This window comes from Hordeum vulgare, chromosome 1H (genome assembly GCF_904849725.1).
Source record: "Hordeum vulgare subsp. vulgare chromosome 1H, MorexV3_pseudomolecules_assembly, whole genome shotgun sequence".
In the NCBI taxonomy this organism is placed as follows: Eukaryota; Viridiplantae; Streptophyta; class Magnoliopsida; order Poales; family Poaceae; genus Hordeum; species Hordeum vulgare.
In genome coordinates this window covers 506,522,551-506,576,824 of record NC_058518.1, presented here as the reverse complement: position 1 = coordinate 506,576,824, position 54,274 = coordinate 506,522,551, and the positions used below count along the sequence as shown (strand labels likewise).

At 44.8% G+C, this 54,274-nt stretch overlaps 3 protein-coding genes and 1 long non-coding RNA gene across 5 annotated transcripts; 3 read left to right on the top strand and 1 right to left on the bottom strand.

Moving 5' to 3' along the window:
- Positions 1-20,959: 20,959 nt before the first annotated feature.
- On the bottom strand, positions 20,960-25,922 carry LOC123451419. Of its 2 annotated transcripts, XR_006632299.1 has the most exons (4): positions 25,834-25,922; positions 24,837-24,850; positions 21,517-21,610; positions 20,960-21,432 (listed from the first exon to the last, which is right to left on the bottom strand). It is a non-coding gene; the product is annotated as an uncharacterized LOC123451419 (long non-coding RNA). The 2 variants fall into 2 exon arrangements; XR_006632305.1 differs by lacking the exons at positions 20,960-21,432; positions 24,837-24,850 and having other exon boundaries at positions 21,519-21,610; positions 25,834-25,921.
- LOC123451403 (protein CHUP1, chloroplastic) lies at positions 21,610-26,456 on the top strand. Its single transcript, XM_045128250.1, has 9 exons — positions 21,610-21,877; positions 21,965-22,011; positions 22,116-22,832; positions 23,512-24,813; positions 24,962-25,093; positions 25,182-25,363; positions 25,587-25,698; positions 25,845-25,988; positions 26,094-26,456. The coding sequence occupies exons 1-9, from the start codon at positions 21,796-21,798 to the stop codon at positions 26,193-26,195; spliced, it is 2,820 nt and encodes a 939-aa protein (XP_044984185.1). The 5' UTR covers positions 21,610-21,795; the 3' UTR covers positions 26,196-26,456.
- A 4,199-nt stretch (positions 26,457-30,655) lies between these two features.
- Positions 30,656-31,530, top strand: LOC123420453 (oleosin-like). The gene has a single exon (XM_045107359.1). It carries the CDS (start codon positions 30,866-30,868, stop codon positions 31,370-31,372), a length of 507 nt encoding a protein of 168 aa, XP_044963294.1. The 5' UTR covers positions 30,656-30,865; the 3' UTR covers positions 31,373-31,530.
- Positions 31,531-41,371: 9,841 nt separating this feature from the next.
- Positions 41,372-42,382, top strand: LOC123420440 (major pollen allergen Lol p 11-like). The gene is made up of 2 exons (XM_045107349.1): positions 41,372-41,594; positions 41,674-42,382. The coding sequence occupies exons 1-2, from the start codon at positions 41,432-41,434 to the stop codon at positions 42,012-42,014; spliced, it is 504 nt and encodes a 167-aa protein (XP_044963284.1). The 5' UTR covers positions 41,372-41,431; the 3' UTR covers positions 42,015-42,382.
- The last annotated feature ends 11,892 nt before the right edge of the window (positions 42,383-54,274 follow it).

Here is a 54,274-nt window from a genome sequence, read left to right as displayed (position 1 = left end):
GGTTATGTCATGAATCTTCTGACAAATTCAGTGTTCATACATTGTGTTTGCGTGTCATTGAGCACGTCTCTGTCCATGATTTTCCTAACAGGCAGTTGCTCTGTTCCATGCTTGATCTTCAGGTGTCCAGGATTATTGATGATATGGGCCATTAATCCCGCCATGCCTCCAAATCTTTGTTCCTTTTTCTTTATGTTTCTGATTATGCAGGAGTCTGAATGCCATGAGAGACTTGTGGGATCAATGATTAACTGAATAGATGATGTCAAGTCGTTTGAGTTTGGAGATATTGGGAGTGCTAACCATTGGCAACTCATTTTATAATCTCTACTATAATGTTTACTTGTTTCTGGAGAGATTAAAGTATATGTTTAATTTATGTTATGCCCACAAAGTGGTAGAAGAATTGCTCTTGTATAGAAGTGCATACAGTGGATAGTCCAAAAAGCTATATGTGACGATCATATTCAAATTTCTACAGAGTATTAAACACCAACTGTAAATATGATTACTTGGGGAGCGAAGAGTTCATCTCCATTTGCTTTCTGCTAAAGCTTGAATGATCTTTTTTCAGTATTTTGGTGCAACCATATCTCAATCACATGATGGCACACTACTGACTTATTTATAAGATCTCGATCCGGACACATGAGGACGACTTTGACCATGGAGCAGAGCCCAGCGGGCAGGGTCTCACACGACGCAGCAAGTATTTTTTTTCTTATAGATGGCTTGTTCCTGCACATACATCCTGGGGTAAAGCAGGTGTATATGATGCCGACTTTGAGAGGCGGAAGTGAATTACGTTGATATGGAGGGATTAATAACGGATCATTGGGACACAATGGTGGTGGTGGGACGCGGTGTTTTGAGATCAAACGGTGAGGTAATATCGTGTAGTTGTGCTAAGTGCTTTTGGTTTGTCTGCTGAAGGATTCATATGGTTACATCATTTACTTCATAGCTACGTTTGTTTTTGGCAACATTTATTTGGACCAGTGACGCTTACTCACAATGGTCATTTTTTCGTCGAGTTCTTGAAGAACACCTACAGAAATTCATCCACGGATGGTAAGTTTTCTCTATAATATCTTCACATGGATTCTCACCTATTCTTTGGAAATTATTTGCTTAAGTTACTGTATACTTATATGTGTCTAAGCTAAATTTGTAATATGATCATTAAACTAAAACATCATTGATGAATTATTGTTGTTCAAATTAACTAGGTGATAGGTACAGTCCTGCAGAGCAAAAGCATTTGTTTCAAGGACATTCTAAAAAGTCAAATTAAAGTAGTTTGGTCGTAAGACAGGTAATAATTGACTTCTAAAAAATGAACTAGACGGCTAAAGTCTCTGAAAATAACTGAGAGGTAACTTACCTGATAGCTAGGATATATATTTAAGGGGTAAGTTTTTTTTTGTATTGCTTGAGGTAGGGGTGCTTATTCGTATTTCTCTTCTTCACCTTCATATATCTTCGTATTTCTCTTCTATGGCAAGATTGATACCAGTTCATTCGTTTGTAGCAAGGCAGAAAGAAATGAAATTTACTCCCTCTGTTTCTAAATGTTCTTAATATAAGTCTTTTTAGGGATTCCATTAGACTACATACGGAGCAAAATGAATGAATTTATACTCCAAAGTATGCCTACGTATATCCTTATGAAGTTTGTAGTGTAATGTCTAAAAAGACTTATATTTAAGGATTGAGGTAGTATAAATCTTTTCAAATATTTTACTACGAACTACATTCGGAGCAAAATATGCAATTTACATCTCGATATCTAAAGCAAAATTCTGCAATTATAGCACTAACTGACCTTCTCCCCTCCATATGCATCCAGAATATATATATGGTTGTTAGTTGTGTCAAAAGCATAGACTTGCCATTGTTGCTGAATTTAATGTCAAACACTTCAGCCGTATCTTCACCGACCAAGAAAGTGTCAAATGGACCCTGAAAGTGGTTTGTTTCACAAGATGAGAATTTCACATGCTTCCCAGATATATGACTACAAGGAACAAAGGAGAAGCACTTGGAGAAGACGGAGCCAAAAATCCAAAAACATCTATGCAGTGTTGCTAACATAGTGGTAAGATTTATACTCCCTTGCCTCTTATGCAGTGTGGCAGATTTGGAAAGAAATAAGTACAGAACTTTTTAGGCCAAAGAGATGGATATGGAAGAGTTTTTTTTCATGGGTGGAGTAGTCGGTCTCTGAAGTTATTTACAATGTTAACCTCCATTTGGAAGCATTTGGCACTTAGCCTTTCCTCCTGTGCAGCCAAGATGGCTTCTTGACATCCTTGAATTTTCTTTTTTATTTTTCATCTTGTTATGTTGCCTCTTGGGTAAGCTCCAACCTAAGATTGAAAAAGTATATCATTAGCCTACATCAATTGCAGTGTGTAGCATGTCAGATTGTACACAATGATGGCTCATTGAATGGAAGAAGTGCGTAGATTGCAAATGATTATTTTAGAGATGATTGCAATAAGCAAGCATAAGAAGACTGATGCTTCACGTACGACAAATCACATATGATTTTTCTACGATGCAAAAAAGGCAGCCTTGATGCATATGTAGGAATCGTTGTCACCGTCCATCGCCGAATCGTACAAAAATAGGACTGACTTTAGTCATGATTAATTTAGTTTGAGTAACAATAAGGGAAGAATCTAACATGGTTTGATCATTGATGGTAGGCGCCCAACATGGTTTCCTTCTTTCATTCATCATGGATTAATGGTAAACAATTCCAATTGGTGGTGGGAAATGATGTTGTTAGATGTCAAACACTTCATTATCCATGTTTTAAACCGAGGCGCTTAGTGCACAACCATCGTGTGAAACCTATTGCAGCCCTGGTCATCACACTTTCGTTATCTCATTAATCATATCATTACGACAATCTTAATGCTTGATCATGTGTACCTTTGTGATGTCAAGAGTCGTGATGGTGATTTGGTGAAGCTTAAGAGGAGAATAAACATGATGTGTGGTGTCAGAGACCGTTTGAGACGTAAGAGGAATTGATACCTTGTCTTGTTCTAGGTTGGGTGTTTGAGAAGGAAACCAGGGGTGTATGGGGGGGTTGGTCGGTACCATAGGAACATGTTTGCTTGTTTTTATGTTTGGGTGCTTTCTATCACTACTAGGTAGCAAAATAATTTTGAGGGGTTCTTCGCAAAGAAAGCTCATGTATGAGAAATATCAAACGAATTGTGGCGAGGCTCAAAAAATGTGTGGTGTTGCAAGAGTGACATGAGAATTTGATATTTGTTTGGATGCGGTCTTGAATTGCATTTGCATTTATTATAGAATAACAAGTCCACAAATTATTTCCTTTATTTATAGATCGTCTCGCTCCGTGGCAACGTACGGGCATTCAGCGTTTTGGGACGGAGGGAGTACTATCTAACTTCAGGTCATAGAGCATAAGCCATAAGATCACAAGGCAGATGTTTTTAGCTTTGGCATTGTTCTATGGGAGCTTTTAACTAGCAAAGTAACTGCAATTGTTATTATTCTACATTAGCAGACTAACATTTTTTCCACCTTCTTTTTAAGTAGTATATCTGTGTACGTCCACTTCTAGAGTGAAATTGATATCTGTTCTATTTGTCCAGATCCCTTATGATTATCTGACTCCATTGCAAGCAGCAATAGGTGTTGTTTAGAAGGTAAGCCTTGCAGATGTTTGTTGAAACCACCTATTTTTCTTGTCGAAAACTCGATAGAACCCATTGCTATTAGCATTTTGTGGAGATGCTAACCCTCCTTCCGATCCGCATTTTGTGCAGGGCATCTGGCCGACGATTCCGAAGGATACCAACCCCAAGCTAGCAGAGCTGCTTCAGAAATGTTGGCACAAAGATTCGGCCGAGAGGCCCGACTTCTCCCAGATCTTGGACATCCTTCAGAGACTCTCCAAAGAGGTCAGCCTCGCCTCCCGTTGGTTTTTTCCATCGGAACCGATCGCATGCTTCAGCGAATTTCTCCTGCTAAGTAGTCGTATAACTTGTTATGATCCGGCTATGTTGATGTCTGATTTGGAAGTAACAATGACAGGTGGAAGCCGACGGCGAGGACTGGCAGAAGACGAAGTCGAGCTTCCTCACGGCGCTGAAGAGAAGCCACTGAAGGCAGCGGCAGTAGCCACCAACATGCTTCCTCTGCGTTGATGCCCAAGCATAGGTGATTGATTCTGGGATTCTTGATCGATGCCCAGACAACAGTAGTGTACACTGATAGTAATAATTTTCTCACATACGCAGTAGCTGTTTGACCTATTTTGCTTCCTCATTTTTTTATTTTGCTTCCTCATTTTTTTCTTGTCATGTATCAACAGCATGCATTGTGAAATAAAATACCATTCAATTATAGATTTTGTTTTTTTATCTGATTTTTGTTTTGTTGAATTAAATAACGGGTAACACAAATAGAACAACAATAATATACATACGCTCTTGAATTATCTTAGACATTGTTCCGGTGTTGGGTTGTAGCCCATAAGAAGCACTGATCTAAAATACCCAAGTCCATGCTATCATTCTACCGAGTTATGGTTTCACGTCATATTTTATGTCACGTGGCAACGCACGGGTATTTAACTAGTAAGTGAGATATAGCTCTCAACGGCTTCTCGTGATCTTTATCCGTATCAAGCTTATTGGGACTGAAATTGCTCAGCCATCGGTCCATGGGAGATGTGCCAGCCAGTGTCATTGAGATGGTGGCTCATTCAATTGGGAGCTCCTTTTTTTTGGGGTAAAACACTGCTTTATTGATAACTAATACGAATCACAGGGATAAGAGTAGTATCAAAGGGTTGGAGGAGCCACACATTGCGTCACTCTTTCAGATGCATAGCATGTTTAGCTAAGGCCCTGTTTGGAACCACCCAGATTATATAATCCAGTTTTTATAATCTGTTATGTCTCCAAACATGACAGATTATGGTGTAGATTATAAAAACTAGTTGGACAGATTATTAAAAACTCATAATCTACTCTACACCAGCTAAAATCATATTATGAATTGCTAATGATCCATTACCCTTGTAAAGTTGTAGATAATTACATTCCTACCACCGCCATCCTCCTCTTTTAAAAAAAACAGAGGGCAGACAGGTCATTATGCAATGTAAAACATGGGTTACAGTTTATATAATCTGGCCTCCAAACATGTCTACCTACATTATTTTTATAAACCAGATTATATAATCTATCTTCATAATCCAGATTATCATAATCTATTATGGTTCCAAACAGGGCACTGATGAGCTTCCATATTGGATAATCTACCTTCATGAGCAAAGGATATGTCTTGAAAGTCAATCGTCCCTTCCTTGATTTCCTTGATGATGGGGGCTGTGACACCACAAGATCCTGAGTTGATTTCTTTAACCACATTTAGTCAATCAGACGCCACTGCTACCTTAAGTAATAAGAGATCCCTTCCCAAAGATTGTGCTTCGCGACAAGCTAATGTTTCCAAAATATGAGGGTTCGTTAATCCATGGAACACTGCCTTGATCATCCCAGGTAAATGCCTTGATCATCCCGGCACACTGCACTAACAGCGCCTATGGGGGGGGGGGTTTGCATACTGCGCCATCGACATTCACCTTTGTCCATCCCGCGGGAAGCGGAATCCATCTGCGAGCATTAGATTGCACCGGTCTTGCATGTGATATAGGTGCTTTTGCCTTGGTCACTTCGAATTCAGCTATGAATCTGTTGATAAAGGAGTGTGTTGCCCATGGACTTTGATGTTCTCCTTCGTGGATCAATTTCCGTCTCGCGAACCATATAGCCCATAGTGTGTCGTGATCTTGACCAACTCCTCCGCTGAAACCGACGCTATCATACTGAAAAGCCACGACCGTGCGTCTGGTTCCACTGTAGCTAGCATATGCTCGACTAGCTCTTGGTCATGTAGCACCCAAACACACCGCGCCATTGTGCATGTAAGAAGGGAGTGGAGCCAAGAATCTTCTGCTCCACATACCGCACATGATGGGGAGGATGCCATATGCCGATGATGACGAACATCCGTTGTGGGCAGAGAACTTTGTGCAAGTCGCCACAGAAAGACCTTGATCTTTGACGGAACCTGAATCCTCCACAGAGTGTCCCAGCATCTCTTTTCTCTGGTGATGTCCGCCGGACCGCCGCGTCCCTCGAGCCAGGCCTCCCGTCGAAGTTTGGTTGTAATGAGCATGCGATAACAGGACTTTACAGTGAACTCTCCCTTCTTCTCTTGCGACCAGGCCCAAAAATCATCATATTGTCTTGTGCTGAGGGGAATGTTGAGAATCACGTTAGCATCTAACGGTAAGAAGGTTGAATTGATCAGTTCCCACAGCCATCTAGCTGAAGTTTGGTCGATGAGTTCTGCTACTAGTGTCGGGCGGTGAGGCGTAAGGCACGCGATCGGTCGCATGGAGGCTTCCTTAGGGAGCTAGTTCTGGTTCCAAATCTCCGTAGTGTTGCCGTCTCCAATCCGCTTGATCAGGACTATCTTGAGAACTTCTTTTCTTTTGATGATTGCACGCCATATCTGTGATGGGTTGTTTCCAAGCTCAGCATCCAAAATCGAAGTTGAAGGGAAATAGCGTGCCTTTAGGATTCTGGCACTTAAGGACTCCAGAGACTTAAGCATGCGCCAAGCCTGTCTTGCAAGGAGGGCTAGATTGAACAGTTCCACATCTCTAAAACTGTTGGGGAACGTCGAATGGGAAACAAAAAATTTCCTACGCGGACGAAGACCTATCATGGTGATGTCCATCTACGAGAGGGGATGAGTGATCTACGTACCCTTGTAGACCGTACAGAAGAAGCGTTAGTGAACGCGATTGATGTAGAGGAACGTCCTCACGTCCCTCGATTCGCCCCGCGAACAATCCCGCGATCAGTCCCACGATCTAGTACCGAACGGACGGCACCTCCGCGTTCAGCACACGTATAGCTCGACGATGATCTCGGCCTTCTTGATCCAGCAAGAGAGACGGAGAGGTAGAAGAGTTCTCCGGCAGCGTGACGGCGCTCCGGAGGTTGGTGATGACCTTGTCTCAGCAGGGCTCCGCCCGAGCTCCGCAGAAACGCGATCTAGAGGAAAAACCGTGGAGGTATGTGGTCGGGCTGCCGTGGAAAAGTCGTCTCAAATCAGCCCTAAAACCTCCGTATATATAGGTGGGAGAGAGGGAACCTTGCCTTGGGGCTCAAGGATCCCCAAGGGGGTCGGCCGAGCCAAGGGGGGAAGGTCTCCCCCCCCCCCAAACCGAGTTGGACTTGGTTTGGTGGGTGGGAGTCCTTCCTTCCCTTCCCACCTCCTCTTTTTTTTTCTTTCTCTTTGTTTTTTCTTCCAATGCGCATAGGGCCCTTTTGGGCTGTCCCACCAGCCCACTAAGGGCTGGTGCGCCACCCTCAAGGCCTATGGGCTTCCCCGGGGTGGGTTTCCCCCCCCCCCGATGAACTCCCGGAACCCATTCGTCATTCCCGGTACATTCCCGGTAACTCCGAAAACCTTCCGGTAATCAAATGACGTCATCTTATATATCAATCTTCATTTCTGGACCATTCCGAAACCCTCGTGACGTCCGTGATCTCATCCGGGACTCCGAACAACATTCGGTAACCAACCATATAACTCAAATACGCATAAAACAACGTCGAACCTTAAGTGTGCAGACCCTGCGGGTTCGAGAACTATGTAGACATGACCCGAGAGACTCCTCGGTCAATATCCAATAGCAGGACCTGGATGCCCATATTGGATCCTACATATTCTACGAAGAACTTATCATTTGAACTCAGTGTCAAGGATTCATATAATCCCGTATGTCATTCCCTTTTGTCCTTCGGTATGTTACTTGCCCAAGATTCGATCGTTAGTATCCGCATACCTATTTCAATCTCGTTTACCGGCAAGTCTCTTTACTCGTTCCGTAATACAAGATCCCGCAACTTACACTAAGTCACATTGCTTGCAAGGCTTGTGTGTGATGTTGTATTACCGAGTGGGCCCCGAGATACCTCTCCGTCACACGGAGTGACAAATCCCAGTCTTGATCCATACTAACTCAACTAACACCTTCGGAGATACCTGTAGAGCATCTTTATAGTCACCCAGTTATGTTGCGACGTTTGATACACACAAAGTATTCCTCCGGTGTTAGTGAGTTATATGATCTCATGGTCATAGGAACAAATACTTGACATGCAGAAAACAGTAGCAACAAAATGACACGATCAACATGCTACGTCTATTAGTTTGGGTCTAGTCCATCACGTGATTCTCCTAATGACGTGATCCAGTTATCAAGCAACAACACCTTGTTCATAATCAGAAGACACTGACTATCTTTGATCAACTGGCTAGCCAACTAGAGACTTGCTAGGGACAGTGTTTTGTCTATGTATCCACACATGTAAATGAGTCTTCATTCAATACAATTATAGCATGGATAATAAACGATTATCTTGATACAGGAATTATAATAATAACTATATTTATTATTGCCTCTAGGCCATAATTCCAACAGTCTCCCACTTGCACTAGAGTCAATAATCTAGCCCTCACATCATCATGCGAATTACATTGTAATAAATCTAACACCCATACAGTTCTGGTGTTGATCATGCTTTGGCCGTGGAAGAGGTTTAGTCAGCGGGTCTGCTACATTCAGATCCGTGTGCACTTTGCATATATTTACGTCCTCTCCTTCGACGTAGTCGCGGATGAGGTTGAAGTGTCGTTTGATGTGTCTGGACTTCTTGTGAAACCGTGGTTCCTTTGCTAAGGCAATGGCACCCGTGTCGTCACAGAACAAGGTTATTGGATTCAGTGCGCTTGTCACCACTCCAAGATCCGTCATGAACTGCTTCATCCAGACACCCTCCTTAGCCGCCTCCGAGGCAGCCATGTACTCCACTTCACATGTAGAATCTGCTACGACGCTTTGCTTGGAACTGCACCAGCTTACCGCACCCCCATTAAGAATAAATACGTATCCGGTTTGCGACTTAGAGTCGTCCGGATCTGTGTCAAAGCTTGCATCGACATAACCTTTTACGGCGAGCTCTTCGTCACCTCCATACACGAGAAACATCTCCTTAGTCCTTTTCAGGTACTTCAGGATATTCTTGACCGCTGTCCAGTGATCCACTCCTGGATTACTCTGGAACCTACCTGCCATACTTATGGCCAGGCTAACATCCGGTCTAGTGCACAACATTGCATACATGATAGAACCTATGGCTGAAGCATAGGGGACGGAGTGCATATGCTCTCTATCTTCATCAGTTGCTGGGCACTGAGTCTTACTCAATCTCGTACCTTGTAAAACTGGCAAGAACCCTTTCTTGGACTGTTCCATTTTGAACCTCTTCAAAACTTTATCAAGGTATGTGCTTTGTGAAAGTCCTATCAGGCGTTTTGATCTATCCCTATAGATCTTAATGCCTAGAATGTAAGCAGCTTCTCCTAGGTCCTTCATAGAGAAACTTTTATTCAAGTAATCCTTTATGCTCACCAAAAACTCCACGTTGTTTCCAATCAGCAATATGTCATCCACATATAATATTAGAAACGCCACAGAGCTCCCACTCACTTTCTTGTAAATACAAGATTCTCCAACCACTTGTATAAACCCAAATGCTTTGATCACCTCATCAAAGCGTTTGTTCCAACTCCTAGATGCTTGCACCAGTCCATAAATGGATCGCTGGAGCTTGCACACCTTGTTAGCATTCTTAGGATCGACAAAACCTTCGGGTTGCATCATATATAATTCTTCCTTAAGGAAACCGTTAAGGAACGCCGTTTTGACATCCATCTGCCAGATTTCATAATCGAAAATGCAGCTATTGCTAACATGATTCTGACGGACTTAAGCATCGCTACGGGTGAGAATGTCTCATCGTAGTCAACTCCTTGAACTTGTGAAAAACCCTTTGCCACAAGTCGAGCTTTATAAACGGTTACATTGCCGTCAGCGTCCGTCTTCCTCTTAAAGATCCATTTGTTCTGAATAGCCTTGCGGCCCTCAGGCAGTACCTCCAAAGTCCACACTTTGTTCTCATACATGGATCCTATCTTGGACTTCATGGCTTCTAGCCATTTGTTGGAATCCGGGCCCACCATTGCTTCTTCATAATTTGCAGGTTCATTGTTGTCCAACAACATGATTGATAAGACGGGATTACCGTACCACTCTGGAGCAGCACGTGGTCTCGTCGACCTGCGTGGTTCGACAGAAACTTGAACCGGAGTTTCATGATCACCATCATTAACTTCCTCCTCAGCCGGCGTCGCAACGACAGAGGTTTCCCCTTGCCCTGCGCCACCATCCAGAGGGATGAGAGGTTCGACAACCTCGTCAAGTTCTATCTTCCTCCCACTCAATTCTCTCGAGAGAAACTCCTTCTCGAGAAAAGCTACGTTTTTAGCAACAAACACTTTGCCCTCGGATTTGAGATAGAAGGTGTACCCAACTGTCTCCTTTGGGTAACCTATGAAGACGCACTTTTCCGCTTTGGGTTCCAGCTTTTCAGGCTGAAGCTTTTTGACATAAGCATCACATCCCCAAACTTTAAGAAACGACAACTTTGGCCTTTTGCCATACCATAGTTCATATGGCGTCGTCTCAACGGATTTTGATGGTGCCCTATTAAAGTGAATGCAGCTGTTTCTAATGCATAACCCCAAAATGATAACGGCAAATCGGTAAGAGACATCATAGATCGCACCATCTCTAATAAAGTACGATTACGACGTTCGGACACACCATTATGCTGTGGTGTTCCAGGCGGTGTTAACTGTGAAACAATTCCACATTGCCTTAAGTGAGCACCAAACTCGAAACTCAGATATTCACCCCCACGATCAGACCGTAGGAACTTGATCTTCTTGTTACAATGATTTTCAACTTCACTCTGAAATTGCTTGAACTTTTCAAATGTTTCAGACTTGTGCTTCATCAAGTAGACATGACCATATCTACTCAAATCGTCAGTGAAGGTGAGAAAATAACGATATCCCCCGGGTGCCTCCACGCTCATCGGACCACACACATCGGTATGTATGATTTCCAACAAGTCACTTGCACGCTCCATTGTTCCGGAGAACGGAGTCTTAGTCATCTTGCCCATGAGGCATGGTTCGCACGTGTCAAGTGAATCAAAGTCAAGTGACTCCAAAAGTCCATCAGCATGGAGTTTCTTCATGCGCTTTACACCAATATGACCTAAGCGGCAGTGCCACAAAAATATGGCACTATCATTGTTAACTCTAACTCTTTTGGTCTCAATGTTATGTATGTGTGTATCTCTATCAAGATTCAATATGAACAATCCTCTCACATTGGGTGCATGACCATAAAAGATGTTACTCATAGAAATAGAACAACCAATATTCTTTGACTTAAAAGAGTAACCGTCTCGCAATAAACAAGATCCAGATATAATGTTCATGCTCAACGCAGGCACTAAATAACAATGATTTAAGTTCATAACTAATCCTGATGGTAACTGAAGTGAAACTGTGCCGACGGCGATTGCATCAACCTTGGAACCATTTCCTACGCGCATCGTCACTTCATCTTTCGCCAGCCTTCGTCTATTCCGCAGTTCCTGTTTCGAGTTGCAAATATGAGCAACAGAACCGGTATCGAATACCCAGGCACTACTACGAGAGCCGGTTAAGTACACATCAATAACTTGTATATCAAATATACCTGATTTTTCTTTGGCCGCCTTCTTATCTGCCAGATACTTGGGGAAATTGCGCTTCCAGTGACCCATACCCTTGCAATAGTAACACTCCGTTTCAGGCTTAGGTCCAGCTTTGGGTTTCTTCGTCGGATTGGCAACATGCTTGCCGCTCTTCTTTGAATTACCCTTCTTGCCTTTTCCGTTTCTCTTAAAACTAGTGGTCTTATTCACCATCAACACTTGATGCTCTTTACGGAGTTCAGACTCTGCGACTTTCAGCATCGCAAACAACTCGTCGGGAGACTTGTTCATCCCTTGCATGTTGTAGTTCAACACAAAGCCTTTATAGCTTGGCGGCAGTGATTGAAGGATTCTGTCAGTGATAGCCTCTTGCGGGAGTTCGATCCCCAGCTCAGCTAGACGGTTTGAGTACCCAGACATTTTGAGCACATGTTCACTGACAGACGAGTTTTCCTCCATCTTGCAAGCATAGAATTTATCGGAGGTCTCATACCTCTCGATCCGGGCGTTCTTCTGAAAGGTAAACTTCAACTCCTGGAACATCTCAAATGCTCCATGACGCTCAAAGCGATGTTGAAGTCCCGGTTCTAAGCCATACAAGACTGCACATTGAACTACTGAGTAGTCCTCCTTACGTGCTAACCAAGCGTTCTTAACATCCTGATCAGCCGTAGCGGGTGGTTCATCTCCTAGCACGCAGCATTAAGGACATAATCCTTCTTCCCAGCTTGTAAGATTAGCTTAAGATTACGAGCCCAGTCTACAAAGTTGCTTCCATCATCTTTCAACTTAGCTTTCTCTAGGAACGTATTAAAATTCAGGGTGACTGTCGCGTGAGCCATGATCTACAACACAAATATATTCAAAGTGGACTTAGACTATGTTCAAGACAATTAGAGTTTAACTTAATCAAAATTATACGCTAAACTCCCACTCAAAAAGTACATCTCTCTAGTCATTTGAGTGGTTCATGATCCACTTACACTAGCTCAAGTCCGATCATCACGTGAGTTGAGTATAGTTTCAGTGGTAAGCATCCCTATGCTAATCATATCATCTATATGATTCATGATAGACCTTTCGGTCTCATGTGTTCCGAGGCCATGTCTGCACATGCTAGGCTCGTCAAGCTTAACCCGAGTGTTCCGCGTGCGCAACTGTTTTGCACCCGTTGTATGTGAACGTTGAGTCTATCACACCCGATCATCACGTGGTGTCTCGAAACGACGAACTGTAGCAACGGTGCACAGTCGGGGAGAACACAATTTCGTCTTGAAATTTTAGTGAGAGATCACCTCATAATGCTACCGTCGTTCTAAGCAAAATAAGGTGCATAAAAGGATTAACATCACATGCAATTCATAAGTGACATGATATGGCCATCATCACGTGCTTCTTGATCTCCATCACCAAAGCACCGGCACGATCTTCTTATCACCGGCGCCACACCATGATCTCCATCAACGTGTCGCCATCGGGGTTGTCGTGCTACTCATGCTATTACTACTAAAGCTACATCCTAGCAAAATAGTAAACGCATCTGCAAGCACAAACGTTAGTATAAAGACAACCCTATGGCTCCTGCCGGTTGCCGTACCATCGACGTGCAAGTCGATATTATCTATTACAACATGATCATCTCATACATCCAATATATCACATCACATCGTTGGCCATATCACATCACAATCATACCCTGCAAAAACAAGTTAGACGTCCTCTAATTTTGTTGTTGCATGTTTTACGTGGTGACCACGGGTATCTAGTAGGATCGCATCTTACTTACACAAACACCACAACGGAGATATATGAGTTGCTATTTAACCTCATCCAAGGACCTCCTCGGTCAAATCCGATTGAACTAAAGTTGGAGAAACCGACACTTGCCAGTCATCTTTGAGCAACGGGTTACTCGTAGCGATGAAACCAGTCTCTCGTAAGTGTACGAGTAATGTTGGTCCAAGCCGCTTCAATCCAACAATACCGCGGAATCAAGAAAAGACTAAGGAGGGCAGCAAAACGCACATCACCGCCCACAAAAACTTTTGTGTTCTACTCGAGAAGACATCTACGCATGAACCTAGCTCATGATGCCACTGTTGGGGAACGTCGCATGGGAAACAAAAAATTTCCTACGCGCACGAAGACCTATCATGGTGATGTCCATCTACGAGAGGGGATGAGTGATCTACGTACCCTTGTAGACCGTACAGCAGAAGCGTTAGTGAACGCGGTTGATGTAGTGAAACGTCCTTACGTCCCTCGATTCGCCCCACGAACAATCCCGCGATCAGTCCCATGATCTAGTACCGAACGGACGGCACCACCGCGTTCAGCACACGTACAGCTCGACGATGATCTCGGTCTTCTTGATCCAGCAAGAGAGACGGAGAGGTAGAAGAGTTCTCCGGCAGCGTGACGGCGCTCCGGAGGTTGGTGATGACCTTGTCTCAGCAGGGCTCCGCCCGAGCTCCGCAGAAACGCGATCTAGAGGAAAAACCATGGAGGTATGTGGTCGGGCTGCCGTGGAAAAGTCGTCTCAAATCAGCCCTAAAACCTCCGTATATATAGGTGGGAGAGAGGGGACCTTGCCTTGGGGCTCAAGGAGCCCCAAGGGGGTCGGCCGAGCCAAGGGGGGAAGGTCTCCCCCCCCCCCCAAACCGAGTTGGACTTGGTTTGGTGGGTGGGAGTCCTTCCTTCCCTTCCCACCTCCTCTTTTTTTCTTTCTCTTTGATTTTTCTTCCAATGCGCATAGGGACCTTTTGGGCTGTCCCACCAGCCCACTAAGGGCTAGTGCGCCACCCTCAAGGCCTATGGGCTTCCCCGGGGTGGGTTCCCCCCCCCCCCCCCCCTGTGAACTCCCGGAACCCATTCGTCATTCCCGGTACATTCCCGGTAACTCCGAAAACCTTCCGGTAATCAAATGAGGTCATCCTATATATCAATCTTCGTTTCCGGACCATTCCGGAAACCCTCGTGACGTTCGTGATCTCATCCGGGACTCCGAACAACATTCGGTAACCAACCATATAACTCAAATACGCATAAAACAACGTCGAACCTTAAGTGTGCAGACCCTGCGGGTTCGAGAACTATGTAGACATGACCCGAGAGACTCCTCGGTCAATATCCAATAGCGGGACCTGGATGCCCATATTGGATCCTACATATTCTACGAAGAACTTATCGTTTGAACCTCAGTGTCAAGGATTCATATAATCCCGTATGTCATTCCCTTTGTCCTTCGGTATGTTACTTGCCCGAGATTCGATCGTTAGTATCCGCATACCTATTTCAATCTCGTTTACCGACAAGTCTATTTACTCGTTCCGTAATACAAGATCCCGCAACTTACACTAAGTCACATTGCTTGCAAGGCTTGTGTGTGATGTTGTATTACCGAGTGGGCCCCGAGATACCTCTCCGTCACACGGAGTGACAAATCCCAGTCTTGATCCATACTAACTCAACTAACACCTTCAGAGATACTTGTAGAGCATCTTTATAGTCACCCAGTTACGTTGCGACGTTTGATACACACAAAGTATTCCTCCGGTGTCAGTGAGTTATATGATCTCATGGTCATAGGAACAAATACTTGACACGCAGAAAACAGTAGCAACAAAATGACACGATCTACATGCTACATCTATTAGTTTGGGTCTAGTCCATCACGTGATTCTCCTAATGACGTGATCGAGTTATCAAGCAACAACACCTTGTTCATAATCAGAAGACACTGACTATCTTTGATCAACTGGCTAGCCAACTAGAGACTTGCTAGGGACAGTGTTTTGTCTATGTATCCACACATGTAAATGAGTCTTCATTCAATACAATTATAGCATGGATAATAAACGATTATCTTGATACAGGAATTATAATAATAACTATATTTATTATTGCCTCTAGGGCATAATTCCAACAAAAACCTAGTCCTCCTTCATATTTAGGTCGTGTCATCACTTCCCACGAAACCCAGCTCGTCTTTCTTTCCCAATTTTTGCTGCCCCACTAAAGTTTTCTTATAAGAGAATTGATATGGAGACATAATCCACGAGGTAGTTCGAAACACGCCATGGAAAAGACTGGAACAGCTTGTGCAATAGATTTGATAAGTACTTTCTTCCCCCTGCAGATAAGATTTTCTCCATCCAGCCTTTAACTTTATTCCAAACTCTGTCTTTTAGGTATTTGAAAGCCCCGTTTTTTCTGCTACCCACATCTGTGGGCATCCCCAAATATTTGTCATTCAGACTTTCATTCTGCACATTAAGAATGTTTTTGATAGCCTCCTTCACCTCGGGTGCACATCCTTTACTGAAGAAAACCGAAGATTTGGCTTGGTTGATTTTCTGTCCAGAGGCCCTGCAGTAGGTCTCCAACAAAGAAGATACCATAGCAGCTCCCTCACTACTAGACTTGAAGAACAACAGGTTGTCGTCGGCAAAAAGTAAGTGACTAACCGACGGAGCCGTTGGTGCCACTTTAATTCCGTAGATAGGCGATGACTCATTGTGGTTTTTGAGGAGGCACGAAAGGCCCTCTGCTGCCAGCAAGAAAAGGTAGGGCGATAATGGATCTCCCTGTCGAATCCCTCTCGTAGGGGTGAATTGATCAAGTTTCTTCCCGTTCAGTAAGACCGAGAAAGTAACAGAGCTAAGCATCTTCATAATAATATTTACCCAAGCTGGTGAAAACCCCAGTCTAGTCATCATGGCGCTCAAATAGTCCCATTCTAATTGATCATATGCTTTCATCATATCCAGTTTCAAGGCACATAACCCATTCCTCTTCGATTTACTCTGTTTCATGAAATGCAGGCACTCGTAAGCAGATATTATGTTATCCGTGATAATCCTCCCCCCAACAAAAGCTGATTGTTCTTCTGATATGATCTTCGGGAGGATGGATTTCAATCTGTTTGCTATAACCTTGGACGCTATTTTGTAAATGGCATTACAAAGACTTATCGGGCGGAATTGAGTAAGAAGTGTGGGACTTGTTACCTTAGGTATCAATACCAAGATAGTGTCGTTCAAGATGTTTACCTCTTCTTCTCCTTTCAGTATTTTTAAGATGATTGTGGTGATCTCAGTTCCACATACCTCCCAATATCGTTGAAAGAAATGGGCGGGGAACCCATCTGACCCCGGCGCTTTGGTGGGTGCCATTTGAAAGAGAGCCGATTTCACCTCTTCCTTAGTATACTCCGAGGTCAAAAGATTGTTCATCTCGTTGGTAACTTTCAGAGGTACCCTACTAAGCACCTCCTCCATATTTGATGTGCCCTCTGATGTATAGAGATGTTGGTAGAAATCTGTCACCATATGTTCGAGCTCGAGGGCATCATCGACCGTAGTGCCATCTTCCCTTACTAGGGATTGAATCTTATTCTTGCGCCTTTGTTTGCTCGCCCGCAAATGGAAAAATCTGGTATTTCTGTCACCTTCCTTGAGCCAGGTAACCCGTGACTGCTGACGCCACATAACCTCCTCCCTGTGATAGAGCTCTGTCAGTCTATCTTTGATCTTTGTTTCAATCCGCGTAGGTTCCGTGCGGCTCGGATCCACCTGAAGGTTTGCCAGGTCCCCATTCAGTCGTTTGATCTCCTTACGAACATTGCCAAACGTGGTTTTATCCCAGCGTCCAAGACCTTTTGACAAAGCATCGATTTTCCCCTTTAGTCCTGCCACTCTTGGGACTCCTGGACCCTGCCAATGTTGTTGCACTTCCTCTTTGAAACCATCATGAGACTCCCACATCACCTCATATTTGAAGGGTTGCTGCCGGAAATGTCTGTCAAGTTGGCCTTCGGTCTGAAGCAGAATAGGGTTATGATCTGAAGTGGCAGCCACTTTGGGTGACAATATCGCATGTGGGAAGATGCTAGACCATTCCCCACTTGCTAATGCTCTGTCTAACCGTACGTGGGTATAGTTACCTCCAGCCACCCTTCTCTCAAAAGTCCATCTCGGTCCAGTAAATCCAAGATCAGACAGTCCACAAACATCGATGGTGTCTTTGAATCCATGGACCTGCGTCATACTGCGATGGCTAGATCCCTCATACTCGTCCAGTCGAAGGACCTCATTAAAGTCCCAATGCACAACCATGGGCGGTCATTTGCAGAGGCTAATGACCGTAAAAGGTCCCAAGTTATACCTCTTTCCTCCACTCGTGCTTCTCCATAGACCACCGTCAACCTCCACTGTGGCACCCTTGGCATGGTGATTAGAGCATCAATGTGATATTCAGAATAGCCAAAAGTCTCAAGCTTTATTGAATTGTTCCAGAAAATTCCCATGCCACCACTCCTTCCAGAACTACTGACTGCAAAAGATAGATCATAACCTAGTGAGCTTGCTAAGCTTTCTACTCTACCTCCAGGAAGTTGAGTTTCCACAATGCAAACCACTAGTGGAGTATACTGCCTCGCTAGATTGTGAAGCTCACGAACTGTCTCGGGTCTCCCAGCCCCTCGACAGTTCCAACAAAGCACGCTCATTGAGCCCGCCGACGCTCCTCGAAGGAGCCCGCCAAATCGCTCTTTGAGTTTGTCAATTTATGGGGTGAAGATCCCGCCCTGTGTTTCTTCCTATCACGTGATGTGACATACGCCTGAGGAGGTGGCGGAGTATGCTCCAGGCGCCCCATATCTTCCGCCATATTGGGACTGTGTTGGTCATCTTCCCCCGGATCAGTCGGCTCTGTTGCTGCAGATGCAGTCGACAGGTCGAGCCGTTTCTTTGCAGAGGATTCAGCTTGAGGTGGTTTCGCTATTCCTCCCTCCTCTTGCTCCATCGGCATTGTTTTCATGGGGCTCTCAGCTGTGTCCTCCATGTTTTCGGTGTCGCTCATCCCTTCCTCTTGGGAAGATCGTTTCTTTGCTGTATTCGCCGCCCTACTATTTGCAGCAGCATGTCCATGCTGACCTCCTCCCCTTCCTCGATGCGCCCGGTTGCGTGGGGGGGGTTCGAGTAGCTGTTCTGAGGATATTGGGTAGACGCTAGTGTACGCCTGTTAGCTACCATCCATTGTCGGTATTCCACCTCATCAGGGCCGTGTACGCCATCCCCACACTCCTCCAGGACGTGACCCATGATGCCACATACCTCGCAGAAAAAGGCAATTTTCTCATACTTCACCGGTAGCAGTAGGGCTTCCTCTCCTCTGATCTTAATCGGGGTAAAACGGACGAGTGGTTCATCTATCTTGATCTTGACTCGAACCCTCACATAATTGCCTTCGAAAACCCTATTAGGGTTCATCTCCACGCTCTTCACCTGTCCGATACGGCGAGCTAGTTAATCTAGTACCACTTCCCTCCGATATAGTTCGGGGGTATCATGTATTTGTGCCCAAACTTGCACCCGATCAAGGGCCACTGTGTGCGGTTTGCCCTTGCCGTCGTATTCCTCGATCACCACCATTAAACCCCTGAAGATCCAAGGGCCTTGCTGCATCACCCTGTTCCAGTCTCGAACACAGAAAAGTTGAATAATGAAGAGGTTGTCATCCGCCTCGCGTATCCCCGGATCATATGCCAAACGCCATACAAACTTCATTGTTGTTTTGAAGGATTCAACACTAAAGGGTTTGGTCGTATTCACTTTAGCAACCGCAAGCCATCGCGTCTCCTCTGCGAACTTCGAGATCTCTTCATCGTCCACCATCACTGCATCTAATTCAAATTCTTTAAGCTTCATGTTCTTCATTGCTGACTCCAGATCTATCGAGGCTTTTCCCTTCCCACCCCCCTGGTTCGAGCCACGAGGGGCACCGGTCGATGAGGAAGCCATCGCGAGAGAAAGCCTCCGTCACGGTCGAGATGTGTGCGAGAAAGCTTCCCAATCCTCAACGGCGGTAATGAGCCGCCGGAGTAGAAAACCCTAAACCCTAGTCGCCGCCATGATTAGTCTGCAATATGATGTTTCCCATCACCGTACACCGATGTCTGATGATGAACGAAACGTCGGCAATTGGGAGCTCCTATACGATGCGCTTTGCTGCAAAGAGTCCTCCTTTCACATAGGCAGTTCCCAATCTGGGCCGGCCCATGAAGGTCCACAACGAACAAGTATAGTAGCTTAAAAAAATGTCACGCCTGCGTGGATTTGAACCAAGGTTCTCATGCTATTTGAACCAGCGATGCTACCAGTAAAACAAGCGATGCTTAATGATCATAAAGAAGTGTCAAACCTAAAGAATCAAGTCCATTCGAATTATCTTTCGAATTTCCAAAGCAACTTAAAAAAAGGTTTGTTTTGTTAATTGCAAACAATTTATTAAAAAATTGAAATACTAACGAAAGAATATTTTCAGCAATTACAACACAAAACTTGGAAAACGCACAGACGTTATAAACACCCATTTTTTCTGAAAACATGAACATTTTTCAAAACACGATTTTTTGAAGCACCTAAAAAACGAAAACTTGAACATTTTTTATACAAGTGAAGTAAAAATTGGAATGGGAACATTTTTCTAAACCTTTGGACACTTTTTGAAAACATGAACAAAATTTGAAAACGGGGCAACTTTTGAAATCCAAAACAAAATTATGAAACTGAGAACAATTTGAAAATCCTAAATTTTGAAAACAGGAACAGTTTTTGAAACTCCGGAACAAAATTCATAAATGTGAGCAATTTTTAAAAACACAAACTTTTTAAAACTCTCGAACAAAATTTAAAAATGGGTTCACATTTTGGAAATGGGAACATTTTCTGAAACTCGCAAGTCGCAATCAGCCTCTTGTACAAACATAGCTAATGACATAGGGATATCGTATCCGCAAGGTTCTATTTTTTTTTTTTTGTTTTTTTTTTGTGGGGAATCCGCAAGGCTCTATACAAACATAGCTGGTGGTTGCTTGATCCGTAAAAGCTCTGCCTGCATAAGCACGCCGTATAGGCATTCTGCAAGGAACAATTTTATCGTACAGAAACATCCTTTTGTTAAAGAGTACATAAATATCCTTATTCTCTGGTTGGGGACAAATGTAATGAAAAGTAGGATAATTATTCTTTAAATAGCCGCGTGATGGGAGCCCAGTTGGGTAGGGTTACCTGAGTTCGGGAAGTCTCTAACCTGGATTCGGAACGAACCCGATAATGGGTGCTATCATCAGAGACTTCAGGCCTTGGAAATATACACGGATGCTATCTCGCTGTCACAGGTTAAATCACTTAAGTAGTAATGACCCAGCTCAATTTATCAAAAGATGAGTATCTCAGATTTTCCATAGGACTTCCCAACAAAGACAAAATAACAGAGTTTCTGACAAGTGCCATACTTGAGATTCTGAAATACACCTTAGGTAAAATCGGTCCCTAGAAAAAATCACTTGTAAGGATTAAAAAAAACACATGTGAATTTCCTGATAGTATTGCTTTACATAAAAATAACTTGAGATTAGAGTCCAGGAGAGGGTACTAGCACTGCCATGGTCCATCCTGTGAGCCTCATCATCATCATAAATTCATCATAATCCACCGCGTCTCCCCTATCCAGATATATCACCATCACCCAGACTAGGACCCCGCCTTCACCCTCACCCAGACATACCAGCCACCACCCATTTCTGTGCACAGCAAACAACGCCCTACCACTCTCTTCCAAAGCCACAAGCCTTCCGCAGTTTCGTGTATCATCAGCATATGAAGATTTTGTCAGCCACCACCTCCTGGTACCATCAGCATATCAAGAATTTGTCAGCTACCAACGAGTGCCACACTATTGGACACACACAGAGAAAAGAAAAAGAGACCTCCTGTGCTACACGAGCCTGTCTTTGCTGAGAGATAAACATAGATAGACAATCCAATCCACATGTTCCTCCGGTGGTGTTCCTTCGCCCGCTCCTGCAGGCCAAAGATATGAGGGAGGTTTAGCAGCCCCGGCCACGGCCATTCACACGTGCTGCTCCTCCTACTCTGCTTTTGCTTGCAGCTGGTCTGTGATGAGCAGAGCCAGAGCTGCCTGCCCCTGCCCCTGCCCACCTCCCGCCGGTCGAGGCCGGAACGGACAGTGATGAGTGCACGGAGTCATGCTTGTGAGACTCGGATTCGTGGTATTAGCAACCTTCGCGGCGTTCACTCTTAAGCGAGGCAAGGGGCCTCCTAACAAAGGTATGTATGTGCATGCATGCATCTCTGCTTCTCCAACACACTTCGTCTGGATTTCTTGCTCAAGCTCTGCCGCATCGCTTCTTTCAGACAATGGCCAAGCAAAGAAGAAGGAGAAGGCTCGGGGTACTGCACATGTATGTACACGCATCCACTGCCGGTGGCGCGATTTACAGAGAAGAACTATCGGTTGTGCGTGTTGTTAATCGCTTCTGTGTGTCCCAACTGTTGATTCTTTCAGGGGGAGAAAGAAGAGGAGGAGGAAGAGGTCAAGACGATCAGCGGCATAATCAACTCGGCCCCGTCGGTGGACGACGATGAGGACGACATGTTCTCGGAGATCGAGAGCCTCCTGGGCGGGGAGATCGACATCCCGATACCGGGCGACAGGTTTGAGCGGTCCCGGTACAACGCGCACATGGCCAACAACGCCGCCGAGATGGAGCGGCTGCGCGGCCTGGTGAGGGAGCTGGAGGAGCGGGAGGTGAAGCTCGAGGGCGAGCTGCTCGAGTACTACGGCCTCAAGGAGCAGGAGACCGACGTGTCCGAGCTGCAGAAGCAGCTCAAGATCAAGACGGTGGAGGTCGACATGCTCAACATCACCATCAGCTCGCTGCAGGCCGAGAGAAAGAAGCTGCAGGAGGATGTTGCCCGTGGCGCTGCCGCCAAGAAGGAGCTCGACGCGTCCAGGAGCAGGATCAAGGAGCTGCAGCGCCAGATACAGATGGAGGCTAACCAGACCAAAGGCCAGCTGATGCTGCTCAAGCAACAGGTGATGGGGCTCAGGGCCAAGGAGGAGGAGGTGGCCAAGAAGGACGCCGAGATCGAACAGAAGCTCAAGAAGCTCAAGAACCTGGAGGTGGAGGTGCTTGAGCTGAGGAGGAAGAACAAGGAGCTGCTGTATGAGAAGAGGGACCTCATGGTGAAGCTGGATGCAGCACAAGGAAAAATAACAGAGGTATAGCACTACTCTATTTCTGTTACTATTCATCTGCAAAGTTTGTAAAACCTTTTGCATTTTAGTACATGACACAAGAATATTCAGCAACATTTTTTTTAGCCTAATCATTTGCATGGTCCTGGACGGTCCAAGCTTCTGTGGTAGACTAGCAGTGGTTCTGCTACGTTTGTGGATTTGTCTCTATCCATATAGTGTACAGGCCTATCCTCTTAGTTTGTCTCTAGTTCAAAATTAGGATTCTGCTTTTGTTTTCACTTGTAAAAGGTAGGACCTAATGATATGCAGTCTCTTTTATATTGCTTTTTTCCTAAGAAAAAAACAAACAAATCAATCAATAAGATTCATCAGAAGGACCGCAAGTTTTGACTTTACGATTAAACATGATAGCATGATTTTCACCACGACATTATCATCTGGGCAAGAAATTGAACAGTTTTCTAGTATCAGGATAAACGCAATTTTCTTCCCTGTTCAGTAGAACAAACAATCAGCTGAGGTGCTTTTCTATACTGAGAGTTAGTATTCAGACCCAATCACCCAAATCACAATTCCAGAAGTTCTACAAAGGAAGAATGCTACCTAGTAATTAATTTTTAGCCAGTGTTGGACTGTATTTAATACTTTTTCATGACATACTTCTCCAATAATGTACGTATGACATATCATCATCATGCAGAGTGATGTAGTTGCCCATGCAAGAGAGGAGATCAATAACCTGAGACATACAAATGAGGACCTCACAAAGCAAGTGGAAGGCCTACAGATGAACAGATTCAGTGAAGTAGAGGAGCTGGTGTACCTGCGTTGGGTCAACGCCTGTCTGCGATTCGAGCTCCGCAACTACCAGACACCATCGGGCAAAATCTCTGCCCGCGACCTCAGCACGAAGCTCAGCCCAAAGTCTCAGGAGAGGGCCAAACAGATGATGCTCGAATTTGGGTCTGAGCGAGGCCAGGGCGACACTGACCTTGACAGTGTCTCCTCGGCACCTTCTTCCCCCAGAAGCGAAGACTTCGACACCGCTTCGATCGACAGCTCTTCCAGCAGATACAGCTTCCTAAGCAAGAGGCCGAACCTGATGCAGAAACTCAAGAAGTGGGGAAGGAGCAAGGATGATGGCAGCTATTTGTCATCTCCGTCATCGCGGTCCCTGACCAGTAGCTCTCCGAAGAGGAGCCAGAAACCAAAGGGCCCCCTGGAATCTCTCATGATCAGAAATGCAGGAGATGGTATGTCCATTACAACATTTGGAAAAAGGGATCAAGAATCCGGTGACATAGATGATGCAAATGTTGCATCTTCATTCCAGTTGATGTCGAAGAATGTTGAAGGCTTCGCTGATGAAAAGTATCCCGCTTACAAAGACCGGCATAAGCTTGCGACGGAACGGGAGAAGGCGATAAAAGAGAAGGCCGAGCAAGCCAGAGCACAAAGGTTTGGTGGTGGCTATAGTTCAGCTCTAGCTCCTTCCCCGAGAGCTGCACTTCCCCCCAAACTCGCTCAAATAAAGGAGAAGAAGGCCCCTGCAGTCAATGCTGAATCCGGCGAGCAATCTAGTGATATCCCGAACAACCCCCTGGCTGTCACCCAGTTGAAGCTTGCCCAAATTGAGAAGAGAGCTCCAAGAGTCCCCCGTCCACCTCCCACTTCATCGGCCGCTGCTTCAGGAGCTACGAATACTGCAAGTGGTGGGCCACCGATGCCGCCACGCCCACCAGGTGCACCTCCTCCACCACCACCTCCAGGGAGACCCGGTGGCCCTCCGCCGCCACCACCGCCTCCCGGTTCTCTATCCAAGAGCCTTGCTGGTGGTGACAAGGTACACCGTGCTCCGGAGGTCGTGGAGTTCTATCAGAGTCTCATGAAACGTGAAGCCAAGAAGGACACCACCTCTTTGGGATCAAAAACATCGAATGTTTCTGATAACAGAAGCAACATGATTGGAGAGATTGAGAACAGATCAACATTCCTATTAGCTGTAAGTATCTTCAGATGACCCACCTTGCATAAAAATCCTGCCAAATCCATGTCGTCCATCATTAGTGCCGCTCATTATAGTCAGTAGGTATAAGTTCAATATAATCAGCTCATTATGACGAATATTGTCAAAAACATGGAATTTTCAGGTCAAAGCTGATGTGGAGACACAAGGAGAATTTGTCGAGTCCCTAGCGGGTGAGGTCCGAGCAGCAAGATTCGCGAATATCGATGATGTTGTTGCATTTGTACATTGGCTGGATGAAGAGTTGTCATTCTTGGTAAGACCCCACTAATTTATCCATGTTAGATATTGTACTTAGGCTGCACATGGTCAACTACTAAAAAGATCAATTAACCTTTTTTTAGGTTGATGAGAGAGCAGTGCTAAAGCATTTCGATTGGCCAGAGAGCAAAACTGATGCATTAAGAGAGGCCGCCTTTGAGTATCAGGACCTGGTGAAACTAGAGAACAAGGCTACATCCTTTGTCGATGATCCAAAACTTCCATGTGAAGAAGCTTTGAAGAGGATGTATTCGTTGCTTGAGAAGTAAGTGCCTTCTCTGAACTACTCCCCCTGTACCTAAATAATTGTTGTTGGGAAGAACTAGTCTAGTCTAGTCTAGTTCTTCCCAACAACAATTATTTAGGTACGAAGGGAGTAGTATGCATAATTGGCAATATTTTGCGAATTCCAAGATGTTTGTGACAAGTATTGGTTTACCCTAAGAATCATAATTTCAGTGAACTAACTAGTGTCATACTTCTGACAGAGTGGAGCAGAGTGTTTACGCACTTCTTCGTACAAGAGACATGACCACCGCACGGTACAAGGAGTATGGAATACCAGTTGATTGGTTATCTGATTCTGGAAAAGTTGGCAAGGTGTGCATCTCTAAACTACTTATGTTGGCAGCCTTACTTGCTTGAAAGAGCATACAATTACTAATTCCTTATAAAGATGTATAAGTTTTGAATGGGAACATGCAATAAGATTTGAATCAAAGTTTAACTTCATACGTTGGTTGCAGATCAAACTCGCGTCAGTTCAGCTGGCAAGGAAGTACATGGAGAGGGTCACGTCGGAGCTCGACGCGTTGCAAGGCACGGACAAAGAGCCCAACAGGGAGTTCTTGCTTCTCCAGGGCGTCAGATTTGCCTTCCGTGTTCATCAGGTATACTATAACTATCCAAAACTTGCATTTCAACAGCATGAGTATATAATTACAGGTAAACTGGAGATATTTCAAATCAAGAACTTACCGTTGGTCATTGCGCAGTTTGCTGGAGGCTTCGACGCAGACAGCATGAAAGTCTTCGAGGAGCTGAGAAGCAAGATGAGCAGCACGCAGGCACCCGCTCCGCCGACATCTGACACATAGCAAGGACTCATCCGGATTCCACTCTGGTTCATTCGGAGGGCACGATTAGTTGGCTAGCTAAACTGTACAAAAGAGAACTGTAAATTCCATTGTTGTGTTAATCAAGTTGTATATGTCAGGTCTACAGGTTCTGATCATATACTATACCTATACCCGTTTTTTGTCCGAGTTTGTCTGTCCGGTTGCATATTGTAACCGAGCAGTTTGTAAAAAGTGAACCACAGTAATGAGATACCACTACCTAGTTTTTGCTAGTTCCAATTCGGCAGTCTGTAACGGTGTAAATGTCTGCTCCTGTCTTCACCCTTCAGAGCAAACTCGTCAGATCTAAATGCCTCGAACTCATTCCGTCTAGCTCCCGGGGATGAGCGGATAATGCTTAGGATCGTATGCAATTCAGACAAATCCGGTGAGACTTGTGCTGAAGAAAAGGATTTTTAAATGGCACCTGTCGGTCGGCAGGGAAGAGCAGACACCCAGCGTGGCGAGGCACTGCAGGGCTGAGCCACCGGACTGACTCACCGCGTGGAATGGGGCGCCTGCGCTCGTTTCGCCGGAGCCGCCTCGGCTTGCGTAGACGCTCGAAATCGACGGAGAACAGGGAGGAATCAGGCGGCAGCGCCGCCGCCTGGAGGGGAACGTGGCCGGCGACAATGGCTGCCATCGTGCTAGTTTTTTTTTTCACTCGGTGGCGTGGATGGGGTTGGTTATGGGCCTTCTGGCCGCGCAATGGCCCGCGAGGCAAGAGCACCTCCCATTAAAACAGCCCACCTTTCCCACGAAGAAAAAAACTAAACCAGACACCTATGAATAATGCTACACCTACAAAAAAAAACAGGCATTTACATGAAGATGAGCTTTTATTGGAGATTAAAAGGGGGAGCAGGGGCCGCCCCCTGGAAAATCACGGGGAGATGAGACCAATTAGTTAGGGAGCCTCCCAACGATCGCTTCCACACGTGATCATTTGACGCGCTCTCAGCCGTCGCCACGTGTTATTTTTTGAGAGTTTTCTTTGGATTTTATTTTATTTTATTTTTTCATACGCGTTTTCGGCTTTTTAGATTGGTTTTCCCCCTGGTTTTTTAAGTTTTTGTATTTTACCGGTCTTTCTCAGCTTTTTGACAAAAAAATTAAAAACAAATTGCCTGAGAAAGCAGGTTTTCTGATTATTTTTTTCTGCGAGAGGCATTGTTTTGCTTGTGCGAGAGGCACGGTCGTGCCTTTCAAAACGAAAAAAATGCGTTTTCTATTTTTTACGAGATGCACGATTTTGCTTTCGCGAGAGGCACGATCATGCCTCTCGGCAACGAAAAAAAATGTGTTTTTTATTTTTTTTGCGAGAGGCACAATTTTGCTTCCGCCAGTAGCATAGTCATACCTCTTTGAAAAAGAATGTGTCTTTTTTTTCACGAGAGTCACGATTTTTGCTTCTGTGAGAGACACGGTTTTGCTTTCACGAGAGACACGGTTGTGCCTCTCCGAAACAGAAAAAAAATCGTGTTTTATGTTGTTTTTTCGTGAGAGATACAATCTTGCTTTGGCGAGAGACACGGTTTTTGCCTCCACGAGAGGCACGGCCATGCCTTTTGGAAATGAAAACAAAACACGTTTTCTATTTTCATGTTTTCCTTTCTATTGTGAGAGGCTGTTTTTCGTCCGTTTTTTTTTGAAAAGAAAAGTTCATCAAAATCTATTAACATGGGATCTAGCTTTGAAGATTTCAATCCGAGAAACCGAACGATAAAAATGGTTCAAGAATTGAACGTACGGTTTAAAAAATAAAACATTTTAAAAATATGAATTAAAAAAATGAACAACTCGCAGGCTGCGACAAGTGGCACACATGAAGTGCGACACTTGTCGCAGCCCGGGAGATTAGAGTGATATTTAAGACAAGTATTCCTTAATTAGCAATTTCGGAAGAGAGATTAGTTAGGTTAAAAACATCCTAGTCAGCGTGTAAAAGCCTACAAACCTTTATATGTTTAGCATTATTGACCATCTATTATGTGGGAAATCCCTCAACAAGAAAAAACTACTATCTATGAAGATGATCTATGACCCCGATGAAGGTGCCACGTAATGCAGGCTAAGATGACATGTTGACAGCCTGAAAAAAATTGACATATTTTGACTCTTTAAAAAAATGTTTGATCTCTACCGAGATATTAGGGCATTTTCAACCAATCTCCAGCCGTAAGGAAGAATAAATTCGGTTTTCATCCCTTACTTCGCATCTAGCTGAAGTTCTAAAACCTATAAGGGGGATACATTTTACTATGACCCTATCCAACTCCTAAATATACTCCGTTCGTCGGTCGAGGATAAATTTTCTTCACGCACAGGCCTTCTTGTGGCTCACCGGTAACTAAAATGAAGCTCCCTTGTCGACGGCGACGACCTCGGGCCTCATCGGTGTCCTCGTGTAGTGCATGCGGACATGTGAAGCTGGCTTGCATCCCCGGACGTCGGCGGACCAGGAGAGCACGATGCAGCTTGAGAAGCACCTATGTGAAACTGGGTTGTACGAGGGCGCTAGGCACCAACTGAGATGTGTTGCGCGACCTTCGGGGCATCGCCAAAGCGGTTCACAATTCAGCAAGAGTACACCCAACGGCATGGCGGAGCATGCAACCACCCTGCTGCTCCCTTTCGGCTCATACCACCTTGGCGTCCATGTCACGACTCCGACATCGACGCCCTCGCCGTCGGTCCCGCCTACATTAACCGCCACCACGACTTCTTCGACGTGCTAAGAGACATGCTAGCCGAGATCGACATGGTGATGGAGCTAAAAGTGGTTCCCGACGTGTATGTGCCCATCACCAAGATGAGGTTCTGCAGCGTACAGGTGGACTATCTATGTGTCAATGTTTGTCTACCGGTGGTGCCTAGTGACCTGGACTTGCACAGGTTGGACATGGCCACTTTTCACGGCTTCAACGGCTTTCGTGTTGCTGACAAGGCAACAATGGCAAAGTTTGATGCCGATGTGGTGCGACGGCTGAGGCAAGGCCAACATGAACGAGTGGGCAAGCTTCTGCCACCTAATTGACGCCGATAGCTGGAACCCATATTTTCATGTTTAATTGGATGGAACGCTGCCTCGAGTACAAGTATCGCGACTTATATATCACGGGCTAGAGCTACATCGCTGCCTTAGCAGTCCTGCCGCCATCGAAATGCCAATTGTTCAATAAAATGCATAAAGCCAATTATTTAGGGGACCAACTAGGTCCAATCAAAATTTAGTAAAAAAGAAATACTTCATTAACAATTTATCTCGCATGGTCTTCTTTTTATTTTTACGGAATCAGTTAGGAATGCCCTTAGTGCTTCAAGGTTGCAAAACCATAAACTTCTTCAGTAAAACAGCAACACCAGCGGGATATGCATATTTAGATGGCTATATCGAGTTAAAGGTCTCTGCATGGTTCATTTCATGCTTAACTTTATCAAGACAGTCAATTTTGTTATTTTAGTTTCTCATTTGTAATCCGGTGCATCCTTGATGTCTAGCAATTTCGTGCAAGGGAATCAATTTTTGATTAAATGGTTAGAAAAACAACAGACTAAGATGATTCAAGTCCTAAACTTAACAATCATGTTTATATTTTTATTTATTTATTACAATCATTTCAATGATGTGTGTTTAGTGACAGAAGAAGTTTCGGTTCACTATGGATGCTCAATTATGCTAATAGAACGATAAATATATGTGATATCTTTATAGGGATGAATTATGAGGGTTTGCACATATACTCTACTCATACTAGGAAACAATATAAAATAATTTATGATTGAATGGTTAGAAGGACTGTGATATCCTTTGTTCATCAGAGTTTAAAATTTTATATTTGACATTGATGCTTTTATTTTCTTAAATCTATTTCATGCCTTTTAATAATGTGTCCCAATGAAAAAAAACGTTTTCGTCGATTATAAAAACATTTATCATATGTGTTTAAAAAATAAATGTATATTTATATGTATATAAACAACTTCAATTGTACTCTTAGAAAAAGCGCCGCGCATCGGCAGCAATCACGAACTCGCCAAAGTTTTGCCGCGCAACAAATTGTCGGCACGTGCGTGTACCGCGGTTGATCTCCACGACTCTCCACCTCGCCCACCGCGCTCCACGCCCACGTCTCCGGCTGGCCGGACCGGCGTCACCCGAGCGAACTCCCAAAAGGAAACCGCCCCTGTGAACAGTGCCGCCGGCGCAACGACAAAGCATGCACGCAGGCATGCCTGGCCACCCGTCGGCCGTGGCCTGCTTGGCAACGCCGTGTCAGTGTCACACTCAGCCAGCGCCTCGAACCGTCGCCACCGCCGCACACGTGCCGCACCAGATGCCCACTGAATGGCCAGCAGCATATCCTGCCGCCGGTAAAAACTAGACCAGCAAAGGAACCCGATCCGCAGAGCACGGTGGATATAGACAAGGAGGCAGGGCAGAGCCTCCCCGGTCGTCGTCGCACACACGTCGCGCATGCACGGTCGGCGCCCCGGCCACGCGCCCGCGCGCCCGCGTCCCTCTCCGCCCCTTTAACTCCCGGCCCCGCCATGACATCTCTTTCTCCCCCAGCTTCGCCTAGCTAGCTGCCACCACCACCCCTCCTCCTCCTCCTAGGCTAGCTCCCTCCGGCACACCCTCTTTTTGCATGGCGGACCGGCACGGCGAGGGCGGCGTGGCCTCGGCGCGGCGGCCGTGGCGCACAGATCACCTGGACGACCAGTCGACGACGCTGCTGCAGCGCGTGCAGGCGCACCTCCCGACCACGACGCAGGTGGTGGGCGTGCTGACCCTGCTGATCGCCGGCGCGGCGCTGCTGGCGCTGGCGGGGCTGACCCTCACGGGCGCGGTGGTGGCGCTCGTCTTCCTGGGCCCGCTGGCGCTGCTGACCAGCCCCATCTGGGTGCCGTTCTCGTTCGCGCTCCTCGTGGTCGCCGCGGCCGCGCTCTCCTTCGTCGGGTTCGCCGTGGCCGCCCTCGCCGCGGGCACCTGGGCGTACCGGTACTTCACGGGGCGGCACCCCGTGGGCGCCGACCGGGTGGACCGCGCGCGCAGCCGCCTCGCCGACACCGCCAGCCACGTCAAGGACTACGCCCGCCGCGAGTACGGCGGCTACCTCGGCAACCGGACCAAGGACGCCGCCCCCGGCGCGTGATCCGGCCGTCACCACCGTCCGTGCCTGCGTGCGTGCACGTCGATCGCCGCTAGATCCTTACGATATGTTTCTTTTTTCTTTACGTCTCTGTACTCCCCCAGCTGTTGGTAATGTCGTCGTCTTCACTTCACGTGTATGAACTACTATTAGTTTCATCTTGTAGTAGTGTTCAGTCAGGTTGATCGATGCTATGTTCATAAGGCGTACGCCCGGCGATCATGTCCCGCGATGAACTGGTCATGCACTGCCAGCACTGGTGCTGGACGTAGATCGTGTTGGACCGACGGCCATGTTAGCCATAGACTAGACTGCATGGTAGTGCAAGGTATCGGTTACACTCGGATGCAGAGTTGTTCGGTTACGCTCGGATACAGAGTTCTTGAGAGGAAATTGCAGGGGATTCGGAGCCTTACTCTCGGATACATAGTTCTTGAGAGGAAATTGCAGGGGCTTCGGAGCCTTACGCTCGGATACAGAGTTCTTGAGAGGAAATTGCAGGGGATTCGGAGCCTGGGGGACGAAGAAGAAGAAATCAACAGGGTAGGTGGCAAGACAAATGTCTGAATCCGATCGATCGATGCCTCACTTTCAGCTCATAAATAATATCGTACATATAGATTTTTTGTGTGTGGTACATCCGGACGTCATATAAATAGTGTGTGACATTTTTCATGTATATACATCGGGACGACATTTTCACGTATATCGGCTTTTCATCGAGTTATGAGGGTTCTTTTTTGCGTAAATATAGTGTGTGGACATTTTTCATGTATGTACATCGGGACGACATTTTCACGTATGTCGGTTTTTCATCGAGTTATGAGGGTTCTTCTTTGCGTAAATATAGTGTGTGGACATTTTTCATGTATATACATCGGGATGACATTTTCACGTATATCGGCTTTTCATCGAGTTATGAGGGTTCTTTTTTGCGTAAATATAGTGTGTGGACATTTTTCATGTATGTACATCGGGACGACATTTTCACGTGTGTCGGCTTTTCATCGAGTTATGAGGGTTCTTTTTTGCGTAAATATAGTGTGTGGACATTTTTCATGTATGTACATCGGGACGACATTTTCACGTATGTCGGCTTTTCATCTAGTTATGAGGGTTCTTCTTTGCGTAAATATAGTGTGTGGACATTTTTCATGTATATACATCGGGTCGACATTTTCACGTATATCAGCTTTTCGAGTTATGAGGGTTCTTTTTTGCGGGCACATAGAGGTAGCTCGCCGGCCATTATAATTGAGAAATTCGGCCCTAACCTGCCGATTTACTAAAAACGTTAAAAGTCAACGTACGGGCCTAGCCGAACCTGTAAAAAAGACCCGACTCGTAAAAAATGTACGGGCGGCTTGCAAAATCCCGACGTAAACGCTCGTCCCGTAAAATTATACAGGTGGCCTCCAAAAAATATACGGATGGACTTAAAAAAAGCCCGCCCGTACATTTTTCAATTGGAAGGTTTAGTAAACGTAAGTAAGATTTAATAGTAAGATTTAGTAGATCTAGCATTTTTGCCATAAAAGATATGCAGGTTGGCCCCAAAAAAGGCCCCAAGGTCCGTCCCATAGAAAATGTACGGACAGCCCATAAAATCCCAACGTTATAATGCTAAAATGCTGAAAAATATATAAGGCCTATGAGCGATGGCCATATCTTGAAGCTATAATGTTAAAGCTGGGCTTTTGTGAGAGATGGGTCCAATTGTCATGAGTTTAATTATTACTGTCAAAATCTCTGTTAATTCTCTGCTATGATCAATGAGAAAGAAGTCGAAGTTTGTGCAAACTCAAGAAATCAGAGAAGGTGATCTTATTTCATCATACTTGTTCTTGCTAGCAGCAGAGGGCCTTTCGTTTCTCTTAAAACACAAGGAGAATCGTCTAACTTGCATGGTATTCAAGTGGCATCTTCGGCGTCACCGGTAAACCATCTAGTATTCACAGATGATGGTGTGTTGTTCTTCAAGGCAAACATTGTGGGGGCAAATGAGGTGAGCCAAGTTCTGAATTTATATTGTCAGGCTTCCGGGCAACGTATAAATATGTCAAAATCATTCATTTTCTACAACAAGGATGTCCCAGAGGCACAACGGTCTTCAAGGCAAACAGTATGGGTGCAAATGAGGTGAACCAAGTTTTAAATTTTTATATTGTTAGGCTTCCGGCCAACGCATAAATATGTCAAAATCATCCATTTTCTTCAACAAGGGTGTCCCAGAGGACACAAGGGCAAGGATAAAGGGTTTGCTCAATGTACCAAATGAAACACTGAATGAAAAGTATTTTATTGGTAGCTCGAAAAATGGGGCCTTCAAGTACTTAAAGGACCGGTTATGGAGCAAGGTGCAAGGGTTGGCTAGAAAATACAATGTCTTTTGCCGGGAAGAAGTGTTGGTAAAGTCTGTAGCTCAAGCGGTCCCGGTGTTCTTTATGTCATGCTTCAAGCTACCAAGGAGCCTTTGTGAACATCTGAATATGCTGATCAAGAAATCCTTCAAGCTTCAAGGCGATCATGTCGATTAATTCCTGCGATGAACTGGTCATGCACTGCCAGCACTGGTGCTGGAGGTAGATCGTGTTGGACCGACGACCATGTTAGCCATAGACTAGACTTCATAGTAGTGCAAGGTATCGGTTACACTCGGATGCAGTGTTATTCGGTAACGCTCGGATATAGAGTTCTTGAGAGGAAATTGCAAGGGATTCGGGGCCTTGGGGACGAAGAATAAGAAATCAACAGGATAGGTGGCAAGACAAATGTCTGATCGATCGATGTCTCGCTTTCAGCTCATAAATAATATCGGACATATGTAGATTTTGTGTGTGTGGTACATCCGGACATCACATAAATATAGTGTGTGGACATTTTTTATGTTTTTTTAATGAAAGGGCTTTCCCCCTGGCCCCTTGATCAGATATTGCTTGGAATCTTAGATGAAATTTCTGATAATGATTTTGCATACTAGTCAAAGAAAACCATCAAAACACATATCATTTCCTAATTTCCGTAGAGACCACAAAGTGATTGCATGAATAGTATTTGAAACTCGATGCAAAAAGTCACTGGCCCACCATCTAAAGATGGATAGAATATCAGTCACACCTTTTGCGCCAGTTAGGCCAACAACAATTTTCTAAACTTCGATAGCAAGAATAAACTTCAATGAGCAATTCTTTCTGGCTACACAACAAAATAGACATAAGGCATCCGGCACCTTCTGTATCCTACTAAGATTGTCCCTAATGAGCAATTTATTGTTGGCTAAAAGCCATGGAAAATATGAATGTTTGGTGGAAGGGCAACTTTCTAAACAATGGGAATATGGACAGGAGTAATACTTCTAAAATTGACAATGGCATACAAGGAACTAGCAGAGTAGATCCTGCTAGCCTAAAGTTGACCACCACCCTCATCACTGTACATAATTGTTTGAACAATAATGCATAGATCAAACCACCTATTCAAAAGTTTCAGATCAAAGCACCCCCTAAAGGAAATTTGAAGCTCGTGGGTGTTAGCGAGTTACTCTAGTACCACGTTATCTTTACACTCCTGTAATATATGTTTTCATTGCAAACAAAAGAAAAGCTCTTCCGATGTGTTCCTGTCAAGCAGGTGTTAGTTAGAAGAAATAAAATGACATCTACTTTGTTATTTTGTGTAGACCAGCAACAACTTTGCGCTGATTGCCTTTGCTTCACTAACGCTTGCATAATAACCAGGCCGGTGGTACAACCATACTAAGTTTTCACATGAAGAAAGCAGAGGGCTATCTAGGCTTATTGATAGTAAGTGAGCCAAAATCTTCTCATTATTTTAGTTTAAACAATTGAGTTCCTTACGGTTGAGTTTTATCTGTTGCTCGAGACGGTCAAGGTTTATGCTTGGAGAGGTTCATGAGTAATATTTTTGCGCTCAGTACACCGTTGTTTAAATCTATAATCCCAGAATTTTGAGAAAATCAATATTGCCACAAATGACTAATGAATGCGAGAGATCGCAAAACCCTTTAATGTGTTTTCATAGGAAAATACCTAAACATGAAAAAGAATCATCATATATAAGGAAACAAGAAGTTTGATGGAAGAAAGGAAGGAATTGAAGTTGCACCAAAGCCAACAGAGTGCAAGACTACGTTTGTTATGAGCAGGCACACTCATAACATTGCTCATCCCTCTTGCCAACGACGCCAGGTGGTCCACCCGATCAACCTTTATAAATTGGTCCATGCCAAAATCCCAACAGGAAGAACAACATTCGCATAATAGAGCACCATAACCATCTTCCAACCCTAGTTGCCGTCACTTCTGATCTCATCTCCATAGCTGCCACCACCATCAACTCCACAATCTGTTTGATGTCGATTAATCTAAGTCGGTTGTCGGATTCGTTTGAGTGGAGGTTAACCACTAATGTTGTCTTCACTGTGAAGTCTGTGCATGCGGATCTTATGGATTCTTGACCCATTTTTTACAGAAAACATATTTGGACAATAAATATTCCTTCCAAGATAAAAACAATTCATGAGATTTTTGCAGAGAGAGATGTAGTTCTTACGAAAGATGACCTTGCTAAGGGTAACTAGCATTCTAGCAAAAAAATGTTATTTCTGTGACAATTCATAATTTATTTCTGTCAACCTCATTACTGCCCTCTGACGCATGATTCATGTTACACACTTCCTTCGTTCTTAAATATAAGTCTTTTTAGAGGTTTTACTAGGAGACTACATACGAAGCAAAATGAGTGAATCTACACTATACATCCGTATGTAGTCTTCAACTGAAATCTTTAAAAAAGACTTATATTTAGGAACGGAGGGAGTACAATTTACCACTGCCAATGAGTATTCCATTTTTCTTTTTGAAAACTGGTTGCGTGGGATTCATCATAAGCTGAAGGGTCAAATTCATGTGGGAGTTTATGCCATTCTCTAGGCACTATGGAATTGCTGGAATGACTATTTTTTTAACAGATCATCTACTCCTAATTTCTTGCAGGTTAATTATAGGGCCACCACTTCAATTCGTATGTGGGTGCAACTTGTTTGGCTGGCGAGCCACACATATTATTTAGATGAGCTACGTAATCACAGGTCTGACTGGTTGTGATAGTTTTTTTTTGTTTGTACTTCTGTCTGCTACTACTTGGAGACTTGAATTTGTTTCACGGTTAATAAAATGGTTGTGTGCATCATGTGATGCAGAGGCCATGTTATTCCCCTTTCCGGAGAAAAAAAATCCCCTTACAAAGTATAAGAGCACTCGGATACAATGTCGGCAGTAAAGACATTGACTGAATTCATGACCTGCAACTTGGCTCCCCAGGTAAGGTACTATGAACAACAGCTCAGTCTTCTCTGGATTCTTCGGATGATTAGAAAGAAAAAGTTGATAGTATTAGGCCCAAGTTCACATTTGAGCACTGAAGTGAATAAATGGACTGTCATCAGGAATTTTAACTTCCCATAATTAACCTTCGGATTATTAGTATAAGGGCAAAACTACCAAGGAGCTCTCTGAGGTGCTGCTATTAATTAGTGCAAGCAAGCATAATATGACCCAGTTTCACCACATTCTGTTATTATTCAACTCTGGGGGAGAATTACTATTGTCTGCCACATGTTGAATTGTGGTTCACATTGGTTAATTTGGCACCTTGGTGTAAACCTCAAATGGAACAAGGGGCGCATCCATAATATTACAGAGGCAAACATCAGATCCTTCAGGATAATTAACAACCAAACCGCACTTATTTTTAATGATAACAACTAAGCATCAAACACTTCAGACAAGTTCGCAAGTCCATGTAATTAAGCATCGGAGCACGGCTGACTCTGATAATTCAAATGGCAACATATTGTGCATTTCTTCTCCGACTGCAGGGGCTCGCCCCTGATTTTCCATTTCCATGAAACTGAACAGGAAAGTTATTACTATGGTGAATTGGCACCTAATCTCCAGCAGTTCTCTACTGGCCGCAAGGTTCCGAAACATTCAGCTTAACTGTAGAGGGGACTTTTGCCTGGACGTATTTTCTGATGGCCAAGAGCGTTCTAGGAGCTTCCGTCAGCATACCCTTGTACATGGGCATGCATGCGCCAGATGCTAGCACATAAAACTCACCATGGACGTTCAATGTTAGATGCTCCAATGACGCAGCCATCTCGAGGAAGTAGCATGTTAGCTCGACCAAGCTCGTTGCAGAACAGAAGCCCGAGATGGTCACACTCTTGAGGTTGCCAACATGATGCTGTCCTGGCGCCTGCCTCGGGTGAGAGGGATCTTCGGAATTCGCTCCATGCCCCGCGCAATCATGAGATACCTGAAGATGAAAAATCAGTATACTTGGATTGATCACTTGTGGCTCCACCATATTGGCTTAGATGAGCTATGTTTTTTGCAGTGACTTACATTCAAGTAAAGTGTCTCCAAGGAAGGGCAGGAATCAAGCAACGACACAAGAGAAAAATAATCATATGATGGAGAAACAGCCCGTCCAGGTAGTGAAAAGACAAGGCCTTTGAGGCGGAGGAACTTGCTTGGTAACATATCAGGTGGAGGAACCTGCGCAAACACATGCACGATTTATCAATATGCATTCCGAGGCATGAGTGCCATTATACGCACAAACTAGTCCATAATCAACCGGCTAAACTTGTACCAGAATATATACCTCATCGATCAGCTTCAGGGAAAGAGTGTCAAGATTTGGCACCTTGGAGAGGAGCTTGGATCGGGCATAGCAGGTGAAGCCTGGACTGTATATGTGCAACCGCTTCAGTTCCACTGACACTCCAAGTGACAGTCTTTCCACCTTCGGTACATCCAATTTGATAATACGGAGATTTGGGGCTTTGATCTCTAGCACATACAGCTTCCAGCAAAATGAAACCGTCAGGCAGCTAAGCCGCTGAAGCTGGTAGGGTATCTCCAGGAATTCTAACTTGTCAATAGTAATGAGTTCCAACTGCTCCAGAGCAAGAGTGTTGGAAAGAAGGCACACTAAGTCGTACTCATTAAGACCCACATGACAAAGACATAGCATTGCCAGGTTTTTAAAGGGACCGAGTTTGACTGTGGGGCGGAAATCACAAAAGAAGAGCTTGAGACACCGAATCGATTTCCTAATCCTATCAGATAAAAGCCGGCATGGAAACTTGTATGCTGATGTCATTCTCATGAGAAGATTTATTTCCTCGATCCCTGGTCTCATAGCAATCTCAAGCCAACTATCTAACTGGCAACACAAGGCATTGGCGACCTCGGGAAAATCATACAGTTCCAGTGTGAGTGTCTTGACATTGACACCTGAGTGTTTTTTCAGGACGTGGTCGATTGTTCTGATCAAATCCGTTGCACATCCTTTGCTATTCAAGCCCAGTATATGCTTATTAAATATGAGGTGGGGATGATAGCTCCAGGATCGTAAAAATGTGCGAGACACGCAGGCGGTACGTGCAGCATCTCGTAGTGGCAGTAGGGAATGAATGTGATGCCAGATATCCTGCATCAATAACGATTTGGATAGAAGTTCAGAATTCAGATTGTACAGACAGATGGTTACTTTGGTTGGAAATATATATATAAAAAAAAGCAGAACCATATGGGTTGTGATTGAACATGGTGCGATGCATTACATATTTTTTTTCGAGAAGGAGGCCTCGCCCGGCCTCTGCATCGAGTGATGCATACAGCCATTTATTTAATAACTGAAAAGATTCGAAGTTGGTACACGACGCATTACATACGTTGATGGAGAAGTGTGGACGACCATACTATTGTCATTGGCATTCCTAGAAAAAGGGAAGTTGCCAGTGGCCAAGTACTATGAACTACATTTTTTACTTGCATTAGGACAGGGAGTAGCTATAAGTTTTTACCCCAATGCAATTTATTACATAGTATAAAACAGTATAAAACAGAAGTTTAATATGTTCAATGGGAAATTGCAATCAATTATTTGTAATGGAATAAGGAGGTACAATAGCTAAAGCTCAAGTGAAAATTGTGAAGCCAGTGCTTATAAACTAATCGCGGTCAGAGGTGGAGCTTGTAACAAAATTAAGGAGGCAGCAATGGTGATTCTAGATGAAACAGGGTGTGATATCACGATAGGGTCTAAACTTATGCCAAATAATTTTCTGCTGGAGAGTTAAAGCAGACACGGTTTAGTGCAAAGTGAAGATACTAGCCTGACAGATATGTTATCTGTTACAGGAAAAAGTTGGTTATCTATTCATAGATTATACTCATGGCAGTATTGCACTTGCAGTACAATCATCGCATTAGTCTAGGAGGCTTCCAGCGTTAAGCATTAGAGGATGGCGGCGGCGCAATACCTTCAGAAAGACATCTAACTGAGAAAGAAATAAAAATCTCTGTTGCCTCTTATGCGGTTTGGCGCATTAGGGAAGACATCAAATAGAAGGATTTAATATGTTTTAAATAGCGGGCTACGGCAAATAGCAGCGAGCCTCTAAATCAGCTATAGCGGAGCTATAACGGGTTATAGCGGCATATTTGTACATGATACCATTTAGCGGCACCTTGCCGAAAAGGCTATAGCGGGGCTATAGGGGGCTATTTAAAACTATGGGATTTATACGGCAATCCGATGACCCAGCCACAATTGCTTCCTGGGCGACTAATTTTGTGTATGTGTGTGTGTGCAGCAGTTTGCAGATTCGGGCTTTCTTTTACTTGTGTTTTCAGTTCCTGTTCTTCTCTAGGTTGTTTTCAGTCTTTGAACATGCAAAACAGAGCTACTGCTAGTTCTGTCAACATAGTTCTTGCAATAATTGTCAGTAAATCGTGCCATACCTCGGGAAGGTCCGGCTCTGAATATCTCAATCGCTTACCGCCCGGAGAAGCATCATCATCTTGGCAGACCTCCTCCTTTGCTTTAGCCACTGATGACGAAGAAACACATCCATCTGCACTGCACATCACACATGGTCGAGAACACTAGAGGTTTTAACAAAGGGGAACAACAAAATTCGAGCACACATAGGAACTTATTTGGTTTCTCAGTGCTCGAGTGGAGAGCTAAACGGGGAGGGACTTACCGCCGGCACGGGGTCGGATCTGGCGACGCCGCCGCCAGTCCCAGCATCCCCGTGATAACTACTCCAGTAGACTAGGAATCAACCTCCGTTTCCCCACTTCCAACTTTTCAATCTTCTTATTTGGGCCGAATAGGTCGCGAAAGCTAAATCTTGATGTATTTCGCCCTCGATTAAAACCGAAAAAAGTAATGACTACAAATACATCTATAATTTTACAATTTTCAAGTGACTATAATGATTATTCGGATCCTTTCCTGTCCTATGGTTCGGGATGGATTTGAAAACCAGTCTGTTCAAGCAAGAATGACGTGACGGCGGCGGCGGCATCCCCGTGGTTGACCTATGTCCTCGGGCTCCACCGTTGCGACGTCGTTTGCTTCAACTTCGACGCGAAGCTTGGGAGGTACTTCAGGAGTGGATGCAGATTGTGGTTTGCATCGACGACATCTGAAAGACGGAACGTGTGCTAGGTTCGTGGTTCGTGGATGGCAGGCATAGTTTCCTACTTCGACGTCTTATATAAGTAGCTAAACTAGTTGCGAATACATCTCCAAAGTATGTGGCTCGACCTCCGACACACTCTTTCGTCCAGATCGCCTACTCCTCCCCAGCTGCCATATCCAACGGCCAAAAGTGACTGGGATGCTTACGTGAGAGGGCCAACATTTCGCCACGTCACCCTCCATAGATGGCAGTACTGGCACGTCAACCAGCAGAAAACAGCACATGCATGCATGGATCCTAAACTAGAGGAGTATTTCTGAAGAAGATGAAGTGAAATTTGATGGGCTGTGCGCTCTTCCCGCGTGTGCCCTGGACGACGATCGAGCTCGGTGGGCCTCCCGCCTAGGCCGCGCCACCACTACCGACCGCAGCGTCCATGCATAAAATGCCCGTTCCCGGCCGGCCTCACCGCTCCCGATCCCTCCCTCTCCACCCCGCTTGCGACTCATCACCCGATCGATCGATTGACCGACACCATGGCGCGGTGCATGCCCCTCCTCGCCTCCCTGCTGCTGCTGGCCCTCGCCGGCGCCGCCTCCGCCGACAAGGCCCCCGAGGGCGGCTTCCTCGTCACCGGCCGCGTCTACTGCGACCCCTGCCGCGCCGGCTTCGAGACCAACATCTCCAAGAACGTCGAAGGTACGTACGTACGCACGTACGCCTGGTAGCTAGTTAATTACAATTTACAGTTGGGTGACGCGTGCGTGCATGCGTGCAGGGGCGACGGTGGCGATGGACTGCCGGCCGTTCGGCGGCGGCGAGAGCAAGCTGAAGGCGGAGGCGACGACGGACAAGCAGGGGTGGTACAAGATCGAGATCGACCAGGACCACCAGGACGAGATCTGCGAGGTGGTGCTGACCAAGAGCCCCGACCCGGCGTGCGCCGAGATCGAGGAGTTCCGCGACCGCGCGCGCGTCCCGCTCACCAGCAACAACGGCATGAAGCAGCAGGGCACCCGCTACGCCAACCCCATCGCCTTCTTCCCCAAGCAGCCGCGCCCCGAATGCGGCGGCATCCTCCAGGCCTACGACCTCAAGGACGCACCCGAGAATCCATAATCAAACCCCCAACACCCATCCCATCCCATCCCATCCCATCCATAGTCTTGCTTGCTTTTGCTTGCTTCCCATGCATCATCATCATCACCACTCCTACCGTCCGTCCTACGTACGTTCCAGCTATATATTTTATTAGTATCGTTTTCTCTTGAATATATAATCAATAAGATGATAAATTGTGTGATGATTTATAGAGATCATATGTAAAATGTATGCGTGCAATATTTTTGTATCATATCCGAAATCCTCGTGAGTGAAGGGTCATGTCTTTTCTCTCGTTGCTGCAAGCGAGTATTTCACAATATTAGCCTGCATAGCCTTTCACATTAGTTACGCGTAAGTCGCCCGGTCAATTTTTGTGTCAAGGAAGAAAGGGGGCCGCTACGCGTCGGCCAGCGGATCTCCATCTTGCGAGCTGTCGGATGTGACCCATCGTGCCGCAGAGTGGTGTCTTTCACCTTTGTAACAGAGTTGTTGTTGTAAAAATCTTGCAACAGAGAACTTGTTGCAGAAATCTTCACAACAAATGTCTTGTTGCAAAAAACTTTTGCAACATAGATATTATTGCAGAAAAACTTTGTAATAGTGATAATGTTGCAGAATAAATTTTTTGACTTCACCTTTATATTACATTGCGGAAAAAAGTTTTGCAACATGATTGATGTTAAGGGAAAGAACACATACACCATGACCGATTGGGGAACTAGATTGAGCGAAGTGGTGCTCTGACTTTCTCGCAAAAAAAGGAGTTCTGACTAGGTGGGGATTGTTTCCAGAAGCGATGCGACCAGCTTGACACATTGCCTGGTCAATTTGATCGAACGGCAACACACAAGGCAGATTCCCCGAGCAAATCGACCGACGGGACCGAAGTGTTTTCCAGGAAGAAACAACTGGAGGGAAGGAAGGAGCTCGTCGGAGAATTCATATGGGTCTTCTATCTTAGGGTGGCAGGTGACATGGCCGGTATCTATCTTAGAGTGTTAGGCAATCCCATTTTCTATCTTAGGGTGTGGCGGTTAGGCAGATTCGTCGAAAAACTGGTCATCGCGAGGGTTAGTGGGATGGCCGGTGGCGGCGATAGCATGGCGGTGGCCAACGGTTGAGGGGGGCGGCTAGCGGTTGGCCATGATGAGTGTGGCCTTTCACTTTAGATCAATGATGCAGAGTCATGGTTGGGCCGGGCTAATCAAGGACATTGTGGACTCTAGTTAATTTGAAATTATCTTGTAGAGGTTGTATTTAAAGTCTCATAGCCAATTATGACCAAGTGGGGACTCGTAGCCAATTGTAATTAATTGGAATTGCAATTAATCATTGAAGAAATGGAAAGGTATTAAATAAATAAAAAATCCAAGTTTTAAATGAAAGAATCTGGTTGAAATCTTAAAGTATGGTAGAAAGAACTATATATAGTTTTTTCTACGACACTTTACAGTCTTTCTGTTATATTATCGTGTGCCTCAACTGTCAATGCATCTCATCTGAAAATGAAAAAGAAAAGGCGTAAATGCAACCGTTTCCTGTGGCTTTTCATCTGGCTACCATGTCCATGTAACAAACATGGTGAGTTCCAGCATTGAATCTGTACATCTCCAGTTGTAACTAAAATTAAGATTAAATTTCTCGTTCATGTAACAGCAAGGGTCAATCTGTGGGCCTCTCCTGCAAAAAAAAAAAAGCAAGCCTATGTCTCTTCCAATACCAGTACCAACCCCAAATGCAGTATATTTTGGCAGACCAGGAAAAATAGTGAGGAGAGATGGTAGAAACTTAAATCATAGTCGAAACAGGCTTTCGCCCCGCTTTATATATAAAGCATAAGTACCAGCATCCATACAACTAGAACCCAACATAGTGATAAAACAAAAGAGCGCTGGGGCAACAGCACAGTCACGCCCAAGAAAAGGAAAAAGAAAACAGAAAACGCCAACAAAGGGGCAAGCTAAGCATCATGGGAGCGCGGGGAGAGCCGCCGGGCGGACATCAGCAGCGCGTCCAGGTAGCTCTGAAGCCGGTCGCGGTCTCGGGGCCTAACGAGCTGATGCCAATGCTGCAAGAAGGCAAGGAAATTTGAAGAACGAGTCAGATGCATGCCGCTGAAACACCCGCCCAATCACCATCTTATTGCGAGCCGTCCAAAGAGTCCACGTCAAAGCTGCGAATACCAGCCAGAACAGTCGGCGCTTACGGCCAGTCTGGGTGGCCCTTACATGCAGAAATTCTGCCAGGTCATGGGCCTCCCACTCAGGTCCCAGAGCCTCGCGCACAAAGCACCAAAGGGCTTGAGCCGCAACGCAGGAGAATAGAATGTGAGTTCCAGTCTCCGGGACGTGGCATAGGGGACAGGTGCCATTACCCGGACCATGGCGTTTCAGCACCTCGGTCTCTGAAGGCAGGCGGTCACGGAGAAGCTGCCAGGGGCAACGGTGCCTTCCAAAGCGGGGATAACCACTTAAGGACCGGCAAGCCAAATATGCCGAGCTAACGGAGAATTCTCCCGAAGGAGAAAGACCCCAAGACACAGAATCTCTACCCGACGAGACTGGGAGAGGCACCACTTCCTGGACCGAGGGGGCAGCAGAACGCAACATGCCATCCGTCCTCCAGAGCGGACGTGGAGACAAGGGCGGCTGGGTCACCGCAAATAGCAAAGAGCCTCGGGAATCGCAGGCATAACGATTCCCCATCCAGCCACGGGTCCAACCAAAACTGGGTCCCAGACTCATTGCCCACCGAGACCCGTAGGCCCAGCCTAATATCATTCTTGATGCCTTGAATAGATTTTCAGAACTGCGACCCAGTCGCGAGCGAGCAGAAACTTAAATCGTAGAGAGGTAATAAGCCAATCAAAATAATTGCATCATCCGTGGCATATTGAAGTACTTTCAAACATCGCATTGCCCAAAATAAGACTAACATGTTCTCAACTTCCAGTGCTAAGTCCATCCTACTGCTACCAAAACAATATGGCAAAATAAAAACAAGAATAGTAGTATGACATATAATACTAGAAAGGATGCAAGGGCCATGAGCCAACGATCTAGCCATCATTGGATGAGCCAACGATAGTGAAATTTGCCTTGACGACACATCTCGATCCTACAACATGGCCTCCCGACGGATTCTTGAATGTATTTACTCCAAGGAACTTTAGCCATCCCCAGCTGCTTTCACCTCCAAACACCAAGAGACCTGCGATAACCACAAACGTAAGATCAATTGAAATCAGGAGGTCGCACATTCTAATCGCCACTGATAGTTGTTAAGGAGAGCTGAACCTGAAGTCATGGTGGCGTGTTTCCCGTTCTTTTGGTCCAGGATGGATAGAGTCAATTCAACTACCTTCCCGGACTCATAACAGGGCTTATCCGAGGACTCCAGGTATAAGAACAAGGAGACGTGGTTGGTGATGTGTCTGCAACCATGCGGATACATGCCAATATGCCTGTTAATAGACATGTAGAGTGGCAATCAGAATATACTCATCGAGTTTGCAAACTGAATATTCAGTAACACTGTTAGGTGATGCATCGAGTGTCTTTTCTGCATGTCTCTAAATATACTAGAACCAGAGTTACTTGGTTACATTCGTAGAAATTGGGCTAAGATATTCAGTTGGAATATCTGAAGTGACAATGGAACTTGTGTTGCACAGACATCTGGATGTCCCTAATGTATGTTGCCATAGAGCACTGGAGAAGTAGTTCTGGCCACTACAAAATTAGTAATGTAACTTGGCTTGGTACATTTACGATAAATGGACTATTTTTGCATGCATATCATTAATAGAAAACCATTTATATGTAACTGATGGAAGATATGAGTACCATTTATGTCCACCAACTTCAAATGTAGGAGAACAAACATAGTACTTCGAGTCCAATTCATGGTAGTTGTCCATGGTCCAGGTGTAGGTCCCTTTGATGAGCCCTTTCTTCTGGATAAAAAGGTTCTGAACTGTGGTAACCTTCTTCGGAACCACAACAGCCTTCTTTTCAGGAGAAAATGATTTAATTTTCAATATCTTAACACCGAAGACACAGCTATCATCAACTAGAAAAGCAGATGATTTTAGTAGCTCCTGAAGAGGAATCAAACATTCATCCTTCGAGCGTGTATTGTTCAAATCGAACTTGTGGCTAGCTGCATTCAGGTAAAGATTGGAAGATTAGGAAGTGAAATTTTGCATGTAAGCTGCGTATACCCCAAAAAATGTATAACCTCCGTTACACCCATTATGCATATATGCAAACATGGTACTCCCTCCGTTTCAAAATAAGTGTCGTGGTTTTTGAAATAAAACCACGACACTATTTTGGAATGGACGGAGTAGCAATATAGTGAATCCCATGTAGGTATTGTTAGGAAAGAAACTTATCTATATTGAAGGCCCAAGGGGCATATATATATTACACATGACTTGAGATGCAAGGAAAGTAAACATAGACTAATAAGGACTCCTAGACTAATACTAATAGACTAATAAGGACTCCTAGACTAATACTAATACTTCCTAACACCCCCCCTCAAATGCAAAGCGTATGCAATAGCATTGCATTTGAAGAAGTGTAATACTAAAACACAATGATAATCCAAATCCGCGTCTTGAGAGTGTCGTCGTAGCATGAAGAGTCTTCAAAACTTGTCGAGTCGCCGAAGGAGAGAACGAAGAGATGGCACATCAGAGGTAGACACCGCATCACTTGAAGATACAAGATAAGTATCAAGAGAAGATGGGTTGTCAAAAGAAGATTGCACATCAAGAGAATAAAGCATTGTGCAGAAAATCATAGTCCACGACAACCGTCGGCGAAAGAAGCTCGGCGGATAAGGCACGATGGACGTAGATCGACAATGCAAAAGAAGTCCAGAAAATCCTATAGAAAACAACAAGGGCAAATAGGCCACAAAAGTTGCATAGAAAGGATCAGGACCAAAGAAAAGGCTGACGGACAAAGGTATGGTGGACTCGCATGGCATGAGAAAACACAAAATATCAACGGATTTGATGGACGCAGCGGGAAAAAAAACTGAAAAGCATATATGAAACTAGATGCGGTAGCAGCGGAAGAGAACCATGACGGAAAACAGCAGACTAGCAGCAGCAGGCCAAGTGCCCGCGTACAGATGGAATCACACGCACACAGAATCAGGCAACAGCACTAGCTAGCTGCAGTACGTAGAGCAGCCGAATGAGAAGAGCAACACGTGAGCAGCCACAGTAGGCTGGAGGTGCAGGAGCTGTCTGGGCCAGCAGCAGGGAGGTTGAGCAGCGGGGAGGTGGATGGCAGGCACGGCCATGTTAGGAAAGCAACAACACCCATACTAGATGCTTGTCCGTTGCCTATAATCCCGTTGGAGACGAGACACCGCGATCTGCTGCAAGATCCGGCTGGAAGCGGTGGAACACGGCGGCCGGCGACGGAATCCGATTGAAGATCACGAGAGACGGCGGCCGACGACGGGATCCGGCTGGAGGACAGCAGATCGAGCCCAACGGCCAGATCGCGAGCACAGTTGACGGGACGCCTGCGAATCTGAACAAAGCAGCCAGGGAGTCAACGGAGCAAAAGCACGGCTGATGAGAAGGAGCCTGCTGCGATCTGGATTCAATCAGGGCGATGGATTCAGCAGGGCGAGACGGGATCCAGCGACGGGAACGGGACAAAAATTTTGGATCGTGAGGACGAGTTGCGGCGTCCGGAGACCTAAACCTAGGCTCTAATACCATGTTAGGAAAGCAACTTATCTATATTGAAGGCCCAAGGGACATATATATATCACACATGACTTGAGGTGCAAGGAAAGTAAACATAGACTAATAAGGACTCCTAGACTAATACTAATAGACTAATAAGGACTCCTAGACTAATACTAATACTTCCTAACAGGTATCATGTTCAATGTAAATCCCAATATAGAATTATAGCTCAATATAGCATAGTCACAAAGGACTGGGGAAAGAGTCCAAACTGTAATAGGTTGGTCGTGCACAAAAGAAGCATTAAAAAATACCTCTGCGTCCACAATACCCCCTCTTTGCACGATTGTATACTGATACCTCAAAGGCTGCATTTACCGTGTCACATGGCTTCAGGGTTTTCCAGCCTATCTTAAGACAAAGACTAACATATGGAGTCTCAGTGCCAGTTTTGTTATGCATTGGTGTCACTTCCAGGAACCTGGTAAATCAATTGATGGACAAATATGTAAAACAAGATCAGTCTAGAAGTAATCATAACTGAAGTAAGATTGGGATCTGATTTCTTCACTTCATGCATCCTACCAAACTGCTTGTTAATGTAATTATGATTGCCGATTTGACTTCATAGCAGCATGATTAGCGAAAGTAATGCATATCCTAAATCAGTATCGCATGGATATACAAATGAAGATTCCATATACTAAAACAAAAGGGTAGTTTTGAAATAATGCTAGATTGGTAGCATCATATTTACACCTAACACAGTAATTGTGTAACAAATCCTTCTGCAGTTATGATACATACCACTTATACCCAGAGTAGTAAAACTGAGAAGATTTTGCTGACTTAGCTCCTATCTCAAGAAGCGCTGAGAAGTCATGAATCTTCCATTCTAAATGTGGAACATGAGCCTTTCCTAAGCTTTTAGGAGCTGAAATTTCCAGAAAGGCAGCAATTCAATATTAATGTGCTTTTGCATTTGCAGATGAACAGGCTGCAATGTCTACCACGGGCAAAATGGAAGCAGCAGGACATCTTTTTATTGAGCAGAAAATGCAAATAATGTACAAGAGTTTGGCCACGGCTTGTTTTTTTTTCATCAAAGACAAAAAAACTAAAACCTAAAACAACAAGTCAACAAGGACACACCAGAAGTGCTTGAAACTCTCTCCGTTCCCCTTGTACATGGACAAATAAATAAGCGTGAAGGCATGTAATCTTAACAGATTTAATGTGATAAGTGGGTCCTATCTATTATAATGGTTATTCACTTGGACCAAACAAAGCGTAGAAAAATAAAAGTGGGTGTTTGTATAACGTAGCAAGAATTACAGTCATCAGCCATGGGTGTTCACGGTGGTAGAGATCAGACGACCATGACCACGATGACTGTTGCACAAGCACCACAGGGCCGGGAACAACAGCCACAAGCATGACAAGCCCAGACGAAGATCAATCCCGGTAGCTAACCGTCATGCTAGTTACAGTACTAAAGATGATAGCGATGATAAGAACTTCATTATCTGCAGCATATACCTAGAATTGTAGGACCATAAGAATTAAGCGCTAGATGCATGTACTTTTTACCTGATTTTGTTTAGCAAAATGAGCAATCTAATTGGTATGTGTGTTCCGTTTATAATATGCACAATCTGAATTTCAACTACTCCCCCGACCCATATTAATTGACGCATACTTAGTACAACTTTGTGCGTCAATTAATTTGGATCGAAGGGAGTAGTAAAGGACCAAGAATAGGAATACATACATGTACTCCCGATGTTGCCCATAGCCCCGGCAGGCCTTCCTCTGTTCTCCTCCTCTGCAAGTGCCAGAGGGCAGTCAAGAACACGAGTGATCTCCAAAATCAGTGCAAATCTTGACAAAATATAATTACCACACCACAAAAAGATAGATCACTATTCCTCAATGACTTACCACCCCAATTTGTAAAATAAAAGCATTTGCCGAGGACAAAATTTCCCCTATGGAACTAATTGTAAATAAGAGATCAAGAAGTAAAATCCCACACCGTAATTAAACAGACAGATTCAGGTTTGCCAGGAACTTGTACGGCAAAACCCTAACACCCCCCTCCCCCAACTTTTCGAGAGGAAACCCCTAAACCCTTGGTTGAGAAGAACCCTGCAACCCTCTGCTTGTTTTTTCCACGGAGAGGTGAGTATGAAGTATGAAGGACTGGATTTCCAATTGACAGCACGAAGCGAGGGAGGAGGAAAACCTGGATTTTGGGGGGCAGATCGAGCTAGCTTCCACGACCGACGGTGGAGGGCTAGAGGCGCGAGGGGGAAGCTAGGGCATTTATATGGACGTGATGTGATTATGGGGATATTCCTTCCTCTTTGTTATACGCATTTATACTGAAAAAAAAGATTCCTTCCTAGTTCTACGAAGATATTAGTTTGGATATCATCATGCACAACAAACCCTTGGACCTTTTTTTTTTTTGAGGAAATCAAACCCTTGTACCTGGATTGATGGACGGAGGTGTGAGGGAGGTCCTACCTGCCCCTCATCGCCGCACGGACTCCTGCGCCGCACAGGGCGTGCCGACTGGGCTGGCCCAGTTTTTTCTTTTTGTTATATTTTTCCTTTTCTGTTTATTATATTTTTTGTTCGTTTTTTCTTTCCTTTTTGTATTTGAAGCAAAAAAATATTCAAACTTGAAGAACATTTTTTAAAAAATATGAATAAATTTGGAAGCATGAACATTTTTTGGATCTTGAGAACAAATTCTGAAACCGAGAACAATTTTGAAAAATCGTTGACAAATTTGGAAGCACGAACAATTTTTAAAAGCAAGAACTTTTTTTGAATCTTGAGCACAAAATTATGAAAAGGAAAACAATTTTGAAAAAGGAAAAAGATTACCTTCCACCGGCTGATCCCCGCGATCCATCCGCCGTCCACTTGACCGTTGTATCTCAATCTGATCTCGAACCGCTTCCGCGTGAGCTGTGACCGTTTTTTCTAAAACGATGTTGTTGTTTCAGGAACCGTTTCCTGCAGCTCCTCCCGAGCGCCCCAGCCCGGGACCGCGCCGCCGCTTGCCATCGCCTGCTCCAGCCCGCACCAGCCGGCCTCGCCGGAGTAGGGCCACCGCGCCTGCACCTCCCCGCCGCCTGGAGCCTCCCGAGCCTCTGCCCGAGCGAGCCGTTGGCTCCCTCCTCCCGAGCGCTGCCCGAGCACGGTCCCGCATGCCCCGCCGTGGTGCGCCGCCGCCGGCCGATCCTGCCGCCACCGGAGCCCCTGACACCGGCGCTCAGCCCCCAGCCATCGCCGTCGCGTTCCTGCCGCCGGCCGACCCGCGTCGGCCCTGCCTCCCTGCGCCAGACCGGATCTGGATCGATCCCTCCGCCAGCCATGGGGCTTGGGAATCAAGCATGGCCGCCATGGTTGTGCGTCTGAAGGAAGAAGATGGAGTTTCTGCAACATGAACTTTTGTTGCAAAAATTTATTTCGCAGCAATACTTATGTTGCGGAAAGACGAAGGAAAAAACTGCAACAAAGCGATTGTTTCAGAAACTCGAGCGTTGTTTCAGGAATTACCCGGTGACCACGAAGCGCGCGCGAAGAAAAAAAAACTGCAACAAAGCGATTGTTTCAGAAACTCGGGCGTTGTTTCAGGAATTACCGGGTGCCCAGCCGAAGCGCGCGCCAAGAAAAAAAACTGCAACAAAGCGATTGTTTCAGAAACTCCAACATCGTTTCAGGAATTAGGCCAAAGCCCCGCGTGCGGATCGGATGGATGAGACCGGCTGGATGCACCAAGTCAAACGGCTGTGAAGGTGGTGGATCATTGGAAATAATCCGCCGGTGGATGCGTCACGTTGTCCTTCGAAAAAACCCCGAACAAATTTGAAAGAGCGAAAAAATATTTAAAGCATGAACTTTTTTTGAATTTTGAGAACAAAATTTTAATTCAAGAATAATTTTCAAAAATCATGAACAAATTTTGGAAGCGCGAATAATTTTTTAAAGCATGAACAATTTTTAAATCTTGAGAACAAAATTTAGAAACGGAGAACAATTTTGAAAAAACACGAAGGAAATTGGAAGCGCGAACAAATTTTTAAAGCACGAATATTTTTTAAATATTGAGAACAAATTTTGAAACCGAGAACAATTTTGAAAAATCTTGAACAACTTTGGAAGCACGAACAATTTTTAGAGCACACACATTTTTTGAATCTTGAGAACAAATTTTGAAATAGAGAACAATTTATAAAACCCCAAACAAATTTGGAAGCGCGCACAATATTTTAAAACGCGAACATTTTTTGAATATTGAGAACAAATTTGAAAATTCCTGAACAAATTTAAAAGCACGAACAATTTTTTAAAGCATGAAAAAAAAAGTCTTCAGAATAAAACTTTAAAACATAGAACAGTTTTGAAAAAAATCGAACAAATTTGAAAGCACGAACAATTTTTTAAAGCACGAACTTTTTTTGAATCTGAAGAACAGATTTTGAAACCGAGAATAAATTTGAATCTTTAGAATAAATTTTGGAACAAAGAACAATTTTTGAAAAATACAGAACATTTTTAAACTCAACAACATTTTTTGAAATAAAAACAGAAAAGAATCAAGAAAAATGAAAAAGGTAAAACCCGTTTCAGAAATCTTGTAGAAGTTTTTCAAAACCGAAATAATTGGATGAAACATCTAGAATGTTTCCAAACGGGACGCTGCACCCCGCTAAATAAGCCAGCCCATTTGAAATGAATCCACTTTCCGCTCTGTGCGAAGTACCAACACCACTTCACACACAACAACAAATAAGTTTTTCCGGCAAAATTGACAAAAATGACCCCTGGGGCGAAAGAACTCACGGATTGACCCCTCGGGGGAAATAATTCACCGGCCTGACCCTTTTGTGTGGCGCCCGACACCTAGGCGCCACACTGTACTGTGTGACGCCTAGAGGTTAGGCGCCACACCCCCGACCACGTGGCAGGGAGGGGCCCACCCCCAGGCAGTGTGACGCCTAAGCCTCAGGCGTCACACATTGTAATGTGTGGCGACTGACGCTTAGGCGCCACACATTGACTTATACAGCCATCGGGCCAGCCCCTCCCCGATTCAAACAGAAACTTCCATTGCGGCGGCTGGCTCTCATCCCCTCCCTAATCCCCTCCCCCATCTCCTTCAGATCTGAGGATTTCTTCCTTGGATTGATCCCCCAAGGTAATGTCCTCCCCCATCCCTTCCCTTTCCCATCCTTCTATCCAATTTTATTATGTTTTGGTTGAGTAGATTGATTTTAGTAGATTGATTTGAGTAGGTTCTTAGGATTTGACTAGTTAGGATTTGGTTGAGTATATGAGTAGTTAGTAGTTAGTAGTAGTAGTAGGTATAGGAATTGCATTAGGTTTTGGTTTTGGTTGAGTATATGAATAGTGAGTAGTAGTAGTAGTAGTTAGTAGTAGTAGTAGTTAGTAGTAGAGGTAGGTATAGGAATTGTATTAGGATTTGACTAGTTAGTATATGAGTTAGGATTTGACTAGTTAGTATATGAGTTAGGATTTGCATTAGGTTTTAACTAGTTAGGATATGAGTTAGGTTTTGACTAGTTAGGATATGAGTTAGGATTTGACTAGTTAGTATATGACTAGTTAGTTGAGTATATGACTAGTTAGTAGTTAATAGTAGTAGTAGTTAGTAGTAGTAGGTATAGGAATTGCATTAGGTTTTGGTTTGTAGTTAGTGGTAGTAGTTAGTATTAGTAGTAGTTCATATGAGTATACGAGTCTTATTTGAATATGAGTAAATGAGTAATTTTTTGTGATTTGTAGGATGGTGTGGCTTCTGAATGATGTTTATGACGCTGAACACCGGGCCTATTTCATGTCGGAGAAGAAGATGGTAAGTAGAAAATGATTAGTAGATTAGTAATATTTTAAAAATGTAATAAGCACTTGATATCTTCTTCTCCTATATGTTTGCAGGAGCTTACGCCCTTGAAGATCCGGTCTCATGGGGCATCCTCTGTAATGCATTACGATGAGCGGTACACCCCGTACATCGAGATGACGGGACTCCTTCCATTCGTGCAGCTTGTGAGTCGGTCAACTCCAAATCTGAACGCTGCGGCAGTCACAGCACTCATTGATCGTTGGAGGCCGGAGACACATAGTTTTCACCTCCGGACCGGAGAGATGACGGTTACTCTTCAAGATGTTTCCATGATCACCGCTCTTCCCATCGAGGGGAAGCCACTATGTATGAGCACTGATTCTAAGGAATGGCGGCATCAAATGGAGGCTCTTATTGGTATGTCGCCGCAGGAGCCGGAGGTGGAAGATGGAGGGAAGAAAGATAGAGTCCCTGCCGGCGCCACTTTCACTTGGATTGCCGCCAACTTTGCTCATTGTCCTGAGGACGCAGATGACGAGGTCATCCAGAGGTATGCTCGCGTCTACATGTGGTACGTCATCTCTAGGACTATCTTTGCGGACGGCACAGGCAAGAATGCTCCTTGGATGTGGCTGAAGGCGTTGACTGTTTTGGACAACAAGTTCAGCTGGG

Excerpts from the sequence above, each read along its gene's own strand:
- LOC123451403 (XM_045128250.1), top strand. The coding sequence starts at position 21,796 with ATGCTTGTGAGACTCGGATTCGTGGTATTAGCAACCTTCGCGGCGTTC. Across the intron at positions 25,094-25,181 it reads ATGAAGAGTTGTCATTCTTG|GTTGATGAGAGAGCAGTGCT; the intron begins GTAAGACCCCAC and ends ACCTTTTTTTAG. Across the intron at positions 25,989-26,093 it reads TTGCCTTCCGTGTTCATCAG|TTTGCTGGAGGCTTCGACGC; the intron begins GTATACTATAAC and ends GTCATTGCGCAG.
- LOC123420453 (XM_045107359.1), top strand. The coding sequence starts at position 30,866 with ATGGCGGACCGGCACGGCGAGGGCGGCGTGGCCTCGGCGCGGCGGCCG.
- LOC123420440 (XM_045107349.1), top strand. The coding sequence starts at position 41,432 with ATGGCGCGGTGCATGCCCCTCCTCGCCTCCCTGCTGCTGCTGGCCCTC. Across the intron at positions 41,595-41,673 it reads CATCTCCAAGAACGTCGAAG|GGGCGACGGTGGCGATGGAC; the intron begins GTACGTACGTAC and ends GCATGCGTGCAG.